This window comes from Myxocyprinus asiaticus, chromosome 31 (genome assembly GCF_019703515.2).
Source record: "Myxocyprinus asiaticus isolate MX2 ecotype Aquarium Trade chromosome 31, UBuf_Myxa_2, whole genome shotgun sequence".
Lineage (NCBI taxonomy): Eukaryota > Metazoa > Chordata > Actinopteri > Cypriniformes > Catostomidae > Myxocyprinus > Myxocyprinus asiaticus.
The window spans coordinates 5,163,656-5,217,139 of NC_059374.1; the positions used below are offsets into that span (position 1 = coordinate 5,163,656).

At 39.6% G+C, this 53,484-nt stretch overlaps 1 protein-coding gene across 3 annotated transcripts; it reads right to left on the minus strand.

Moving 5' to 3' along the window:
* Positions 1 to 2,011: 2,011 nt before the first annotated feature.
* On the minus strand, positions 2,012 to 33,498 carry hephl1a (hephaestin-like 1a). 3 transcript variants are annotated; one of them, XM_051665629.1, is made up of 20 exons: positions 32,911 to 33,498; positions 32,115 to 32,359; positions 25,220 to 25,432; positions 24,896 to 25,087; positions 23,732 to 23,986; positions 23,274 to 23,442; positions 20,571 to 20,710; positions 20,023 to 20,154; positions 18,404 to 18,609; positions 18,148 to 18,298; positions 17,841 to 18,053; positions 7,318 to 7,528; positions 7,088 to 7,227; positions 6,637 to 6,765; positions 6,423 to 6,529; positions 4,513 to 4,738; positions 4,286 to 4,425; positions 3,979 to 4,189; positions 3,729 to 3,746; positions 2,012 to 3,600 (listed from the first exon to the last, which is right to left on the minus strand). In XM_051665629.1, the coding sequence occupies exons 1-20, from the start codon at positions 33,069 to 33,071 to the stop codon at positions 3,521 to 3,523; spliced, it is 3,339 nt and encodes a 1,112-aa protein (XP_051521589.1). In that variant the 5' UTR covers positions 33,072 to 33,498; the 3' UTR covers positions 2,012 to 3,520. The 3 variants fall into 3 exon arrangements, with proteins under 3 accessions (XP_051521589.1, XP_051521588.1, XP_051521590.1); XM_051665628.1 differs by having other exon boundaries at positions 3,708 to 3,746; positions 32,911 to 33,496; XM_051665630.1 differs by lacking the exon at positions 23,732 to 23,986 and having other exon boundaries at positions 3,708 to 3,746; positions 32,911 to 33,496.
* Between the last annotated feature and the right edge of the window lie 19,986 nt (positions 33,499 to 53,484).

Genomic DNA, 53,484 nt, shown 5'->3' on the forward strand with positions numbered 1-53,484 from the left:
TCTCTCCAGAGGGGCACTCAACCACGCCCTCACCTCCACATAGAGATATCTATCTTCCCAATATGAGGAAAGAATTGCTGAAGTTTAACAAAGTTCCAGATCATGTCAGTGCATTGCCGTTTATGACAGTTTAGTTCAGATCAAGAACTGGAATTGGAAAAGACATTAAAAAAACAAATATTGATCAGGTAAAAGCATGTTTATTTGACAATTTAAGTTTCCATTAATTTAGCATTTTTACAAAACCATTAAAGCTTAAGTGTGCAATTTTTCAAAAATAAAAATGTAAAATCTGACACTGAAAAGCCTATATTGATCAAACTTTAATCTAAATATTGGAGAGACATGTCCACCTCAAAACTTATGACAGTTATGGCCCTGATTTAATCAATTTAACAGTTATATTTTTATAACCTAAAAGTAAAGCTGTAAGGTATGTGATATTGTAGCAGACACTGCAGGCTTTTCTTAGTGCATTATTCTCTCAGGTTTGATCAAATCTTGTAATATAATTAGATGCATCATTGTCTAGCATTTATGAGGCCTTCCCGAGCTGTTGATCTTTTAGTGCAAAAAATGGCATGAGGAAGAACTGCCTGTTAAATACCAGTGGCGATTTTAGGGGGTGGCCTGTGGTGGCCTGGGCCACCCCTGAAATCTCATTGGCCACCCTGTGGCCACCCCAGAACTGATTGGTAGTTCATCATGTTCATCAACACAAGAACGAAGAACCAATAGAAACACCTGTCAATCAAAGATGACGTCTCAGGTCATTTGTTGATTTAGAGCCACACTGACCCAGGGTCAGTTTTATATTTCTGACCATTATAGTAGTGGTAGAACTGAAGCTGTGTGAGCTGATCTTTGATCAGTGGGGGGAGGGGCAGGCCGCGGGTGGCCAGGCAGGTGCCGCAGGTCGCGGGCAGCGGGCGCCAGGTCTGGAGTATAATGGTCGGTCAGAAGCACGAAGCTGACACGAGCTAGCGTCTACCTCCAACTTCCAATGAGTTGACGACGTCGATTTGTGGTCAAAAAGAAAGCTGTTATTTGAGAGGTATGTTCATCTAATCTAACGTTTAATTTATCCCGAATTTCCATGTGAATGTGAAAACATTTTTTCATTGTTACAGTAGCTAGGTTAAAGAGTAAGCTAGACCCTACACCACATTCAGCATGTTAGCTTTATATTGACATGAAATATGAAATGCCATGTTTTCTGATTTAATGACGGAGGTGTGTAAAGCGTTTTACAGATGTATATGTTCAATAGCTAAAGTTATATATATGGCTAACCTGTGTGTGAAATGGAAGGGTTTGTGCTGTGACTGTACTTTAAATCTTTACATGAGTTATTTATGAGCTCTTTATGTGTATTATTGGTCAGTCAGACCAATAAAATCTTCAAAGTTTTTATACCATATTTGACATTTTAAATATGCAGAGGCAGGGCAAATTGCACTTAAATGCTGCAAATGATTTGACTAACTATTTTATTTGGTAATATTCAAAGTAATTGAAGCTATCAGAACATGTGGAAAATAAACCTGAGTAGACACTGTAAATAGAGTTTTGTTTTTTACTGTATTCAGAGCTCAATCTGCAATTTTGGGGTTTCCAGACAGACACCTATAAGCCCTCGTAGCCAATTTCACACACTGATTTGTACCCAATTTAACAATATTTCTGCTGGACAGTGCAGTTATAGCTAATAAATGAATGAATAATTGATTGAATTGCGCCTCAATCAGTTATCACCTGTACTTGTATCTTTTTATGATTATAAACTATACCTGATGTTATACGCAGATTAATTCTCTACAATGAGAATAGCTCTTAAAAATGTGTAACTGACTTTTCCTAAACAATTACTGATTTAAAAATGGATGTTATGTTAAAATAACCAGAGATTCCCAGAAACTGTAATAGGTTGAAATAGAACAGGAATAGAAAACTGTCAAATGTCAAAACAACAGTCTGATATTGAATACAAACAATTCAGAGAATGCTAACATGAGTTTAAGAATTCATTTATTCTACATGTGTAGATGTTGAAGCAAAGCAATGCGATATTTACACATTTTGATCATGTGCCATTCATAAAGGTTCTCCCGGTATCACCACCCCACACTAGGTCTGTGCCCCATCTCGGCCACCCCAGTAAAAATGTCCTGGATACACCACTGTTAAATACATCTTACTAAATGTGTGTTACCAGTCAGTATCTATTGGAGTATCTGTAGTCACAAGCTATAAATTAAAATGTAAAGTTCATTACTTTAAAATCCTGTTTCGATTTGATGCTATAGATATACATTTCCTAAAGGTCTGCGACAGCAACAACACAGAAAGACTCCATTGTTAAAGGAATAGTTATCCCAAAAAATTCTCTCATCATTTACTCACACTCATGCCATACCAGATGTGTATGACTTTCTTCTGCAGAACACAAATTAAGATTTTTAGAAGAATATTTCAGCTCTGTAGGTCCTCACAATGCATGTGAATGGGTGCCAAAATGTTGACACTCAAAAAAGCATGTAAAGGCAGCATAAAAGTAATCCATAAGACTCCAATGGTTCAATTCAGATCAATATTTACAGGTGTGCTCAAAAGTTTGCATACCCTGGCAGAAATTGTGAAATTTTGGCATTGATTTTGAAAATTTGACTGATCATGCAAAAAATTATATTGATATTTAATGATAGTGATCATATGAAGCCATTTATTATCAAAGTTTTTTGGCTCCTTTTTTTTCCTCATAATGATAACAGAAATCAACCAAATGGCCCTGATTAAAAGTTTACATACCCTTGAATGTTTGGCCTTGTTACAGACACACAATTTCTGAAAGGAAGTCTCAAAATTCAAATGAATGAGAGTTGACACAAACAGACATTAATGAATGCATGCATGTCAGTTGTTCCAGAAATGTGCATTCAACACTTCACAAGTTCATTTTGTGTTTGATTTGAAACATCTTCCTATGGTTGCATGCACAAATTGTAATACATTTATACAAAACAGAACATTTTATTTCATAAATGTGTCTATTTTTGTAAAAACTGTGGCACGTTCATTCAGTTCTGAATTTCACAGACACAAGTTGAAAGGCATTTGTGTGTTGATGGCAAGATACATGTGTGGCATTTATCAAATGGATGTATAATTGTTTATGCATGTGTTAATAATTTTGATACTATATTCTTTCCATAGAAAAGAGCTGAGAAATTCTTAAAATCTTCATTTGTGTTCTGCTTTAGAAAGTCATACAGATCCGGGATGGCATAAGTGTCAGTAAATGATGAGAGAATTTTCATTTTTGAGTGAACTATTCCTTTAACTATAAACAGTCAATGCCTCCAAAATTGATGACATGCTATGTGTTGTTTTTTTACAAAACACGAGAAGTCTCTTCAACAGCAGTGCAATGAGAATGCTAGATGAGGTACATAAGTGGAGAACATCAGTGCTGTTCCAATAAATTTTGATTCTGACTGGCTTATGGTCACTTTGATCTCTTCTAATGTGTTACAAGGCTCAGTAGGACCAATCCAAAGAAATACAGCATGGCAGTGGACAGGCTTGTAAAATGACTGAAGGCTGGAAAGAAACAGGATAACATTCTTGATCAGTTTTCTCATTATACTTTCACATCAAATGATTTTGTAAGAACAACTACAAAATGATGAATACAAATGTTTCTCTACCAATATTGACTGTCTTCCTACCATTCTCGCCAGTGGATTCTGTTGACAGGAGAGTAAACAAGAAAAAAACAAAGAACATAATGAAAATTGACTTTGACATTCATTCATTGTATTCATCCATCCTCTCTAAACAGTTATTTACCAAAGAAAAGTGATATGTAAAGGCAGATTTCAGAGATTCCTTATTCTCAAAAAGGAAAGCAACAGTTCTGACTCCCAATTTTTCCTTTCACCAGAAATGTTAGTTAGTAGGAACCTAGTGGCATCATACCAAAATTGTTATCTTCTAAGTCCAAACTGGGCCTTTTTTCTTCCACCCCAACTTTAGGATGAACTGTGAAAAGTGTCTCCATGCCCGCATAGATGTGGTCAGTCACATGACAGTGCAGCAGCCACTGCCCAGGACTTCCTGCAATCAGCTCAATGGTCTGAAAAGTCCCTGGGAACAGGTCATATACATCAGCACGATGGGACTGATCTGTCTGAAAGACACAAATAAAAGTGTTTGAGAGATATTTAAACTCCAAAGCTTATCTTTTGAGGTTTTAAAATATGTGTAAATGTGTTTGTGTATCTACTTTGTAAATGAAGCTCTGAGCATGGAAGTGCACAGTGTGCATGTCCACCTCACTTCCCAGTCCTAACAGATACCATTCAGTCTTGTCTTTCTCTGTCATATTTAATCCATGCAGATTACCATACAGCTTTCCATTAATACCTGAGAAAGAGAGAATTTTGAGTCCTTCTAAAAAATTGTCGAATAGTAGGTACTTTGCATTTCTCATACACAATAACACACACTTACCATGCATTTTGTTGCTCTCCATAAAGTCCTCATCATATTTTTTAAATTGGTCTGGGTCTGTCTTGAGGTACGTTCTTATGTTTTCATCTAGGTAGTGGGAATTATTTTCATCAAACACCATGAAAAGGAGGGCAAACTCTTTATCAATGTCTTTTCTGCGTCTGTCGGCATTCAGGGTGTTTTTACGGCACACTATCAGTGGACCCACCAAACCGCTCATCAAGTCCTGAAAAACATTCACTTAGTACATGTGCTTCTTGTATGCTAAACAAGAACTAAAAACGGTTCAAGGAAGGTTTTTATTTTTTTGCAGAACATGACCAAAAACAGGAACGGGAAGTCTCTTTTAACTGTTCCAGAATGAAATCATTACGTTTAGATGCTGGTAACCATAAATAGCTTCTCTCATTTTAGTAGATCATAAGCATGTGCTTTGATCCTGAAAGAAACTGCTGCATCAATTTTCTTTGGCACGACGTGGATGTAGCCTTTCGTGACATGCTGAAAACCTTTTACAACAACTATATACTGTATAATTACTACATATGCATGCAGGACAGGCTTGGGATCAATGCCTTTGTCACGCATTGATAATCGGAAGATTTTCCAAATGATTATCGATATATATCGGGATGTCTTTCAGATATAAATAGGGCTGCTCTACGTACAATAGTTTTTGTCTTTTCAAACGTATTTTTCAACACAACTTTGGTAAAGCGTGAGCAGCAGGGTATATTAAAGGGGGTCGGACATGTCTGGCAGATGACATGGTGCATTCTAAAATTCGTAACTCACACACCAGCACTCAGCATCAAAATTCTGCAGTGCCACGGAGTGCAACTCACATAGTTTTCCATTAAATTAGACCCAAATCATTATCAAAGGACAAAGATTATTTACTCTAGCCATCACTGGATGATATATTGTTTATATGCATCTTTCATAGAGCCTACACAATGTATTTTCAGTAACAAGTATGTCGTTTTGTAGTTTGATAGCTTGAATGAACGACCTATTCAAGGATACATACAGATAAATTGCATAATAAACGCTGCTATTTCTAATCGTTCAGTTTACGCAGTTACACCAGTTTCATACACTATCCTGCAAACTCATCAACGTCACTTTGTTCATTCTTGAAGTACAAAAACCTTAGTAACTTTGGACTGCCGCGCCGCATCAGCTCATCCTGTGTGTGTGATACCGGTGCTTTTCCTACCTGCGGTCTGGCTTCAGTACATTTTATATCACCCTCGTGTTCTCTCAATGCTACTACGCCAAACTATTAAACAGAAGGCTGAATGAGTAAATTTGGAAAGCACGCAAATTAGGCTTCTAATCTGAATCCCTAATACATGGTTAATCTACTGTAGATACAGGTAAAAAATATCAGGAGGTGAAAAGTACATTTATCAGTTGTTTCCAAGTCTTCACTGAATTATGGTATTTTATGTTGCTGTATTTTGACTTAGAAGCAGACCTGTAATTTGTTTATTTATCCATAGTTTATTTTTTTATTTAGGCCTTACTTTGTGACAATTTTTGATTTCATATGGCTTATTACAGCTAAAGAGCCAAGAGCAGTGAGTGTGTGCTTCCGTCTGTTTTACCCCAATGTTGGTTAATAAATCAGTATAAGGTTGATTTAGGACTTTATTAGCTCCAGAAGAATATGGTCTGTCCATTTGCTCTCTGTGGGTACACAAAGGTTTAAAAAAATTGTTTTTAAAGATTTAGACTATCAACTGATTTTAGATGGCCCTGAACGCTCTGAACCCGTTCTTTATTTTATTCTAACCGGTTAGCGTTTGAAAATGAGGCCGCGGAACGCCGGAACAAACAAATACCGTTTCTGTTTTCAGTCCCTGATGCTAAACACCTTCATTGTGAGAGATGTTTATGTATTGTACCTCAACAAAGCTGGCAGATGAGTAGTAGGCAAATGTTATACAATTTGGATCATTGGGACCTGGACCTGATCGTTCTGGAATGGTCCAATTGTATGTCAGCACATGACCTATAACACGCACAAACATGTACATACTGTAGAAAGATATACATAAAGAATACAAAACAATGCTATTCACTTTCCTCCACACAGTAAGACCGTTTAAATGCACAAACCTGGTTGAACATAAATCTGATTGGAATCATTGGTCTTTACTCCATGGGCATGTACAGAATATGGTCTGCGGGCATTATTTTTAAACACAACCTGAATCTTCTCACCAACCTCAGCTCTAAGTATGGGACCTGAAAACAAAATAAGATTCATAGAATTACAAAGATAAAGAGCTGAAACAAAGAGACCAGCTATTTCACTGGTGATTCATCTACCACTCATCTATAAACTAATGTTTAATAATGATATTACCATATATATATATATATATATATATATATATATATATATATATATATATATATATATATAGGTATTCAAAACAGGTTTCAAAATTTCTGAGAGAAAATCTCAGTGGCATATAACATCAAATTTCAATTTCAGAATGTTTCTATTTTGAAAAAAAAAAGTTGACAGTTTACAGTTCACACTTTCAAGTCAGATGTGCCATACCCATTATTCCTAAATGCTCTTCCTCTACACGCCTGGGTTTCTTTTCGGTGAATGTCCCATCTGTGTATTCACGGAACACCACCTTCTTATACTTAGCACCAATCCTATTACTTGATTGATTGAGGTAAATACTTCCAGGGCTGAATAATGTAAGATGAAAAAGAACAGATAGTCTATACATGAATGACACTCAAAGTTTAACTCTAGTGCGAGTAAGTGTGTGTGTATACCTATCCTCCAGTGTAGTCATGTGTTTCTCCAGTTCCCATTTACGGTCTGGGGCATAATTCCATTCAACTTCCTCTGCTGCTATGTAGTAGCGTTCATTAGAGGTGAAATGTTCTAGTGCGGGAGTCTTTGCCGAACAGAACTTGACCTTGTAATGTTGGCGCATACCTGCAGTGTAGTGATCACCTGTATGACAGCTCAGCTCAAAAATACCTGAGGTAAAAGGGCATAAAGTTTATTTTGGTAACATTTTACAATAATGTTCCTTTTGTTAACAATAGTTATCTACATTAGTTAACATGAACTAACAATGAACAATACTTGTACAACATTTGTTAATCTTGGATAAATTTAAACATTCTAATACATTTTTTTAAATTAAAATTTGTATATGTTAACAATAGTAAAATGCACTATGAGCTAACAATGAACAATAGTACTTGCATAAACCAGTAGCGGCTCGTGACCACAGATATAGGTGGGGCAGTGTAGAGCCGAGGAGGGCGGGGCCGGGCTGGAATGAGACACACCCGGTCCCCAATCAACCTGATGGGGTGCGCTAGGGATAAAGGCGGGCGGGGACAACAGTTCGAGAGAGAGAGAATTGCAGGCAGCTGCACTGTGTGGTTTTTGGTTGTGTGTTAGTTTAAATTGTTTATTAAATTATTATTTATATTATTAAGCCGGTTCTCGCCTCCTCCTTTCCACTGAACCCCCTTACACTAGTGCCAAAACCCGGGAAGGAGGAGGGATTCCCGTCGCAGAGTCCTCGACACTGCCGTCCACCCAGGGGAGCGCCGCTGCCATCCGACGGGGGACGGAGTAGCCCGACCACCCGGACGTGGGGAACGGCCGCTGTCCGCGAGGCGAGTGGGGATGGGACTCCCCGACCGCCTGGAGCGAGGGAGCCGCTGCCGGGGGTGGAGGAGTGCCCTGCCGTCCCCTGGGAACGCGGAGGGGTCAAGAGAAGACCGCCGTCCGCGGGGGGAGGAGGGAAGCGACTCCCCAACCGCCTGGAGTGGTAGGGCCGCTGCCAGGGGCGGAGTAGTGTCCCCACGGGACGCCGGGAACGCGGAGGGGCGTTCTGTCCGCTGGGGGTCAGTGGTCTGACTCCGGTCTGCCCGGGGAGGAGCGGCTGCAGTCCGCCTGAGAGGGTGGAGTAGTGATCGAGGACCACGCGACGGCGCATCAGAGAACCGGTGAGTTTCTTTTTCTCTCTCTCCTCTCTCTCTCTCTGTCACTCTGTGTTGGCCTTTCCCTCGCCATTTTGTTTTGTTGTTTTTCCCCTCCTGTCTCCTCCCAGATCGAGGAAGGCGGGGATGACCCGCTGGCAGTCGGGGCGTAAGGCAGTGGCTTCTTCCTTGCTGAGCAGCCTTTCAGGTTATTTCGAAATAAGACTCGTTTTACTGTGGATATAGATACTTGTCTACCTGCTTCCTCCAGCATCTTCACAAGGTCCTTTGCTGTTTTTCTGGGATTGATTTGCACTTTTCGCACCAAACTACGTTCATCTCTAGGAGACAGAATGCAACTCCTTCCTGAGTGGTATGATGGCTACGTGGTCCCATGGTGTTTATACTTGCATACTATTGTTTGTACAGATGAACGTGGTACCTTCAGGTGTTTGGAAATTGCTCCCAAGGATGAACCAGATGTGTTGAGGTCCAAAAAATTTTTCCTGAGGTCTTGGCTGATTTATTTTAATTTTCCCATGATGTCTAAGTAAAGAGGCACCGAGTTTGAAGGTAGGCCTTAAAATACATCCACAGGTACACCTCCGATTCAGTACACCTCCTGTCATTTGTCTAAAGACTTGACATCTTTTTCTGGAATTTTCCAAGCTGCTTAAAGGCTCAGCTAACTTAGTGAATGCAAACTTCTGACCCACTGGAATTGTGGTTTAGTCAATTAAAAGTGAAACAATCTGTCTGTAAACAATTGTTGGAAAATTACTCATGTCATGCACAAAGTAGATGTCCTAAACGACAAAGTAGATTTCCTAAACTATAGTTTGCTAATATTAAATCTGTGGATTGGTTAAAAAAATTTGTTTTAATGACTTCAACCTAAGTGTATGTAAACTTCTGACATCAACTGTATGTGGTGTCCTTGCCCTTGCATTATTCCACCACAAGGCAGCACCCTAAGAACGGTTGATTCTAATATTCTAATTAAGAACGATTTATCTTAATGTTGACTTGTTGCCAACCAAAATCTAAATCAAAATGTTTTTATGTTAAGTGTTATTGAAGAACACCATGAAGGAGAGGGAGTAAAGTATGCTTGTTTACCTGTGTTTGTGTTGGTGTGAAATATGAAAAAGAATACTAATGAACTGAAAACATTTCTGAAAACAAATTTGGATGGGGTAGAGCACAGATTTGAGGATTTGTCGCCAGCCCAGCCATACGTGCCTCTCTCCTCCAGCCAGGGCTGGGAGCACGCCGACGCAGCACACGCTGTGGTTGATTGTGAGAGTATGAAAACTTGAAACGCTTTGCTTTCATTTTCAATTTGAATAAACTACACTCCGCTGCATCCATAGTAACGGCACTCACTCATCTGCCGTCGCATCTATGTGTCCTCTATTCCATGGTGGTTTTTTAGAGCGCATAATCATTAGCTGACACAGCAACACACATAAAAAGTACTAACATAGGAATGTAATACATTTTAAAAATACATTCTACTAAATTAATATTATTGTTTTAGCAATAAATGCGTAATCCAAGTAACATCATTTTATTCATGTCTGTAACTAATCAAATTACTTAAAATGCATTACATTACTGTTACCGCAAAATGTAATTAGATTACAATAATATCCAACACTGCTTTAGAGTGTAACTTGGATAACAGTTGTTTTAAAATAACAGGTAAACCGCCCATAATAAAGGAGATTGGGCTTGGGCTCACCCGTTGGGTGTTAGGATAGTAAGCTCTCTAGACAGAGAGGACTCATGGAGAGATGGATGTCTAGATTATGAAACCTTGTGAACGTGTTTTGCGAAGAACATCCTGCTGCAAGGCAAATGTCCTATAGGGACACATAGTTTGTCCATGCCCATGAAGAGGCCATGTCTCTAGTTGAATGCATTCACACCAATAGGGCATTTCATGCCCTGTGAATTACAGGTGAGGGTGATCGCGTCAGCGATCCAGTGAGAGAGCCTTTGCTTAGATACGGACATGCCTTTTGTGCATCCTCCATTACACAAAGAGCTGATCTGACAGCCTAAACTGGCAGGTGCACTCCACATGTGTGTAATACCAGCACAGGGCATAATAAATTTGCTAACTGCTCCTAATCCGAAATAAACGGTGAGGGAGAGAAAGCTTGTAGGTGAACTACCTGTGCCCTAAATGGCATGCAAAGCCATAGCCTTTGAAAGCCCCAGTCCAAATTCCAGACATGAACTGTCAACCACCTGTTTAACTGAGGCCAGAGCCAACAGAAGTGCAATCTTTTGGGAAAGCACACACAACTCAACGGATTCCAATGGTTCGAACGGAGGGCTCGTGAGCGCCCTCAGCACCAGATTTAAAATCCCACGTTGGGACTGTAACAGGGCGAGGGGGGTTTAAGCGCCTCACTTCCCTAAGGATCTTTATGATCAGATCATGTCTGCCTATAGAGGAGCCAGCCTCTGGGGCATAAAATGCAGAAATAGTTGCTACATAGACCTTAAGCATTGTAAGTAAATAAGACCTGCATCCTGCGGCTCTTGAAGGAAATGTACGAATTTCCACTATGGAGCAATTCACTGGGTCCTTGCCATGTGAGGAGCACCAATCTGCAAACACGTGCCATTTTGGACGGTGCCTGCAAAATGGTGTTTGTTACCGACTGAGCCAATTCTGGCTCATTCGCTGTATTCTGTTCAGGAGCCACACATGTAGGTTCCACAGCTCCGGAAGGGTATGCCAAATCATGCCTTGTGCTTGAGAGATCACTCCTCAGTGGTATTTACCATGGAGGGCCGTCTAATATCTCCATAATTTCCGGAATCCAGGACTGGTTGGGCCATTTCAGCGCAACCAACAGAACAGTTTGCTTGTCCTCTCGGACTTTGCAGATGATAGAGTGAAGGAGATATACTGGGGGAAACACGTATTTGCGTTTCGCCGGCCACTTGTAAGCCAAGGCGTCCACCCCCAGTGGGGCTCAGGACATGGAGTACCAAAGAGGGCAGTGGGCGGTCTACGCAGAGGCGAATAGGTCAATTTCAGCTTTGCAGAATACTTCCCAAATCCTCAGTCCCTGGTGCGACAGCATGTCTGCTCCGCAGTTTAAGTGGTTAAGGACATATGTCACTCGCAGGGAAAGGAGATGGTGCTCGCTCCATATGAGGCGTTGTCAAGTTCCACCCTGGCAATTTATGTACGCCACTACTGACATGTTGTCCGACGTGATGATTCACTATGTCGGAATGAAAAGCCTTCACGGCTAAGAAGACAGCCAGCAGTTCCAGGCAGTTTATGTGCCACGTGTTGGATGCATCCATGGTAACCACTTTTTGCCTGAAAACCTGACCCAGCACACTATCATGCTGACAAAAGTTTGGAGCTGTCCATGGTTCTAGAGAAGCCAGACAGCGGCGAGTCAGTGTCAGGCGTGCCATGGTACGTGATGTTTGAGCCAGCACTGGAGAGGTCTAATGTGTAAAAGTCCTAACGGCATAACTGCGGATGCTTCCATCATGAAACCCAGCAATCTCTGAAATTACTTGTGGAAATAATATCACCAGTTTGAACTGAGACAGACACCGATGAATCGTCTGAATGCACTCTCTCGTGAGGTGTACACGCATCATCACGGAGTCAAGTCGAATACCCAAAAAGGAGATTTGCTGGCTGGAAGAAAGTGTACTTTTTTCTGTTAACCTTGAGACCAAGGCTGTTTAAATGGTGAAGTATCAAGTCTCTGTGCTCTCATAGCAGAGCCTCTCAAGCCAATCTTTGAGGTAATTCTGAATGCGCATGCTGCTCATCTTCAACCGACACATTTTGTGAATGTGCGGGGAGCCAAATACAGGCTGAAAGGGAGGACTTTTAATTAATATGCAGTTCCTTTGAACACAAATCTCAACAACAGTCTGTTATTTGGTACAATTTGTATGCGTCCTTTAGATCTATTAATGCAAACCTGTCCTGTGGGCGGTTGTGCGATAAGATCTGTTTCCAAGTTAACATTTTGAACGGGTGTTTTGAAAGCGTGTGATTTAAGCGTCTCGGATCTAAAATAGGTTGAAGCCCGGTGTCTTTTTCAGAATGAGAAAAGTGGCTGTAAAACCCTTTGTGGTCATGGTATTCCGGAACAATCTCCATCATATTTTTTTGCAAGGATATTGTGAATTTTCTGCCTGTAACAGCGTGTCTGGTGATGGAACCATGGACAGTAGAATGTCGTTGAAGCGAGGTGGCCAGCATGCAAACTTGAACATGGTTATACGAACAATACATGTTTTTTGCACCCAATCTGACACACCTGTGAGAGCTCACCACACGTCCACTTTGTGAGACAGCGGGTGCATCGGTTTGCTCACTATAGGAGATAAAGTGCTGCTCGCCATAGGGAAGCGGTTAAGCATAGTGTGTTGGGTGTGAGAAGCGTGAAGAGAAATTGCAAAAAGTGCTTAATTGCTTGTGACTGCTTTTGCACCACGATGAAGAGCTCAGAGATGCCTTACACAGTGTTGTCGAAGAGACCGTCAGGGAGGACTTTATTTCCTGTGTCACGCATCTCCGTGAGTGTTAACCAGACATGCCGGTCCAAAAACAGCAGATTACTAGGGGGTGTGATGAGATCTCACGATATTAAAACGTGACGATATTTTCTCGTTGAGGTGAAAAGCTGTCTCACGATATCAGCATGACGGAGTGTGAGGGTGAAATTAGCATAGAAGATGCCGCCACCACTTTTAAATCGTTTGTGTGGCAGCATTTTAGGTACCCGGTGGAAACAATAAACGGCGACAGAGAGACAGACAAGACATGAACAAAGGCTGTGTCTCGTTTGGAAGGCTGCGTCCTCCGGAGGTCGCATACGTCATCGAGGCTGTCTCGTTTCATTTTTTTCGAGACCGCCTCGATGACGTATGCAGCCGACAAATGCGACCTCCGGAGGACGCAGCCTTCCAAATGAGACACAGCCAATATGTAAGCACTGTAAGAAAATAGTGCCGTACACCGTGGCTAACACAAGCACTATGCAAAGACACCTACAGAACCACTGCAGCTCTCAACTAAAATCAACCAGGTCTGAAGAGACTCATGTGAAATCATACAGGAGAGAAGCCAGTCAGTTGAGCTTGTGGCAAAACCTTTTACAGTGCTTACATATTGTTCTGTCTTTTACTGCATATGATAATTCATGTTCAGAAAGTAGAACTGAAGTGACATTCATTACAAGATGATTAGTTAAAACATTTCAAAATGCACCTGCATTGTTTTGCATTTTGTGACTTTCAGTTGAATAAAAGACTATTTTTCCAGTCATATACACTACCGGTCAAACGTTTTTAAACACTTGCCTGAAATGTTTCTCATGATCTTAAAAATCTTTTGATCTGAAGGCGTATGCTTAAATGTTTGAAATGAGTTTTGTAGACAAAAATATAATTGTGCCACCATATTCATTTATTTCATTACAGAACTAAAATTTATTTTAAAAAAAAGTTTTTGACATTGATGACTTGGACCAAATAATAAAAGCAAATAATAAGTGCCCAACATAGATGGGAACTCCAATACTGTTTAAAAAGCATCCCAGGGTGATACCTCAAGAAGTTGAGAAAATGTCAAGAGTACATTTCTGCAAAATCTAGTCAAAGGGTGACTACTTTGAAGATGCTAAAATATAACACAGTTTTGATTTATTTTGGATTTTGTTTAGTCACAACATAATTCCCATAGTTCCATTTATGTTATTCCATAGTTTTGATGACTTTACTGTTATTCTAAAATGTGAAGAAAAAAAAAAGTACCGGTAATGTATATAGTGTTAGTTTGACCGGTAATGTATATAGTGTTAAAATATCGTCTCGTCCACGTGAACCCAGTATCGTCTCGTCTCGTGAGCCAAGTGTATCGTCACACCCCTACAGATTACTCATCGCTTTCCCGATGGCCTGTGCTGTGATTTTTTGTAGCTCTTAGCATCAAGTCTGTGGCAGTGTGCTCCTTAAATACTTCAGGATTCTGGCCTTGTTCATCTATATATTTGAGAAGCTTGTCCTGAAGACTTTAGGCCTGGCAGAGCCAGCCTGGCCCGCCCACGTATAAGCTCGTCCAGTGAGTGCGGACATCAGTCGACACGGCTTGGAGCGGTGGGTGGGGCGGGACTTCCAACCCATAGCAGTAGTTGGGCAGAGATGGGCTGTAACTGTCTCTTCAATAGGGGGAAGCTTCAAATATCCCTTCCACTCTGCATGGTCGACTTCCATCAGAACTGCAGCTCCTCCGATCTGGACGCGAGAAGATTTGGGCGTCCGCTAGATCTTTGTGAGCTCTGTGTGGTCCTCCGGAAAAAAATCAGTTTTCTGGGCCAGAGTCTGCTGGCGACGGCCAACCTGCAGGAACCACTCATCCAGGCGGGACTTTTCCGGCTCCTCTGGAGGGGACCACTCGATAACGAGCTCCTCAATCATGAAGGAGCTCTCTGTCAGTGGCCTGTGCACGTATCTCTCCCTCACTGAGGGAAGGGGCGGCAACATCCTCATGGACCATTCACCTATGTCTGATGCTGCGAGGGACATGGCATCTTCTCCGCCTTCAGAACCCACTGAATGTGACCAGACCATGCTCTCCAATAAAGGGCCAGAGTTTGTCACGTGCATACTGCACTGGCAAGGACGCTGCGTTGGAAGATCGAGGGGCTCGGGCTTGCACCGGCGCCAGATCCTCCTTGTATTCTTCCATCTCTACTTGCAGCCCCACCGTGCCTCCTCATGTGGTCCCTCAGAACTCAACACAGAGGAGGCAGAAGGGAGGGTGTGGAAAGCGGAATTGTCCCTAAGAACGAGGGTGATCCTTGACCAGAGCATCCAGAGACTCATGTTCTCACAGTCAGGGCAAACTTGTGTGTCTCTCGCATGCAGAACACTTACGGAATGACATCTTGAGAAAGACGCATACACGCAAGCGGCTCTTTTTAGAACTTTTAACGTTACGCGGATGGATTTTATATTGAAACGATACAGTTCCTGCCGGAACGCTGCAGGAAGCGGGTAGGAGTCTCACTGAGGCTCTGTTGTCAAGGCGACGAGCGTCTGAAGCAAAGAACCCGTTGTCAGCAGGGGGCGGGTGAGTCTTTGACTGCAGATAAAGAGAGTCAGGCGATAAATCGTCCTATTGCATCTGCAGGGAAGTCCTGTCCACTGAAGTACAAATGTCAACGGCGAAGAGAGGGCTTTTCAAGATGTAGTCTTAGTCAAGACGAGATGATGTCGGCCTAAAAGGAAGAAAATGTGTGCCCGCCACACTGTGCACCTAAACTGGCGGGGCTCAAAAACCATTGCCAATCATAGGATTAGTGTTATACAAGGGCTTCAATTAGGTCAGAGAAGGAATTCCCCAAAAGCGTTTACCGCAATGTCAAGTGAACCGTAATCGAAAGGGTCTGGCTCTTCAGGACCAAGTTGTTTGGTCAATTTGTGTTGAATTTGCAATAGAAACAACACACTGTTACACACACATTCATCAGTAGTAATCACCATGTTGGTGATCTGTCACACTGCTGGTGCACACTAATACTAAAATAATTTTTGGTTTGACACTACGTTTATGGGCAGATTTATTTCTGCCCCAATGGGTCTCAATAAGGGCTCATTGCAGTACCATATTTGACCACAGATTTCAACTGAGGGGTGCTGTGGAGTTAGGGAGGGCAGCAGACTTTCTGCCCCACATGCTTGAATATCAATAGTAAACACTGTTTAGCATTTTGAACGCATTTTTGGGCAAACAAATTACATTATTGGCAGTTTATAGTATGAATCTCTGTTTTCAAGTAGATGAATATTTAGGCGGGGCTCTGCCCATATAGACGAGCCGTGCCCGGTATAAACTAATATTAACAAAGATTAATATATTCTGTAAAATATATATTGTTCATTGTTAGTTCATGATAACTAATGCATTAACTAATGTTAACAAATGGAACCTCATTGTTTTTAAATGTTTACTGTCAAATGGAATAACATTGTGCATTTCCTTTTTATCTATTAACTTATCTAACAAAAGTCATACATGCTGAAACCAAAAACATCCCCTTGACCGTTTTGCCATCCTGATTGTTTTGCCAATTTTTCACGAGAGCAGAACATGGTTACACCACATGACATTTTTTAATTTAAGCCCAAGAAAAAATATAAAATAACTTTGAAATCAGTAATTAAAAACATAACATGTTTCATAACATCATAAAAGCGATGTATTCAAGGAATTGTTCTATGTGAATTGCATTTGTAATGTATTTGAATAATTAAATGGATATGAAAAAAAAAATTTGCATCCCTTCATTGACCCACTGTTACAACAATATGAAGGGTACATTTAAAATGACTTAAAGCAACACAACTTGATTTCATTGTGTTTTATACATTTAAAATTTGTAAAATGGAAGTTTACTTAATCCATTTGATTTGGGACTACATGAATACTTTTTAGGTGTTTATGTAGCATTGATGAAACAGGGCAGGGGATTTCCATTTTCCAGCATGCTTTGCATGGGACTCGACAGGAAGAGTAAATGTTCAAATTAAGTGTTATTCTTTGTGTAAGATGAATATAAAGGCAGATACTTGTTAGAGTTTCATATTTTGTTATGTTTAGGAGATTGAGATTTAGAAGAGTTGGTTATGTTGGAGTTTTGGGGGTTACCATTATGGTGTAGAGGGGATGCTTGAGCTAACAATGAGGACAGGTAGATGTTACATATGAAATGTATTGCTCACTTCATTGAGCAAATGCTGTGCTAACTATAACTAACTAATATAGTTACTTAACTACACTCTGTAGTGCTTCTGACCAGCATGTATTTATTTTACATGCTAACATTCCTTTTCACAAGTTAGTACATAAATGCATAAGAGATTTATTTCAATTACATTGACATGTCTACTTTAGTTGGGTTTACCCAATTCAACTAGGTTCTTTCTACACAAAAGTGTTTGTGTTAGATTACATATTAATTTTAAGTTAAGAAAACATTTCAAACATGTGGAAATACTGTCCACGATTAAATTAAGTTCAGCCAAAGATCATTTTTTTTGTAGGTTTGTTATTAGTATTTGAGACACTACGATTATAGTGGATGTACTATCCAGACAAACTATAATCAGACAACAGTAGGACATGCTAGTTTATTGGACTTATTTGGTTAGGGTTTTGACAGAGGGTGGGATCCAACACCGGTAACATTGGTAAAAGTTACGCATCAACGCATAGCATAACATCCACCCTCACTTGATTAAAAAGTGCTGGATAAGCATTGACCTACAGACCTAAAAGCGCTGTGACCTACCATTATTGTCGGGTGTCATGCTAACAGTCACTGTGGTATGCGGGAAGAGATTCAGAGTGTCACGGTTCATCCCATCCCGTTGAAACGTGTTGCCTTGGAAATAGATACCATGGATATCCACCTCTGTGCCCAAGCCAAGTGTGTGCCACACAACATGTTCCCCATTACACAATTCCAGACCAAGAAGGTTTCCATACATGTAGCCATTCACCGCTGAGAAGGAATAAACACATGCTTAGATGAATCACAACACTGTCAAACAACAAACTTATATATTCACACACACACACATGTATTGTATGTATACCATGCATCTTATTGCTCTCCTGAAATTCTTCATCAGATGTATCTGATTCCTTGCTGCCAAACTTTTTAATGTTGTCTTCCAGATACCAGCTTTCATTTTCATCCATCACAGAGAATAGAAGAAAAAACTCATGCTGAATATTGTCCGCACGCTTCAGATACACATACGTAGGATGGAAAGAAAATCACAAAAACATTTTACTCATCTTCTCTTGTCCAAAAGGAATGCATTTCGTATGTTGTCTGTGAGATTTTACCTGATGCCCACTCCCATCAAGAACACCTTTCTTGCACACTTGTACGGGCCCAATTAGACCGGAGTTAGTGTCACGAACAGGATCAACAGCAGAATAATACAAGTATGAAAGACAGGGAGGGTCACTGTCGGAGGGACCTTCTGTTACTCTCCAATGATAGGTAAATTTTTCACCTGGAGCCACAGAGGCTCCATCTTTCTGAGTACCTGTGGAGGAGACAAGTAAATGTTACTACATGAGAACCTAAAATCTTAAACTCTGTCCACTTGTGTTTACTTTGTGTTTTAACAAACGTCTTAAGCTGGCTCTACACAAGCAGACTCAAAACAACTCATTTTGGCTGAGGGTGTCACACATGCAGACTGTTTTGTGGAGATCTTGCTCTCTTTAGTCAGAGGTATGACACTTGCCGATTAAAAATGGTGGAGGGGTGACACACATAACGACTCACCGAAACAATCTCTCTCTGATCCCGGTCACGTGGAGCTTGCCAAAATAACAGCATGAGTGAAACTGCAATTGCAAGAGCGCTATTTGGGGCATTTTCAGACCTGTAGCTTGCTTGATTGTTCCGAAACAGGGGCTAAAATAATTACAATGTTGCATTTTCTTCATGGTTCGGTTGGCTTTCACAAGGTTATATTTTAAAATGCACAAAAACTATCAAATGTTCGTCAAGGTTATTTTTATCCGTCATTAGTTGCTTTTGCATTATTTCTGCAGAATGACAGAATCACTATGGATTTTAATCAGCGTTTGTGACGATATGCAGCAGTGTAATAAAAAGTTCCGATCAGCTTATCTTGTCTCTTCGTCTCAGTGACGGAATTATTTAAAAAAACAAAAAACAAAAAAAAAACAGATGTGTTTTCTCAGTGCTTGAAGCCATTAACTCAGCAGTGAGTCCCAATGGTCAAGTGATTAACACCTCCTGCTGAGAGACGCTAATGGGCACTGTCTCCCTCTGCTTGGAAAAATCAGCCAGCTTTATCTAAACTTAATTTGCAATGATTAGAATTCTTTTTTTTTTTTCTCCCAATTTGGAATGCCCAATTCCCAATGCGCTCTAAGTCCTTGGGGTCGCATAGTGATTTGCCTCAGTCCGGGTGGCGGAGGACGAATCCCAGTTGCCTCCGCGTCTGAGACAGTCAACCCACGCATCTTATCACGTCGCTTGCTGAGCGCGTTGCCACGGAGACATAGCGCCTGTGGAGGCTTCACGCCATCCACCGCGGCAACCACGCTCAACTCACCACACACCCCACCGAGAACAAACCACATTATAGGGACCACAAGGAGGTTACCCCATGTGACTCTACCCTCCCTAGAAACTGGGCCAATTTGGTTGCTTAGGAGACCTGGCTGGAGTCACTCAGCATGCCCTGGGATTCGAACTAGCAAACTCCAGGGGTGGTAGCTAGCGTATTTTACCACTAAGCTACCCAGGCCCCGCAATGATTAGAATTCTAATGAATTGAAAAGTCTGCAGAAAGCTATCAAATATAAATTGTGTTCATTTCTCAGATCTAAATAAAAACAATTACCACATCACTAAAGGATATTCATGTGTAAGTCTATTTGTGTGTTCGTATGTATACCAGTAGGTGTAAATGACTTACCATCCTGATACATAGCTCCTTCATAGGCTTTCTCATATTGCAAACCGTGTGGCTGAATGCTGTAGTCACGCATAGCATTATTAAAGAATGTGACAACGATAACATCACCAGTCTCTGCTCTGATGACAGGACCTAAGAGTGTAAGAAGTGATTGAGAAAGTTTATGAATAAAATGGTGAGTCAAAGACATAGCAGTGTTCATAAATATATAAGATACAACAGTGGGGTTCAAAAGTTTGGGTTCGCTTTGAAAATGCTTCTATTTTGCATTATTAATAATAATAATATTTTCAGCATAACAATTCAAGTGAAAAATTAACATGAATTTCATAATTTCTTAAGTTTATGGTATGTCCCCTTTTTAGTTTAATGACAGCATGAACTCAAGCTGGCATGAACTATACAAGTTTGTGCAAAACCTGATGATGATTCCTGTACAATTATCATGAGCATCATGTGGGCTTCATGCTGCTTTTTAATTTAATGACATAAAAGAGAGATGACTGTGTATTGTCAATGTTTGACTTATGGAAGTAAAAGGACTTTACCCAGAATGCCAAGATGCACATCTGAGCCCGCAATGTGTGTCTTGTTGGTAAATGTTCCATCAGTGTATGAAATGTATCTGGCCTTTAAGTATTTTCCACCCAGCTTACCACCATCATGACTGAAATACACTTCAGAGTCACTGCAGGGAGAGAAAGACAAACTCAGAAGCTTTAATTCTATGACATCGTTAACATATTATATCAAATTGAATGTTTTTTTCTTTTTTCTTTTTTCTCAAATTCAAATATTGAAATTTGTCTTAAAAACAAAACAAAAAAATATTTTTTGGGAATTTTTTTTTTTTTTTTTTTTTAAATCAGAGGATGTTTAATTTCAACCAAACAGCCATTGTAGCCAAGTAGCATAAAAGCCTGTTTTTCACAGTTTTTCACTAAATTAACACAAGGAAGAACTAAATTTAATCATTTTAATTTAGATGCACCAACACAACACAATAATAAAGCAAAAAATACAGCGTCACTGCCTTTTTGGAGCCCAGTTGAATTTTATTATAATATAATATGGAATTCGTATTGTTATATTGTGAGGATTATTTGTTTTGTACAATAATACACTGAGCCAAAACATTATGACCACCTGCCTAATATGCAGTTGTTCCTCCGCGTGCAGCAAAAACAGCGCCAACCTACCGAGGCATGGACTCAACAAGACTCCTGATGTTGTCCTGTGTAATAAAGCACCAAGACATTAGCAGATCCTTCAAGTCCTGTAAGTTGTGAGGTGGAGCTGCCTTGGATGGGACTTGTTGGTCCAGCACATCCCATAGATGCTCAATGGGATTGAGATCTAGGGAATTTGGAGGCCAGGGAAACACCTTGACCTCTTCATCATGTTCCTCAAACCATTCCCGAACCGTTTGCAGTGTGGCAGGGCGCACTGGCCTGCTGAAAGAGGCCAATGCCATCAGGGAATACCGTTGCCATGAAGGGGTGTACCTGGTCTGCAACTATATTAATGTAGGTGGCACATGTCAATTTGACAGCCACATGAATGGCCAGACCCAGGGTTTCCCAGCAGAACATTGCCCAGTGTATCACACTCCCTCGACCAGCTTGTCATCTTCCCATAGTGCATCCTGATGCCATCACTTCCCCAGGTAAATGATGTAAAAGAAAATGCGACTCATCGGACCAGGCAACCTTATTCCACTGCTCCAAGGTCCAGTTCCGATGCTAGCGTGCCCTTTGTAGGCGCTTTCGATGGTGGACAGGGGTCATCATGGGAATTCTGACCGGTCTGCGGCTATGCAGCCCCATACGCATCAGGGTGCAATGCACTGTGTGTTGTGACACATTCCTCCCTTAACCATCATTAACATTTTCTGTGACTTGTGCCACAGTAGACCTGTCAGTTCAGATCAGACAGGATAGCCTTCGTTGCCCTCGCACATTGATGAGCCTTGGGCGCCCAACACCCTGTTGCTGGTTTATGGTTTGTTCCTCCTCGGACCAGTCGGTAGGTAATCACCAATTCTGACCAGGAGCACCCCACAAGCCTTGCGGTTTCAGAGATGCTCCAACCTAGTCGTCTGGCCATAACAATTTGGCCTTGTCAGAAGTCGCTCAGGTCTTTACTCCTGCCCATTTCTCTTGCATTCAACACATTGACTACAAGAACTGATTGTTCATTTACCATTTAATATACCCAGACCTTGACATGTGACCTTGTTAGGGGGTGATCATTGTTATACCCTTAACCTGTAAGTGGTCATAATGTTTTGGCTCATCAGTGTATATCATATATATATATATATATATATATATATATATATATATATATATATATATATATATATATATATATATAAAATATCACCCAGCCCTAATTGCCTTTCGACTAACCTTATATCTTAATAGTTTACCCAAAATGAAAATTCTGACAGCCTCAGTAACCATTCGTTTATTCCATCTTTATTATTTCAAACAGTGAAACTGAAAGTGAATGGTGACTGAGGCTTTTTACATCTCCTTTGGTGTTCCACGGAAGAAAGTTGGAATGATACAAGGTTGAGTAAATGACAACAGAATTATAATTTAACTAACAGATCTGTTAGAACGGGCCCAGGTTACCCCAACTCTATATAGACTGTATAAATGGGGATTTAGTCTATTTATTGTATTGTGTATGTGTGTCATGTTTGTGTTTTGTTCTTGTTTTCATGTCTTTTATTTTCAAGTTTAGTTCCTGTTCCTGTCATGTCATTTCCTGTTCCCTCATGTGATCTTGTCATGTGTTTCCTCTGATCATGTGTCTTGTTTTCATTGGTTCATTGTTTGATTACTTTGTTATTAGTCTTGTCTTTTCATTGTATAAAAGTTAATTTAGTCTTGTTATCTTGTTTTTAGTTTAGTCTTGTGATTGGTTGTCTCGTTTACCTGTTACCCATGTCCTTGTATTTAAGCCCTCATGTTTGCCATGGTCTGGTATTGTTAAGTGTAACTTTGTTTTGTTAAGTCTATGTCTATGTCTAGGTCAAGTCTAGTTTTAGTCTAATCAAGTTCATATTTTTGAATAGTTCACATTTGTAGTCAGGGTTTTGGGTTTCCATGTTTTAAAAATAAACTGGGCTCGTCACTTCACCGTCATCTTTGCCAGCATCGTTACAATGTGTCACGCTTATATATATGGGTGTGTGTGTAAATAACAAAATTAAGCTTGAGTTTCCAATTCTTAGTTTTTACCTGTCTGGTTTAGTAAGTGTTGTATTTTCCATGTAGTTCATCTTAGAAGGGGCGTAGTCCCAATACACCTCCTCAGCAGCAATGTAGAAATGTCTCTTAATGCCAGGGACTTCTGTCGGAGAGGCCGTCGACCCACAGCCAGAGACCTCATAGAAACCCTGCATACCTGCTGCTCTCAAAAACAAATAAACAGAGATATAGAGATTCAGATAAAGTTAAATGTAATATAGGAACTAAGAGGAGCTTAAATTATAAACACATTTTCTGTGACCCAATTTCAGACCGTGATACCAGCTGATTTCCTTTAAACAGCTAAAATGTGTAGACATAATGAAACACGTTGCAAGAAAAATAAAACAGGTGTTAGTAAAAAATTAACACTATTACAAGCATCAAAACGACACAGAGCAACTCTTTCCAGACAAAAACATTTAAACAGTTACAGGAACTGTTACTACCTCGTACATGATCGTTGACTTGGCAACTTAACAACCATTTTCCTTTCGTCCTTGGGGTCATTGTCGCGGTGACAAATGAGGCAGGAAACAAACTAAGAACATCTGTGCGGTGCCCACGATCAAGGACGGTGTGCCCATGGAAGTAGGCAGAATGAATGTCCACCTCATTGCCAATGCCGAAGAGATGCCAAGACACAGTATGCCCCACACACAATTTCGGTGCAGGCAAATTACCATAAACATAGCCATTTATTGCTGATGGGGAAGATCAAGAGGAACAAGAGTTGTTAAAGATGGCAAAAGGATATGAGATAACTTAAACTGTACGAGTTTCATATACAATAATTTTACTTATCATTCACATTAAAACTATTAAAAAGGAATATTTCGGGTTCAGTACAAGTTAAGCTCAATAGGCAGCATGTGGCATAATGTTGATCACAAAAATTTCTACATGTCCCTCCATTTCTTTAAAAAAAAGGAAAAATCTGGGTTACAGTGAGACACTTACAATGTAAGCGAATGGGGCCAATTTTTGGAGGGTTTAAAGGCAGAAATATGAAGCTTATAATTTTATAAAAGCACTTACATTAATCCTGTTTCATTTAGTGTATTATTGGGGCAGTAAAGTTGTTTAAATTGTCATTTCTATGGTCATCTTAGGTTTATGGCGTCATGTTGTTACGGCAATGAAAACTTTAACTTTACACAGAAGAGGCAAGTAAACAATTTTATCACAATAAAATCATGTTAATACACATATTGTTTAAGTCTTGCTATACTATTGAAACAGTGAGTATTTGGTTGATTGGCCCTATTCACTTCCATTGTAAGTGCCTCACTATAGACCAGATTTTTACTTTTTATTTTGCCATTCACTTAAGTGAACGATGGACATAAAAAAGAAAACCAAAGCAAAATTTTCGAAATGCTGTTGTTGTAGAGGGGAATAGATACAAAAAGGGTTCTTTCCAACAAAAGCATTGTCAGTGATGTGTAATCAATTTAAAATACATAATAGGTCAGCCTCTTCAAAAATAAAATCATTTGTGGTGTATTTACAAATACACATTCTTCACTGTAACATCTTGATATGAAAGATTACCAAATAAATACAAAAGGTGAGAAGATAAAAGTTTAACCTGGAGACATCATTAGACTTACAGTGCATATAGTTAGACTCTCTGAAGTCCTCATCCACATTTTCAATTAGTTCTTTTGTTGCAGTTGAGTCAGAGCAAAACCTTTCAGCATTCTCCTCCAAATACCAGCTCAAGTTCTCATCCACCACACTAAACATCAGAATGAAATCTTCGTCCACATCAGAGCGCTTCTGACCGGAATTGTCCAAAATGCCTAAGAGAGAGAGAGAGAGAAGGTGAGAAGAGAGATAATTAGAAACAGTGAAATTAGTAGAGTTGCGTGTCTGTGCTTATTACTGCTATGAAATATTCTATGCATGAAAAGTTAGAGGTTGTGTGCGTTTACCTTTCTTGCAGGTGAGCAGAGCTCCTATAAGTCCTGATGCAATATCTTTCGGTGCATCTCCATGTGAATGGTAAATCCAGGTGAGACAGCTAGCATCTCCTTCAGTGGGAGCGTACTCTTGTTTGACCGTCCAGTTGTATGTGTGGGTCTCATTTGGAGGTACTGCATCATCACTCTTATCACGTCCAGAGGTGCCATCTGGATACAATGCTCCTAAAACAGATTAATTTCCTCAACAAGTGACACATAGAAAAGCTAATCCAATTTGATCTACTCTTGGAGTCATAGTGCAATTTGAAAAACTGCAATAGAAATAGGACTTTAAGTGAAAATATTATGGGGAAAAAAGTTCAAAGTACTATGTAGACATACTCTAAATTTTACCAATGCAATGTTTCCTCCCCAGTCCAGGGTTTTTCAGAAATCTTCATGGTTGTAACATAGTATTCAGTAATTGGGATGGGACAATATATCGAATTTCGAAATGTCGCAACCCAAAATAAATCAACAATATCAAAGGTACAAAATTATATTTGCAAGGTTGTTTTCTGTCCATGTGATCATAAATTAAATGACTTGTCAGACATCAAGATCTCCATGATGCTTTTTCTATGCTATTTACAGGGTTTGCACAAGGTCCTTGAAGTGCTGAAAGTGCTTGAATTTAGATTTATTTTTTAAATGGAAGGCCTGGAAAAATCACCTTGTTTCATTAGTGTTTAAAGGTGCTTGAAATTAAAATGGATAATTTCTTCCCTGTAATGTGTGTCCATCAAAGATGAGATCCACACACTTTCATTGAAAACTCTCTTTTCATATACTTTGTTCTTTACACTCAGTTGTTGATCAAAAAGTTAAAATAAACATAAAAATACACATTAGCAAAGGATGCAGTAAAGAAACTTGCGTCTCCTTGTTATTAATGGTATCAAAGGTAACAACTGTTAGTTGGTCAACTGGAACGCTCATATTGGTAGTTTTTTATTAAGACAGGAACAAGAAAACAGTCCAGCGGTGTCAGCTGTTTCTGTGTTTGTCTCTGTCTTGTGTTTCTAGTGGCAGGATCCTGCCACTTTGGTTGGTTGTGTTTATATTTTTGTGGCTGGATACTGACACTAGTGTTGTGTGAGTGCACATGGCTTTGTTGGCTCTTCATTTGCCATGTGCACTTGTGTCTATGCTATCTTAAGTAAAACCATGCCATCTCATTTTCCTTGTTATTAGTTTATCTGTTACACCTGCCTTTCCTCATCACCCTCCTTGTTTGTTTGTATTTAATCTGCCTGTGTTCTCTGTCCTGTGCCAGTTCATTGTGGTTGTATCCCTGTTTAGGTGTCTTGTTCGGTGTGTCTGTTGATTCCGGTTTCCTGAGTTTTTTGCCCTTCTGGGAACTTTTTTTTTTTTTTTTTTGCCTTTTGTTAAATATATGTTGGCTTCCTGCTATTGGGTCCTCACTTCCCTTCACAAACCCTGAAAAATGGCTAAGAATCATTATGGCACTGCAAATTGGTTAGTCAGGAAAACTGTGAATACAAATGAAAGTAAACGCAATGTTAACACTTTTAAATTGTACACATTATTTCAAACAGTGGCAACTCGTATAATTCTTATCAGGGTTTGAAATTAACTTATTGGCTTACCGGCCACTGTGTCTAGTAGTTTCCAAGGTCACTAGCCACTCAGCACTTACACTAGCCAAAATCCCCCGCCTCGCAAAAAAAATATAAAGGCAACTGGAGACTGTAACTGCATGCATTAGTTTGGACATTTAATTTCAACAAGAATTATATTAGTTTAGCAGGACACAAGCCTAATGATTTAAGTCACCTTTAGAATATCTTAACGCAAATATGGCCAGTTAGAACAGGAGTAGGATAGAACAGGAGGAAAATTTGTCTATAATTTTTCCATAATTCATGTAAGTTTTAACCCCTTAATTCTAAATTGTACTTGCCTATATGAAAGTTTACCATTGCTGTAGCATTGTTTAACTGTGGCATTTGTAATAAGGCCATTACCACAGGTGAGACCATGGATGGCTCCATATTACTGTGAATATTAATGTTGATAGACTTTTCTAAAAAAAAAATATATATATATATATATATATATATATTACTCAGTTTACATTCAAAGAGCTTAGCCAATTATAAAACAAGATTCATATAAAAGATTAGCATTTTAGGTTTTTAAGGTACAGTTGCAAAACATAATTTTGTAAGTGTCAGAGAAAGGGTGAAAATAGTCAAGATAAACTAAACTGTTTCAGCACAAGAAACTTTGACTAACATTGTAAGTGGCCCCTTTAAAAAAGCTTGTGATTGCCATAATGTGATTTAATCAATTCATCAATGAAGTCCAGTTTAAACCTACTTGCATAATGAACACATGTATGGGCCCTTACATTGCATATTTCATGAAAGACAAAATATAGACCTATGGAGGGTAATATTTTGTTTAACAACTGCACATCTTATAATAGTTTTTATGCTTATAAAGTGGTGTCGTCAGTGCAAAGTAGTCATTTTTAAAAAGCATTCATAATTGTTTCAGATAATTGCTGTGTGTTGCCCTTTGAACTGCTCAGTGACTGCTCAGATTACCTCTGTAAATCTAGTTGCAGTATAAACACCAAACAGCAAAGTCCACTGAAAATAGTGTCACATAGTCATGCAGTCATCTTGACTGTTAAACTTCCGCAAATGTCCTTGCTTTGATACTAACTAAACAACAACACAGAGAAATATTTTGGGTTAAAATCCAAGTTAAGCTCAATCAAAAGCATTTGTTGCATAATGTTGATTACCACAAAAAATAACTTTGACTCGTTCCTCTTTTTCTTTAAAAAACAAAACAAAAAAAAAACTGGGTTACAGTGACTGTTTACATGCACTTAAGAAAACTGATTATTCCATGTTTTTTTCAGAAAGTGGCATTCTGAAACGTCATGTAAACAAGAACGCCAATTTCCTTCCGTCGCTTAAAGGTGCTGCAAGCGATTTTTTTCATATAAAAGGTATGCAAAAAAATTTCCTACTCCCTGAAAGATATTAATGAAATAAGTGTCCTGAGATATCTCACCGGTCTCTGTGACAGCTCTAGACTCTGTAAACAGCAAATAAATACGTCCGTGGTCCACGGAAAATGACGCTTTTGACATGTCAATAATTTTGCTTGTTCTCATAGTATTGTAGTTGCAGCGAATTATTGAGGCTTACTGCCATTTTTAAGCCATGTTGTTCATCACAGTTGTCTGTTGAGGGTGCTATTTTGCTGCTGTTGTTTTAAACAACTGTTTCTGCAAGATGTCGGGCTCAGTAAAGCTAATTTATTATCTTTAGAGTGCGGGTTTTGGAAAGAGGGGGCATGGCTAATTCAACGGCTCATTCTCGTGGAAGTAGAATGGCTGAAATCGCTTACAGCACCTTAAAGGGATTAAGAGAAAACGGTTTAACACATCCAGGTTTCTCCTTGAGAATGCAGCTTAATGTGGCCATGTAAACACAAGCGGAATTCTGATGGGTGTTTGCGCATGTGCGTGAACACCCTTTTAAGTGAACGTGATTGTTTTGTTAATAAAAAGTGACATTCCTGAGTTGGAATCAACGTCTACCATTTCCTCATTCCTTGAACCTCATTACAGATCCCTGACGTTCAAGTATACTGTATATGGTCGTACATTGAGGGAATCCTGGTGTTTTAAGTAAGAGGGGAATCCCCACTACTGCAGCGCAATTCCGCTGCAGGTTATGATATAAAGTTAAGAAAACAAACACAGCAACAAATCTGGAATATATGGAAATATAGCAAAGCAACAGAGAATAAAATAGTAAAGTCTTCCTCGTATGCCAAGTTTGTGTTTACACAAGCGTCATGGAGAAATTATGATGCTGTGGAGAAAGCTGCTTTCTGACCGAGACGCATGTACACAGGAGTACAGAGTACGCCTCTTATACAGTGCATGTAAACCGCAGTCCCGGTTCTACGGGGATGCTTGAGGGTGCTCAGCACCTTCAAACGAAACTTGGAGCACCCTCAATTGCAGACCAGGGCAAACTACTGCCCGTGGGTTGATTTATCATGAACATTTTTTATTAGATCTTTCATTTATCTGGCTTTGGGGCCTATCATGCATCCACAAGCTTTTAATATGCTCAAGGTTGCCAGATAATATATGCAACACCCCAATCAGAGATTTATACTTGCACAAATTGGAAATATTTTGCCTTATGTCATACTTAATTTATGCAATCTGGCAACTATACATGCTAGTGCACGCGCTTTCTTTCCGCAAAAAAACAAACCAACAACAACTTAGCGCTCAAAAATGCACAGAGGGGACACGCGGGTAAAACCAAGTGGGAGAGGAATATATTTATTCTTTGTGTTATTTGTAAAATGCTGAAGTCCCTCACACCTGTATGTGAATGTTACTCTAGCAATAATCATTTATCAGTGTCATGCAGCCTGTTTTATTCAGTGGTGTGCTGAATGGGGTGCCAAACACTGACAAGACCCACATCATGACCCATGAGCATGTAAACAGGTTGATAATGTTCTGAGAATAAAACAAGTAAACGGGTCCACTTTGCGGCCAACATTAAAATAAGCTTTTAGAATCTCTAAATCTAATCTCTTTCCCGAATATTTTATTTTACTTTTAAACCAGACTCCTGATATAGAGTGTTAAATTGAATACTAAATTACCATTGTATTGAAGTATGGTAAAATAATCAATTAATAATTGTATTCAGCCTTTATTCAGTTTTACTACCACATGATAGAAAATATAGCAGCAAAACTTCAAGCAATCGCAGAATGGTCCCATCAGTCTGTGTACACTTCAGAAAATTGTGCATCATTCATTGAGTGCATGTCTGGGCTTAAAAGATAAAACTCTGCAGAACTTTTTATCTTCTCTGTTCCATGTTCTACTCGATGGCTGATGTGGCCCCAGTACCAAAATAATTGCACACCCCTGCTCAATTGAATATGTAAGACAAATACTGTAAATTGGCAAGCAGATTTTCTTGAATACCAGCAAACACACACAAAAATCCTTGCATATTGTGAATGCACAAAATGCTGCATCAAAACTTATAAACGTGTATGATTTTGCACATCAGTATGTCCTAATCCGCAAGCGCAGAATTTTGCTGTCATTTTCAGTGACAGATCATGGGGAAAAAAACTCAGAAGCAATAAATGTTTTGTACATTAAAAAAAAAAAAAACTTTTCTTGACATTGTTTAAGTAGCATTTAAACATGATTTAATCTATTAAGAAATGTGTAATTATGATACATCTCCACTTTATACAGAGCACCCCCACTATTTTCAGAAGCACCCTCAGTGATTTTGATCTGGAATCAGGCCTGGTAAACCGGAACGCTGCCTTTTCGCAATACGCCGCTTTCTGTTGTCCATGTAAACGTAGTCACTGAGGCACTTACAATGGAAGTGAATGGAGCCAATTTTTTTGAGGGTTTAAAGGCAGAAATGTGAAGCTTATAATTTTATTAAAGCACTTACATTTATTCTTCTGTTAAAACATGCATATTATTTAACATGTAAAGTTGTTTAAATCATTGTTCTTATGGTCATTTATGGCGATGAAGTTTTGGATATAACTTTACACAGAAAAGGATAGTAAAATCATGTTGACATGAATATTGTTTACATCTTGTGGCTATACTATTGAAACAGTATTTTAATGTTTATGGATTGATCCCATCGACTTCCATTGTAAGTGCCTCACTGTAACCCAGATTTTGCTTTTTTTTTTTTTTGTAAAGAAAAGGAGAGACAAGTCAAAATAGATTTTTGTGGTAATCAACATTAAGCCACAAATGCTGTCGATTGAACTTTTCAATCAAATTATTTTTTTGGTTTTCAGGGACTATGCATGCATGAGACATAATTTATCAAACATTTTTTTTTTTATAAAACAACACTTATTACAACACAACTCATAGCATTTTTAACTACACATTCTCACAGTAACTATTCTTGGTTAATTCAGAGTCATGGCGAAATTTAATGACTTGCGGTTCAGTTAATGAGTATAAGCTTCAACTGATTCATTAGTTTTTTGATTCACTGATAAGAACCGGCTCATAAGAGTAATTTGTTGGGAAATCAGACTACAGTGGTCACACTGTACAGTATGTTACGGGCAGGAACTTTTTAGGGCTGGATGAAGACTCCTTAGTGTCCCGAGAACACACTGTTATTGTGCAGCTTTAAAATGCACTTTGCTTTCCAATGAAAGTGAATAGCTGGGGCCAGAAAAGTTAGTCTGTATGACTCATGTGCTATGTTCCATGATTTCTAAAGTCATAGAACAGCTTTATGAAAGGAACTGACTGAAATTGCAGATGTCAGTTGTCAGCCACTACCTGTTACCTATATTATAAGCGATTCTGAATAAGAAGCATACAGCACAAACAAAGATGTATGCAATTACATATTCAAAGAAATTCTTTATTCTCCATGATTCATGACATGAGCCGTATGTGACAGTAGCAGGAGAGGGGGATGTGGGGTTTGGCAGTAGCAGGGATACATCTTTCTGTAACGGGTCATTTTTCAAAAATAAATACATTTAAGTTGTTTAATGATTTCAGTAACGTATTTAACGTGTATTATTCAAGCTCTTTTTAAGCACCTTTTGGTAAAAATAGACTATTTTCAAGGTTCTCCAGTACTTCAATTTAAAAAAGCTAAATTCAAGTACTTGAAGCACCTGCTAAATACTGCAAAGATGACACTTTACTGCAGATAAGAGTGAGGTTTTGTTTATTGCGCTGTTAATGGATGTGAGAGAATGCACTCAAAATGCATATAGGGAAGAGAAGGGGTGAGGAGGGGAAAGAAAAAGAGAAAGTATCTCTTACCCTCTGAATCCTTCTCATAGAACACTCCATGTGGGTGGAGAGAATAAGGCCTGCTTGCGAAATTCTTCAGATGGACCACCATGACATCATTAACTTCAGCCCGTAAAATGGGTCCAAGAAAGCCGAGCCAGGCAGGTTTAGGGATCTCTGTGGTGTAAGAGTCATCTGTGTACTGCCTGTACACAGCCTTTTTGTAAACACTTCCTATTCGAGTAGGGCCACTTGACAGATACACAGATGCATGTCTGTTGAAGGGCAAGGGAAGGATTTAGAAAAAAAAGGGGAAGCAAATGAGTCACGTGGCTTAAATGTTGATCCACCACACAACGGCTACTTTTATAATTACTTGATACTGAATAGGCTATAATTTAAGTGCAGGTTATACACACACTATCCTATTTATGGTAGCTAACACTTTAAAATGAGTTAACAACATGAACTAACAATGAACATACTTTTACAACATTTATTAATCTGGGTTAATGTTCATTTCAACACATTCTAACACATTTTTAAAACCAGTATATAGTTGTAGACTACTGAAATTAGTTAATGCACTATGAACTAACATCAACTAAAAATGAACAATTGTATTTTTATTAACTAACATTAAAAAAGACTCATAAATATGTTGTTCATTGTTACAGTAGTTCATGATACCTAATGCATTTACTAATGTTACCAAATCTAACCTTATTATAAAGTGCTACTCTATTTATGAATGTAAATACAGTTGACGATTATGAGCAGATACTTGTCTTTCTACTAAAACAAACAAACAAACAAACTAACTCACTTGTCTTGATCAATGCTTCTGTTATTAATAAGGTTTTGCTTGCTGGGTGCATAGTTCCAGACTTCTTCTGTTATTGCTATATAATAAATTCTCACGACGCATTCGGCCTGACGCAGTGCAATCGCGGTTATAAGAAGAGCGCACAGCACGGGCGGCTCCATAGCGCATAAACGCAGAAAAAAGACCGGTAAAACGATGATCAGCGGAGTCGGACAGGCACACCCGTAAACACGGTTAAAATACTACCGTGGATATTTTCTTGACACTGAAACTAAAATTGCTAATGTGAGAGAGATCCACGCAAACAACTGTTCCCATCCAGAATCGAAACCAAAAGCTCAGGAAAGAGCCCTTAACAACATAAGCCTGCGCTAAAGAACCGGGACTGCAACTCCGTTTGCTTTCATTACAACAGAGTGAACCATTAAACAATACACGAGCACACAATGACGCTGCGTTGTGAAAGCCATTCGCTTATCGGCGCGGCTTTCAGAAGCTCGACTGGACCATTAACCCATTTCCTTATATGAATTACACTGGACTGAAACACTTTTCATTATAGTTTTCGTGTCACACATATTACATGGAAATATAAGTGAATAGGCCTAATAATATATTATTGTAGCGAATCAAAAGAGTTGCACTTGTGTTTTGGGGGGTGGAGCATGGTAAAGTACCTCGCTCTTCTGACCGGGATTGTGGGAGTCGGGTAGTTAACGCGGTTCTATCAATACTTCCAGGAACAGTTTCTGTTTTGGTCACAGCGCTTCAGTTGCGCAAATAATAAACTTTTAAAACGTTTCTTGAGACTCCTGTGTGATGTTTTTTGAACAGCTACAATATTGATTTTGTAATGTTTTAAAATACAATTAATATTACAATTAGAGTTAATTTCTGATCATTTTGAAATTAATCATATATATATATATATATATAAATGTAACACCCAAGTTATTCACCCTCTTGACCAATTGATTGATTCTGTTAGGGCATTTGAATGTTAAAATCTGTTAAGGTGAAGATAACTTTTTAATTTATCTGTCAAAACTTACAGAAGCCCTGAACCGCACTGTGAAAAAAAAATTCACTAGGTGAAAACAAATTTTTTTTTTTTTTTTAAATTTTTTTTTTTTTTTTTTAGTAAACAGTAACATTTACAATTGTGTAAATATAACAATAATTATTATACAATAAGATATGCATTTTACAATATAAATATATAGAAAAGGGAACAATAACAAAAAATAAGTAAACAACTGAAAAGAAAAAGCCAGGAATGAAAGAAAACTATACATAAAAGTGCCTTAAGAACATTTAAATAAATATTTTATAAAGCTCGCAAATACTCACAGATTTTAATGCCTTCTTATAGAAAAAGTCTCTAATATTGTCAGTGTACATCTTGAGTTCACTTTACAAAACCATAAAGTTGGGTTTTACGCTGATACATTTAGATTTATGGATATGGAAATTGGATATAATTATGATAAGATTAACTAAATGAAAAAATCTTCTTTTAGATAGTCAGTAAAGCCGAATAGTACATTTTCCCATAATATAGAAAATGTTCTTGACTATGGAATATTGTCAATAATAAATATCTGCACATGTTGCCACAGTGTAACTGAATAATTGCAATGCCAAAATAAATGTAATGAAGTTTCATGATAAACATTAATACAAATTGTGGTTTTTGTAATGTGTTTTTTTAATTTTTGTAAATAATGATTAGCTGGATAGAATCTATGTATGAGTTTAAATGAAACCTCTCTAACTTTGTTTCTAATATGGTACTTCTGTACAGATGATAGCTGTGGTACTTGATCTGTTGATTTTTAGTTGTAACACTCTAACACTGATAATATATATATATACACACAGGGTTGGGGAGTAACGGAATACATGTAATGGGATTACGTATTTAAAAATCAAAATATAAGTAACTGTATTCCACTACAGTTACAGTTTAAATAATTGGTAATTAGAATACAGTTACATTCAAAAAGTATTTTGATTACTGAAGAGATTACTTTGCATTTTATTGTCATTTGTTTCATTTAATATTTAGTCCTTTCAGATGGAAAACATTTATACATATAAATGATGCGACCCAAAAGTGCATTTGAACAGCGGTGAAACACTTTCTTATGATGTGTTACATTCATACGAGCAGACAGAGAAGTAAGTTTGAAGTAAGTTTGGAGCAGAAGAAATAGAAATAAACCTTGTGTAAATCGTCATCTTTACGCTAAGCTAAAATGCTATTTCTAGTCATTTTACATGCATGTTACCAGGCACAGTCATATTTATTTATCAAGAAAATTCACTTTGGATCATAATTTATTTTTTTCTAGAAAGACTGTGGAGGTGAGGGCGTGGTCGAGCGCCCATCTGGGGAGAGAGAAAGCAGTAAGGACATCCAGCTGAGATGAACTGTGACTAGTTACCATCTCTATGTTCACAGGGGGAGATAAAAAGACGGCCAGTTCACAGAGAGAGACAGACAGACAGACCAGAGTCTTTGTGTCTGTCCCCTGAGGGAGAGAATTGTGTTGTGTGAAGCTGAAAATCGTACTGTTTATTTGAGTGATGCTGAAAAGCCATCTTATGTTTTGAGTGAAGCTGTACAGCGATTGCTGGTTATTTGTGAATACACGTGAACTGTGGAAACTGGTTCCCGCTTCCTCCTTTATCTGCCCAACTTAACATTTGTTACAAAAACATTTTATATTAGGGCAAAAATCGTATTCTTGATAATAATTTGTGTATTGTTTTCCTGTAAAAATATCCAAAAAATCCTTAAAACAAGATCAAATTGATCGATCTTGTTTTAGAAACAACACTGCATAAGATATTTAGGTTTTTCAGAGAATATATTTTTAAAATGTGTATATTGTCTTACTGTACTGGCAGAGTTTTTATAGTCAAAACAAGTGAAAAAATCTACCAGTGCTGAAGAAGTAATCCAAAGTATTTAGAATACGTTACTGACGTTGATTAATCTAACGAAATACGTTACAAATTACATTTTACAGCATTTATTCTGTAATCTGTAGTGGAATACATTTCAAAAGTAACCCTCCCAACCCTGTATATAGAACTGGATTGCTGACGCAATGTTAAACTGCCAGCAGGTGGTGAAGCCACCGGAAGTGTTCGAGCGGCCATTTTAGTATGCCCAAACTGTCATACAGCATCAAAGACTGACAGGCGAAAACACCCCCATTTCAACGTCTCCGACCTGTGGATACGACAGTTGCATTTCGCCCTCTAGTGACAATCATGTTTAATGTTTAATTAGCTTGTTCTGGATAATATCCGTTACGAAGGAGAAGATACATATATGCCGATCGCGATGTCAAAGCGTTCAGCCTATCAGGACAGCACAACAATCACCAAAGGAAGTGGCAAAACTGTCCACAAGTTGTAATGGAAGTAGGTAAAGCTGATATATCTGCTTGTTTATTTTGAAAATACGTCCTTACCCCCGAGCGGGACTTAAAAAAAGTCAGACTGGGATTTCAAAATCACCTTAAATGCCCGGGATTTGCTTGTTTTCATACTGAAGTGCTCTCTGTAGTCATACATGGATACATGTCATAAATATGCGTTAGTTTGCCATTTAAATCTAGCATATCAGTTTAATTTGAAACAGCTTTGCATGTCTCACTCTCTGCGTGTGTGATAGAGGGAGACAGAGTGCGCATTCTTATTCAAGTGACTGCGAGAAAAAGGCACTTTTTGATAAAAACATAAAACAAGTAACTCTGAACAAACACTTGGATGTTCACAATAAACAAGTCTGAAAATGTCAGTTTGTATCTTACCTCAGTTTCAGTGAACTTGCTTACATTCAGCCTATCTGTTCACTGATGAAGTTTGTTAGAGGTGGATACTGTTTGATGCAGATACACATAACTTGCTCGGGCTTTCAAGAAACAGGAAAAATTCCTGACTTTAAATAAATAAATAATTACATGTGTAGGACGTTTGCATTGTAGGGATGTACATGCAGGTTTCAGATATAAAATAGGTGATTAAATGATTATTGTTTACTCGCTGAAATGAGATGATTTCCTATTAAGTCAATAGGGACATTGGTATGTTTGGGCATAGTAATATGGCGGCGCAGTGGCTTCACTGATATGACGTCATGAGCAATCCAGTTCTATATACATATCAGTGCACTCTAAAAAGAATGTTTTGTAAATCTTAATCAAGGAAAGAAACATAATGTTAGACAGTGACCTGGTGGCTGAAGGTGGTACCACATGCTAATTGTTTTTTACAGTGCGGTTCAGGGCTTCCGTAAAGTAGCACATTGATTTTGGTGTTGGTTAGCACATTGGGAATAGAAAAGAACAGATAACCATTTATAACCTACAGAAACACTTTATACCAACTAAATACTTCTACATGCACACATACATAACAAAAAAATATGTATAATAATAACTGTCATTGTTATTATTATTATTACACATACACAGTGGCGATTTCTCAGGGTCAGCAAAGCCTTCTCTTCTGGCCCAACATGCCAAATAAATACATATTTTTCATCCTTTCATTCTCAATCACCTTTTTGCCTATGTATTTTTAACTGCTTTCCACTCTTAATTAATCTACAAAAAAAAAAAAAAAAGAAAATAGAGAAAACGAAAAGTTTATCCAGTCAGAATATATTCCTTGATGCTTACAAGCAAAGTGTGACAACTGTTTCACAAATGGCATGCCTGAAGCCAGAAGCAGCGCGTGAGTCTGAGCTCCTCCCACCTCAGGCCTTCAGAATTTCCACAGAATCCCTCAACAGTGCAAATGAATGAGCAACTAAAGTCAGATTGTCAGATTCATTAGCCAATCAGATTGATTTATTTGTTCTTGGTGGGTGTGATCTTTAGGATATGTCCCAGTCGAGGCCTTCTAGCTGGCCTTGAGTGATGCAATCACGCTTTAAGTGATGTACGTAATTTAAGAGCGAAGCGCGAGATCTTGAGAAAGAGATCCTTATTGATTTAAAAACCTGAGATGTTCTGTATGACTGTGTGATTGCTTAATTTATTAAACAGGAAAGGAGGACTGATTTTCACTTCAAGTAAATTGGTAAGTGCTTTTTGCATTGTTATAGCAACACCAGGAGTTTTCTAAGTGTAAATTAAATGCTTGATCAAGTTATGAAAAGTAGTGCTGCATTCCATTCAACTCAGAAAGTCAAATTTTACAACTTCCTACTAGGAAAAGTGTAATGGAATGCATCTTGAAGTCAGAATTACAACTTGTAGGCTCGTGCAGAAATTCTCAACTCTGATGGCATGATGTCACATAAACATGTCAACACTCGGGGAGATATAAAAAGTAAATGATAAACATTCACTTTATTAAGCAATATCGATAAATGAGTTCGTTTCCACATTACATGTTATTAAAGCTTGTTTAACAAACGCCTGCTGCAGAAACAGGTGTATAAAACATCATAATCTCTTTTGATAATGGTACACCTGAAGCACAAATGCTTGCGCTGCAGCAATGTTTATCAGTTGAGTTGCTAGGAGACATCTCTAATGAGAGTCAAACCCCTGCTAAGCTAACGGGAGCGTTGTAGTTCCGAATATCGGGGAATGGAATGCATTTATGGTCGGAGATATCAAGTGGGAATATCCCACATCCAACTTGAATGGAACGCAGCATCAGCGTGTACCCTGATGAAATGAAATATTATTAGATAGATTTTTCCAGGTATTATAGACCTCCTTGTTAGATTCCTATGAAAAATTATGATTTTGATGTTCATTTCACAAAATATAATTAGGCTTGCTTGAGCATTAAGTTTCGTTTCAAGTTCTGGCTTTTGTGCGTGGATGTGTTTTTAAAATGTCAGTTGGTATTATTAGTTGACTGTCACGTAATATATGATAAGCATACGGTGTCTTATTCATTGTGAAACTGTTTTCTTAATGGCATGAATCACACTGAAGGCCTATACTTTAAATGCATGGCCCGCGGCTGCACATACATAGTTAAAGACAAGCCGATTATTTAATTAGTTCCCGTCATTATGTGATTAAAACATTTTACATTTTTTTCTGTAAATAAGAAATTTAATTAAGTTTAAATAAGAAAAAATTGCTCATATTAATTCCAAACCATAAATGAATCATATATCAATCATGATAATATTAATATAATCAGAATAATAACAATCATTACTCAGATAAATGATGTGTTGAGTTCTTTTGTCCTGGTTTTAAATAAACTATACTCTCTTAAAACTTAACCAAACTGTGCCAACTAACCCCAATATGCACAAATGCACAACGTAACTTTAATCAGTAATTAACACAAATATTTGGTGTGACAAATAAATATTTGGTGACATTTAATGTGTTTGCTTTTTACATGAAAACTTAAGCATTCATTTGTACCTTATTGGGGTATCTTTACATTTGTTCCACTTGAGATATTCAACAAAGAATGAACCAACACCAGTCTATTCTAATAGTAGGCCTAATAAAAATAATTGTGAATTGACAATATATGTATGGTCAACGCTAGGGGTGGGCTTCCGGGGCTTAAGTCCCCAATGTTTTTATCATCTGATTGTGATGTCAAAAGTACTACTGCTCCGGTATCAAGTTGATACTAAATGTTTCTCCACACTTCCTGTGGCTTAAATTGGCATAAATACATTTTCAAGAGGTACACGCTTGACTCGACTGCACATCCCTAGTACAGAAACTGATTGTGCACGCTTATTACATGCGACACATGTCCCGGGCATAATAAACACAGCATTAGCTGTACGGAGAATGGTGAGTCAGGTGTGGGAGAGATCTGGGCAAGCTGCTGTGTCTCTTTGCATCGCCCGAAAACACTCACTCACTGTCATTTGAACCAGTGTCAAAAGCAAAACCACTCAAGAAAGAGACCCAGCATGTGCGCAATAAAAACTGAACGGTGGCCAGAGAAAAGAAACGTTTTGAGATTTTAAACTTCAACAAATGAAACTTACTCAATTTGTTTTATATCTGTATGTTTAGTGTCTTATAATGCATAGGCAATTAAGTTTATCTTGCCAACAAAGCTTGATATGGATCGAATCTGCCCGTTTGATGCTATTATTTAAAAATTCTACTGGAAAACTGTGAGAAATAGGCCTCAGATGGAACAATGTGACCTGCTGATGTTTGCTTATCTGCTTTGCATGATTCCAGCACTTCCTGGAAGCACAAAATATACTTGACAAGAATGTACTTCTGTAAATGGACAACTCCATATATGGAGGATTGAGGAAGTTTGAGGTAAAGGGTGAAACCAGCCTAGTGTAAACTGGCATGTAAACATATACTTAGATAAAGTTTTTATACCTGTAAAAATGTGTCAAATTAACTATATTCACAAAAAAACAGAACATTTTAACGTACATATTTAAATAATTTAAATAAATTATGACTAACCGATTTATTGCATGTTCTTTGAGACAAAGTAGAAAGTAAATATATTTATGATTATATTTTAATGTTTGTTTTAATGTACCATGTACCATAATTAATTGCGATTAATTACAGAAAACTGTGCAATTTAGTTAACATTTTTTAAACATTTTTAACCACCCTAATATATATAATATAAAGAAAGCAAACTGACATTTTTCAAACAAAGCCTTCCACAGTATAAAGATAGAAATGCACCAATTTGCAACAAATTAGCACCAATTCAAGTAACATTAAACATTTCCCAAAGTCTAAGTGGGAGTTTGACTAATTGAAATAACTAGTCCCGTTGCAAATAAATTACAATGGGCATTAAATCTCTTAAACTCTCATCCTCCTCAATATTAATCACCCAGGAGACTGTGGCTATCCACTTTGCTACAGCAATCGTGAAGCCACGTTCATATATACATTAGGGCTGTGTGTGAGCAGGGCGTGGCTGAGTGGTAAGAATGGACACCTGGAGGGGAATTATCTCAATCAGCTTTAGAGAGATAAAGAGGAGCCAGAGCCGCAGCTGGAGAGGGAGACGCACGGAGCTGTGTGTATGTGTGTCTGTGTTAACAGGACTGCTGAAAAGCAAACCTTTAAAATAGGTTGCTATTTTCGCTGAAAAACGAATCTGTGTGTATTTATTTATTGGGCTGAAAAGCCAGTTAGTTTGTATGTGTTAGACTTTGTTACGCTGAAAAGTGCTGACAATAAAGTGTCTTAAGTTGGATTGTTTACCCAGCTCTCGCTTCCTCCTCCTTTACAAGAAAGACAGAGGACAGGGGACATAGGAGGAAGGCGCTGTCATGGAGTCCCCTCCACTGGCTGAAGATCGCAACACCGAGGAGATACCCGATCTGGTTGACACAGACACACATACACACATTTCTGTGCATCTCCCTCACCAACTGTGGCTCTGGCTCCTCTTTATCTCTCTAAAGAGAGAAGAGTAAGTTTAGCTTACTACCCCCTGGAAAAAACAGGTGGTACTCCATGCTTGAATTGATCAGACGGAAGGAATATTCCTTATTACGGTCCAGGGACATGATAAATTGCTTTAATAAATGTTTTATTAATCGCACTGAATTAACATGTTAAATCGACAGCCGTAATATATATATATATATCACGGCTGTATATATATATAAAGTATATATTTATATTACACACACACACACACACACACACACACACACACAAAGTCATGGGCACTAGTTGAAATTTGGTGAAATGTACAAGTCTCACAAGAGATGGATGCCACCTTGAAAATGAAGAGAATAAGCCGTACCACTGTGTTGCTACCGTAGCACACATATTGACTAGCGCTAAGCTAGTTGGCTGACCAGTAAGCTTTTGATCCAACTGGAGAAAACAATGATACATTTTTAATTTAATAATTTACAGCTTCAGTTTAATAATATGATATGTGATCTATAACTTAATTTATTCTTTGCCATATTTACATATTTAAAGCTGAAGTTGAATTTCTGCACCACTAGCACCACTGAATGGAGTTGCAAAAATAAACAATGTTTCCAATACAGCTTTCTGAATACCTCATCTGCTGTTGAGCGAACAAACAAGGTCACAGGCCGGAGAAAGACCTGAGTTCAGCGATGGGGGTATGTGGTGAGCAGGGCGGAGCCAAGAGGTGTCTGGGCAGAGCGAGGCCAGGAAGATAAGTGGCAAATGACTTCCACCTGCGCGCCACATTGAACAGGAGCAGCAATAACTGATTCGGGCAGGATGGTCAGAGTAGACTCAGGAGATTCAGGGGAATAAATCCAAGAGAGAGCATCAGCCTTAGTGTTCACTGACCCTGGACAATATGTCATAGAAAAGTTGAATCTGGTAAAGAATAAAGCCCATTGAACTTGTCTCGTGTTGAGTCGTTTGGCAGAGCGTAAATACTCCAGATTGCAATGGTCAGTGAGGATGGTAAATGGATGTTGTGAGTCCTCTAACCAGTGACGCCATTCCTCCAATGCATCTTTCATGGCCAGTAGTTCACAGTTCCCCATGTCATAGTTTTGTTCTGCTGAATTGAGTTTGCGGGAGAAGAAAGCACAGGGATACATATTGGCAGGGTTACCGTGTCGTTTGGAGAGGACGGCTCCAATACCAGTGTTAGAGGCGTCCACCTCACGATAAAAGGCCAGGAAGGATCAGGATGATGAAGTAAAGGTGCAGTGGTGAATCTTTCTTTAAGATGTTAGCAAAGCCTAGAAAGCGTTGGAGTTCCTTGGTGGTAACCGGATGAAGCCAGTTCTTGACGGCATTCACTTTGAGACTGTCCATGTGGGCCCCCTCAGGGCTTATCACATAAACCAGAAAGGTTGTGGTGGTGACATGAAATGCACACTTCTCTGCTTTTACGAAGAGGTGATTATCCTGGAGGCATTGGAGAACATGGCATACATGCAGGACGTGAGCTTCAAGGGAAGTGAGAAAATCAGGATGCCGTCGATATAGATTATGATGCATTGGTGCAGAAGGTCACGGAAAATCTCATTCATGAAGGACTGGAAGATGGATGGTGAGTTGGCAAGGCCATAAAGCATTACCCGATATTCGTAGTGACCCGAATGGGTGATGAAGGTGGTCTTCCACTCGTCCCCTTCCTTGATGCGAATGAGGTTGTAAGCATGGCGCAAATCCAGCTTAGTAAAGACCTTGGCATCCTGTAGTTGTTCTAGTGCTGCGAGGAAGAGGGAAGGGAAATTTGATGGTGATAGCGTTAAGGCCTCTATAGTTAATGCAAGGACGGAGTCCGCCATCTTTTTTTCCAAAAAAAAGCAGCCTGGGGGATAGATACGGCTCTTAGGAGGTTGAGTGCCTGGAACGAGGTCGATAGAGCAGTCAGTAGAACAGTGAGGTGGTAGTTGAGTAGCCTTTGCCTTACTAAACACTAGCAGGAAGTCTTGGTAGACCACCGGGATGATGGGTAGCACAGATGATTCAACAGGTTTGACACTGGTGGTGTGGAGAGAAATAGGTTGCACCGAATGCAGGCAGGAGGTAAAACAAGAGGTCCCCCACTGAGTAATTTCTCCGTCTGTCCATGAGATGTGAGGATCGTGTCTTGCGAGCCAAGGGTAACCGAGTATCAGGGGATTCTTAGGAGTGTTGGTGACTAGAAGCTGTAGTGTTTCATGATGGAGGGCTCCCACTTGCAAAGAGACGGGTTGAGTGATGTGAAGTTTGAGCCTGCGTGAAGTTGGTGAACATCTAGGGCAGTAATAGAGAGAGAAGGATCACAAGGAGCAGTTTCCAAAGATAACAGTTCGCAGAGGTCAGAGTCAATGAAATTGCCTGCAGCCCCAGAGTCAATAAGAGCTTTGACAGAAATGGAATTCAGAGTGAAACTGATTCTTACTTCAACCAATAAATTTCTATTTTCCAACAGATAAGAGTCACAGGTACTCACCGGGGTATTGGTTGGTAAGGAGGGACATGAAGAACAGGAGGATAGGAAATGGTCAGGCTCTCCACAGTGCAAATGCAGTTTGTTAAAGATGCATCTCTAACTTTCCTTTCTTGACAAACTCTAGCGACCCAATTGCATGGGCTCGTGTGGAGGTGTTGAGAAAGAGGTTGACATGGGAGGTGATGTTAAAGCAGCTGGGGTGCAGCTCCGTCTCCAGTAGTCAAGTTTGATGGAGAGAGATATAAACTGGTCGAGAGAGAGATTATCATCTCGGTTGGCCATCTCTGCATGTAGTTGGTGCGTGAGTCCATTCGATAAATGGTTTTGAGGGTTGCATCAGCCCAACCAGTTTATGCTACGAGAGTACAAAACAACAACAACAAACAACAACAACAAATCACTTTATTGTCACACAGCCATATACACAAGTGCAATGGTGTGTGAAATTCTTGGGTGCAGTTCCGATCAACATAGCAGTCGTGACAGTGATGAGACATATACCAATTTACAATAACATCAAATTAACACAACACAATTTAAACATCTGTTACACACATAATTACACTCAACAATATACAAATAATAACATACACTGTACAGTATACAATACGCACTATATAGATACACATTATTCAATAAAAAATGAAAAATAAAAATATATAAAGAAGTATATATATATAGAATGTACAGTATTGTACTGTATTGACATTCAGGCTGTCGGTTGATAGTCAGTTGTTAAGAGAGAACATAATATAATAATAATAATATAATTTATGACAGTCCGGTGTGAGATATAAGAGTAAGGGTAATAAAGTGCAGTGCTGATGTATTTTGATCGTGGGAGATCAAGAGTTCAAAAGTCTGATTGCTTGGGGGAAGAAGCTGTCATGGAGTCGGCTGGTGCGGGTCCTGATGCTGTGATACCGCCTACCTGATGGTAACAGTGAGAACAGCCCATGGCTCGGGTGGCTGGAGTCTCTGATGATCCTCCGAGCTTTTTTCACACACCGCCTTGTATATATTTCCTGGAGGGAGGGAAGCTCACCTCCGATGATGTGTCTGGCAGTTCGCACCACCCTTTGCAGTGCTTTGCGGTTGTGGGCGGTGCTATTGCCGTACCAGGCGGAGATACAGCCAGTCAGGATGCTCTCCACAGTGCAGGTGTAGAACCGTGTGAGGATGTGGCGGTTCATTCCAAACTTCCTCAGCCGTCTCAGGAAGAAGAGGCACTGATGAGCCTTCTTCACAACGACTTCAGTGAGGATGGACCATGTGAGTTCCTCAGTGATGTGGACACCCAGGAACTTGAAGCTGCTGACTCTCTCCACTGGTGCTCCATTGATGGTGATGGGGACTGTGTTCTCTGTCTTTTCTTCTGAAGTCCACCATAAGCTCCTTTGTCTTACTGACGTTGAGGGAGAGGTTGTGCTCCTGACACCAGTGTGTCAGAGTGTGCACCTCCTCTCTGTAGGCTGTTTCATCATTGTCAGTGATCAGACCTACCACCGTCGTGGCATCAGCAAACTTAATGATGGCATTGGAGCTATGTGTTGCCACACAGTCATGTGTGTACAGGGAGTACAGGAGTGGGCTGAGAACACAGCCCTGCGGGGCTCCAGTGTTGAGGGTCAGTGATGAGGAGATGTTGCTGCCTATTCTAACCACTTGGCGTCTGCTTGACAGGAAGTCCAGGATCCAGCTGCACAGCGAGCTGTTTAAGCCCAGAGCCCGGAGTTTCTCATCTAGCTTGGAGGGCACTATGGTGTTGAATGCTGAGCTGTAGTCTACAAACAGCATTCTCACATAAGTGTTCCTTTTTTCCAGGTGGGAGAGAGCAGTGTGTATTGTAGATGCAATGGCATCATCAGTGGAGCGGTTGTTGCGGTAAGCAAACTGCAGCGGGTCAAGAGAGAGTGGCAATACAGAGCAGATGTAATCTCTGATTAGTCTCTCAAAACATTTGCTGATGATGGGGGTCAGAGCAACAGGACGCCAGTCATTTAAACAAGTTATTTTTGATTGTTTTGGAACAGGCACAATGGTGGATGTTTTAAAGCATGTGGGGACTACAGACAAAGAGAGGAAAAGGTTGAAAATGTCCGTAAAAACACCAGCCAGCTGCTCTGATGACGCGGCCCGGAATGCCGTCTGGGCCAGCGGCTTTACGGATATTCACCCGTCGGAAGGATCGGGTTACATCCGCTACAGAGACGGAGAGTGAACTAACCTCTGTAGCTTCAGCCGCGAGAGCTCTCTCCGCGAGGGCGGTGTTATTTCCCTCGAAACGAGCATAAAAAGTATTTAGCTTATCCGGTAGAGAGGCAGCGGTGTTCATGGCGGAGTTTGTATTCCCTTTAAAGTCCGTGATGATGTTAATTCCCTGCCACATGCTTCTAGAGTTGGTGGTGTTAAACTGTCCTTCAATCTTAATCCTGTACTGGCGTTTTGCGGTTCTGATAGTTTTTCGGAGGGCATAACTGGCTTGTTTATGCTCCTCCACGTTCCCGGAATTAAAAGTGGAGGTCCGCACATTAAGTGCCGCGCGAACATAGCTATTGATCCATGGTTTCTGATTCGGATAGATTCGTACAGTTCTGGTCGGAACAACGTCCTCTACGCACGTTCTGATGAAACACATTACGCTATCAGCGTAAAGCTCGATGTCATCATCAGAGGCGGACCGGAACATCTCCCAGTCCGTGTGATCAAAACAGTCTTGTAGCGTAGAATCTGATTGGTCCGACCAGCACTGGATCGTTCTGAGGGTGAGTGCTTCCTGTTTCAATTTCTGCCTGTAAGCGGGCAGAAGCAGAATGGAAGAGTGGTCCGATTTGTCAAATGGTGGGCGGGGGAGGGATTTGTAGCCATCCCAGAACGGAGAGTAGCAATGGTCCAAAACCCGGTCCCCTCGTGTGTTGAAACTAATGTGCTGGTGATATTTTGGTGCGACTGATTTTAAACTGGCTTTATTAAAGTCCCCGGTCACAATGAACGCAGCCTCAGGGTGCGCGGTTTCCTGCTCACTTATAATCCCATACAGTTCCTTGAGTGCCCGGTCTGTGCCGGCTTGTGGCAGGATGTACACAGCAGTGATAATGACCACTGTGAATTCCCTCAATAGCCAGAATGGTTGACACAGAAGCATAAGAAATTCCAGATCAGGAGAGCAGAAAGACTTGATAGAATGTACATTCCTCTGATCACACCAGGATTTGTTGATCATAAAACATACACCACCACCTCTGCTTTTACCTGAGAGGTCTTTCGCTCTGTCCGCTCGGTGCACGGAGAACCCCGCGGGTTCAATAGCTGAGTCTGGAATCTCCGCAGACATCCAAGTTTCTGTTAGGCAGATAATGCAGCAGTCCCTTGTATCTTGTTGGAAAGAGATCCGCGCTTTCAGCTCGCAGAGCTTGTTATCCAGAGACTGAACATTTGCCAGTAGAATAGTGGGTAGCGGGGGTCGATTTGCGCGGCGTCTTACTCTGATGAGAACGCCGGCTCTGTTTCCCCTTTTCCTCCTGCGTTTCCGCGGCCATGCTGCCCAGACAAAGGGCTCCGTTTGCGTGTTTGTAAACAGCGGGTCGGCATTGAGGAATGTGAAGTCCGGTTTACGGTGTGAGATTGCTGAACCAATGTCCAAAAGTGTTTGTCTGTCGTAGACAATAAGGCAGACAACATCCAAGACAAAAAACATAAGAATTGTGAACAAAACAAACAAAACATTACTATGTTGTGTCGGAGCTCGCAACGCAGCAGCCATACTCAGCGCCATCTTGAGTCCAATGATGTGAGTGTGTAGTCAGCGGCAGTGGAATTCCCCTTTGTGAAACAAATGATATGATCATTCATGTCTTCTCCACCCACTGGGTTCTGAAAGACGCTCTTAAAATGAGAAATGAACACTTCTAGAGTTACATATCTCAATATTACGATTCCATATAGCCGTAGCCAGTCTAATGCTCGGCCTATGAGCAAGGAGGTTATAAAGGCCACCTTGGATTCTTCCGTGTGGAAGTAGGAAGAAGATTGAGCGATATAAGTGCTACATTGCAGCAAAAATCCATCATACTGACCTGGCGTTCCCTTAAATTTCTCCAGGAGAGCGAGATGAGGGGCTCGGAAATTTGGCCGAGGTGGAGATGCTTCCGAGGGAGTGGTCAGCGATGGTGTGGGGGCTGGATTTGCAGCTTGTATGGGTGACCTGGCTGGGAAAGCTGTACGTAGATAACTCAGTAGTTCCTCCATGGCAGAGGAAAGTTGTCCCAGTTGACGATGGTGTGCTGCCAACAATTCAGCTTGTGAAGAGAATGCGGCTTGTAGTGAAGAAAACTCCACTGGATCTGAAGACGGCAAAGTCTTCTGTAACGGATCAGAGTCAGACACTGCGGGAAGATCCATGTGCAGAGTTTATTAGCTAGAGTAGTCAAACAGGCAGAAGTCAAACCAGGTAAGCAAATCCACACGATGCAATAAATAAAATACGAGAGGCATAGGGGTAAATGCAAGGAACAGGTTAAGGTCAAAAAACAGGCAGGCAACCAAAGTAGATAATCGCTCAGAAATGCAAGACAATAAGGTGAATTGGCTAGACTTCACAGTGAAGTGAAGCCTGAGCAGAGACTATATACACAGGGAACTGATGAGTGAATGGAAAACAGGTGTGTGAGTAAATGGCGGGAGGAAAGGGATTCTTGGAAAATGTAGTCCGGGAAGGGGTTAATACTCAGGGGAAAGGGATCTCAAGTGGACAGATCTGGAGGATGTGACATCCATAATGCCTTCGAGTCATCATTGTGTAGTTTGATAAAATACGATTGTGAATTGTGTTTAAAAATAAGTAATTAAATAATAATTGTATTTAGAAACCCAGTGAGCAAGCCAAAGGCAACTGTGGCAAGGAACACAAAACTCCATAAGATGTCAGTTAATGGAGAAAAATAACCTTGGGAGAAACCAGGCTCACTGTGGGGCCAGTTCCCCTCTGGCTAACATCATGAATATAATGCCAATATTACTTAATTATGTATAGTGCAAGTCATGGTTTAAAATTATTAAACTAAGTAAGTGTTAAGGGTCAGTGTTTAAACAAATATTTTGTAAGAACTGTAAGATTAATGACTAATGTCTTTAAGTTCATATAGATGCATTGTCTTTTGTTAGTTGGCTGATGAAGGGTTTTGTTGACAATAAATTGATAGTCTATGTGTTCCATTTTAAGAGTGTAGTCCATCATTAGACCAAGGTGATGCAGGCAGAGATCAGTGAGGTGCATCGCAGTTCAACTGGCTGGTAATTTCGGTGAGGTCTATCCTAAGTCCAAGGTTCAGGCAATGGCATATGATGCACCAACAATCATCCATGCGATTATCTAATCAGCCAATCGGGTGGCAGCAGTGCAGTGCATAAAATCATGCAGATACTGGTCAGGAGCTTCAGTTAATGTTCACATCAACAATCAGAATGGGGAAAAAATATGATCTCAGTGATTTGCCATGGTCAGTGTATGTCAGTGCCAGATGAGCTGGTTTGAGTATTTCTGTAACTGCAGATCTCCTGGGATTTTCACGCACAACAGTCTCTAGAATTTACTCAGAATGGTGTCAAAAACAAAAAACATCCAGTGAGCGGCAGTTCTGTTGACGGAAACACCTTGTTGATGAGAGAGGTCAACAGAGAATGGCCAGACTGGTTCGAACTGGCAAAGTCTACGGTAACTCAGATAACCACTCTGTACAATTGTGGTGAGAAGAATTTCATCTCAGAATGCTATTCTGAGATGTGGGTTGGCGCCATTTTGGCGACACGAGGGGAGCCTACACAATATTAGGCAGGTGGTTTTAATGTTGTGGCTGATCGGTGTATGTTTTTCAAGAGTGCGCATGTGCGTATGTGCTCAAGAGCATCGCGGGAACCCCGAAGTCTGATGTAAAGGATAACCTGCTATATCAGCGCAATGCATCTGTCACATTTACATAGTGCACACAGCTTTCGTGTCTTCAACAGCTTTTGCGCATTAAATAGGCTTTCTGAAGTACGTGTAAATAAGCTATTATAATTTGATATCCACAGAAATTATTACTCCACCCCCTGCGTAACATTATTAATGACAGCTCTATATTGTTTATCCAACATGGTTAGAACGATGGATGTGCGACAAAGTTAAATGGTTTCGGGAAACAGTCATCACTAGCTAGTTAATTTCTCCAACAATGCATCGCACTATGGTGGTTAAGCAGTGAGTTTTGTAGCTGTATTGGAAACACATCACTGGCTAGAAGAAAAACTCATTTTAGATGGTTAGATGGAGGTAGTTTCCCAAATAAGGATTTAGTCCAGTCTTGTATAAATTGTTTTCAATGTTGGTTTCTTTATTGAAAAATCACTTGTACTCTGTAACTGCCATTAATATAAAATGTTTGAAATTGAAAACAGTGATTGACAGAAGAAAACAGAGAGTGCAGCCTACTTACAATACTGATATATTCCTGCATTTCAGTCCTACTGACAAATTTTACTGCCACCTGCGGAAATAAATCAATTGTTACACTTAAAAAAAAATGTGCAGAGGTCATTTCATTTCAGTAATTTATCCTGGACAAAGTTTCGTGAATTTAAATTCCAAACATAAATTAAAACAATGAACAGCATGTTTGATCAGTAAGCGGGTCAAATGCTCTAAATAGTGGACATATGATACACTAAGAAGTCTTGCCAGAATTAGATATCAAGGATGAGGATAATACATATTGTGAGTAAAAAAATTGATACATTAAGGTCATCCTTTAAATGCCTCCCATCATTGACGGTGCCAGACATTGTGACACTTGCACATACCTGCAACACAAGGAAACAAAGAAGCAGCAGACCAGATGTATTCATGCATATACTTCACTATGTAAAACTTCAGTTGATTGTATCGTTTTTGTTTTCACTTCTAGACTTCACTGAGTTGATCGTATCGTTCTTTTTACCCTAGTGTAACGAAATTTGACACCTATGGACCAGTGGGGTGGGAATCAAAACCTATGAGGAAGTCTTCACTGCAGGTTTGGCCCCAAAGGCCTAATGCACTTTGGTTCTTCCTGGGCTCCTTACTCTATCCCTGTGGGTGGTTTGTGTAGCTCTGCAATTTGTGAATGAGCTAGCAGATGAACATATTCTACCATTTCAGAGCAACAGCATCTCCTGACTTTCTATTGTCTTCAATTACTTAAGAAGAATGTACAAACAATCCAAAAACATCTAATTTAAATCCTCTGAAGAAGCACCAGTCATAAAAGACATCATAAAAGAGGAGTGAGTGACTGGACATGATGGTGACTGGAGTGTTCTCTAATTTAACATTCAGGAATGTGAGTATACTTAACCAATTCCCCTCCGAAACTTATTTTGAGTCATAGAGGTGATTGTAGCTTAATACATGAGTACAGATACAGCTACCCTAACACTAGCAGTTACTGTAGCACCAGTATCTGAAAGGAAAAGTCAACCTCCTTTTGTTACAAGATTTTATTTGCCAAGAGTATTTCATCTTTGCTGTAAACTGGGGAAAGATAAGCACTAACAGTCTTAAAAACTGCCCCATGTGTTTACTGAAGAGGGGAGGGGCTGCTTCAGGACTGTAAGCAGGCTGTATAGGAGCTGAGTAATGCCTTGCATTTCTCCTAATATCTTTCAGCCCTTTCTACACTCTTTCAAGTAATGTCCAGGTTTACCTCAGTAATGACATCTGCCCTCTCTCTTAGGACATTTGTGCTGTTGTTTACCTGCTGTGCTTGCCTTATGCAAGGATGCTGCTGCAACCCTTACTTTTGCTCTAATATCAGAGTCTCTTTCCCAGATCAAAGTTAATTCGTAAAGTCTCATTAGAGCATGTGAGATCTAAGAAAAGTAGTGCATTTCTATATTCTGATTAAAGGCCATCAAACCAAGAACGGAGTAATGGTCCTTTATCATCTAGAACCTTCTCAGAAGTGTCAGCTATACCACTATATGCTGCAGCCTCTTGACAAAACCTTTCAGTGTACTCACTTAAGTTTCTTCTTTCTTCTTTACCAACTACGGACTCTTGATCAGTCTACCTTCAGCCCAATGATGTTCCTTAACACTCTCAGTACTCCGTCTCGCAAGTCCTCTTTACTTGCTTGCTGAAACTCAGAAGTATCAACAGCAGTTTCAAAATCATTAAACTCTAAATCTGTCAGTATTTGTGACATTAGCTGGGTGATTTCAGCTAAAGACATGTCATAAAGCTGCAATTTTCTGGACAGCACTCTCCTAAACGCAAAAATGTGCATGTGCTGATGGCAAACTTTGAGCAAGTCTCTCTATTGTCTCAGGACCTAAAGCCTTATTGACTGTTTGAATTTGCACTATGGGAGGTGCAGATGGAACAATTTTACTCTCGTCTACTCTACTTTGGACACTTCTTCTTGCTCCACAAACTTCAACAGCACTAACTTTTTATCAATCCAGCAGTGTCATTAATAGACATTCCATTGTGTTCTTGTCTACATATAGACTGTAAGTCAGGATAGATATCATCTGACTTTTTTCAGATGTCATCTTTTGTTGAAGCCCTGTTATGGCCCAACTTTTTAGTGAGAGAGGACACTCTTCTAACTTCCCTTCTGAATACAAGCACCAAGTACCTTTTTGCATTCTTCTATGGATCATACGTTATCTGGATAAATACCAAATTTCTGTGTCAAATTCTCTCTGATTGACTCTGTCACTATTGAGTCAATATGTTTTCCTAACAATGATTTGAATTCATTGTCTGTCCATAAAGGGGTAGCTAGTCCACCTTTCTCAGTTGTAGGTATTTGTCTAGCATTCTTGTCCTACAAGACAAGATAACCATTATTACTTTCACTACTGTCTCTGACAAAACCAACAAGAACTATCAAAAATGTTATTTGATTGTCACTAGCGTTTTTCTCACAAAACAGATGGTACAGTACACATCTCTGGCAAGCAGATAAACCATAAACTCATCTCTGGCAAAGCAGAGGATAAATCTTTAACACTTCCCTGGCAAGAAGAGGATAACATAAACTCAGCAAAAAAAAGAAACGTCCCTTTTTAAGGACACTGTATTTTAAAGATAATTTTGTAAAAATTCAAATAACTTTACAGATCTTTATTGTAAATGGTTCAAACAATGTTTTCCATACTTCTTCAATGAACCATAAACAATTAATGAACATGCACCTGTGGAACGGTCGTTAAGACACTAACAGCTTACAGATGGTAGGCAATTAAGGTCACAGTTATAAAAACTTAGGACACTAAAGAGACCTTTCTACTGACTCTGAAAAACACCAAAAGAAAGATGCCCAGGGTCCCTGCTCATCTGCGTGAACGTGCCTTAGGCATGCTGCATGGAGGCATGAGGACTGCAGATGTGGCCAGGGCAATAAATTGTAATGTCTGTACTGTGAGACGCCTAAGACAGCGCTACAGGGAGACAGGAAGGACAGCTGATCATCCTCGCAGTGGCAGACCACATGTAACAACACCTGCACAGGATCGGTACATCCGAATATCACACCTGAGGGACAGGTACAGGATGGCAACAACAACTCCCCGAGTTACACCAGGAATGCACAATCCCTACATCAGTGCTCAGACTGTCCGCAATAGGCTGGACTGAGGGCTTGTAGG

Bases quoted from the DNA above. Each gene is read 5' to 3' on its own strand.
- hephl1a (XM_051665628.1), bottom strand. From the start codon at position 33,071: ATGGAGCCGCCCGTGCTGTGCGCTCTTCTTATAACCGCGATTGCACTG. The intron at 18,610-20,022 runs GTAAGTCATTTA...TCTCCTCCACAG, and splicing joins AGGAGCTATGTATCAGGATG to GTACTCAGAAAGATGGAGCC. The intron at 18,054-18,147 runs GTATACATACAA...ATTCCTTCTCAG, and splicing joins GGAGAGCAATAAGATGCATG to CGGTGAATGGCTACATGTAT.